Below are 72,089 nucleotides of genomic sequence, written 5' to 3'. Positions count from 1 at the left end.
TGCATTAGATCCAATCCTCAAACATTGCATGGTTATGATGTGATTAACATGTGGGTTGGGAAGTAGTTGATGAGGTAGAACCTATTGCCCTGTTATATTCAAACCCTTGGGAGTTACTTCTACGTATTGCTTTTATTGGTATGCTATGCTCGTAGACGTGGTTGGGTGAGTGAAATCCATGACAGATGTGAGATTGTCAATTAATGGTTCAACTTAAGGTGGCAACTTGAATACACATCTGGGTGGATTGTTTGTTGGGCACCTCGGGAATCCGGTGTTGTCCTAGGATATCCCGGAGCACCCTGTGATAATCCTACGGTCCGCCACCCAGGCTCAAAGGGAACTGAGATATTTTCATGCTAGAAACTTCCATGTGCAGCCACAAGCTATTATGGGCTCTAGCATAGTTGAGTAAGTTGCGTGAAGCTCCCGAAGAGGTGGATCAGCAGGTAGAGGATGTAGGTTGGTATGGTCTGCCCGGAGTAAGGGGTTAATGCTTCTGAAAGACAGTGTCTCGGTCATTCGTTTCTCAAACACCCTGTAGTGCGAGAAATCCAACGGAGGAGATCGGGTCTTGTGGGGAAAAGTGTGCAAACCTCTGCAGAGTGTATAAACTAATCATGGTTAGTCGTGTCCCCGGTTATGGACATCTTGAGTATCTAGTACTTGGAGTATCATAAGTATCTCATCACTCTAAACTAATATTGTTGGGATGATAATTACTTTAATTGGGATTGAGTTGGAGGAACCTTCTCAATGATGTTTCAACTACCATGATAGTTAAATAAAATATATTCCTTTGTTGTAGGGAAAAATTGGCTTTTCGCAAAAACTATAACCATAGAGCTTTCCACCAGCCAAATATGCATGTAGTGATAGCATTACTCTGTTTTTGCTCTACTGTGTTACTTTGCTAGCATATTCCATGTGCTGACCCATTTTTCGGCTGCAACGTATTATGTTGCAGACTTTCCAGACGAGTAGTAAGGTTCGTTAGGTCATTGTTGTGCAGCTCAGCTATGCCGTTGGAGTTGATGGACTCACTTTATCTTCCAAGCCTTCCGCTGTTATCGTATTAGATGGGCTTAAGCCACATTTATTGTAATAAGTTCTCTTTTGAGACAATCGATGTAATAAGTGTGTGATTGCTACTCTGTTATAAATCCTCGAGTACTATGTGTGTCAGCATTACCGATCCGGGGATGACACTGAAGCACAGAGACTTGACCGTTTGAGGTCGGGTCGCTACAAAATGGTATCAGAGCACACGCTGAGTGTAGGACACGAGCAGTAAGCTAAAGCCCTAGATCACTATTCTCTTCTCATTTCTGACTCCTCTCCATTTTTGACTCTTTAGGATGGCAGACGCAAGGAACAAGTTTGCACAACCGTATGAAGAAGCACCTTTTGGACGACACTTGAAGGAAGTCACTAGGTACCTGAACATTGGAATACCAAGCTTCACCGGGACTTACAACGCCACTTTACCAGAAGAGGAGCAATGGATGATTCAAGTTCAAGTTCCAGGAAGGACATTCACGCTAGTCACTAAGCCCATAGAGTTTTCCTTCGATGCACCAACCTGGAGTCTAGGAAAGAGTATGGCAGCTCACATCACCATGGGACGCATTGGAGAAGTTTACCATAAGGAGCTTAAGGATACTATCTACCAGATTTGTGGGCGCCGAGAGGAGAAATGGGAGATGATCAACACCAGGAAGGATAGATCAATTGCAGCTTTCATCCAGGAGTTAAACCAACACATTCGTCGCTAGGAGAACCAGATGTGCACAGGAATGATAGACCTGAAGAAGGCAATGACTAGGATCACGGAACTGGAGGAAGAACTTAAAGCTACACGTGAAGATTATGAGGAGGAAATCGTCGTACTAGTGGAGAAGAATGACGATCTGGAAAGGAAGCTAGGAGTATTTCTGGGAGACCTCGCACCAGGAGGAGAAGACGAAGAACCCAAGGAGATTCGCCCAGAGGACTACATTATCATTGACGACACCGACTCGGACCCTGACAATAGCGATGATGACTATGAAGACGAACCTGGACAGACATCCTGGAGTCTTCAACCGAAGAATATTTTTAGTAGACCACCACATCAGTAGTAGTATTCCACCATGTAAATCGTATAGTCCGAGCACTTTTGTAACGATAGTTAGATCGATTGTATGCCCTTGCTTGATTGACTGAGTTAAATGTTTGTGTTTGTCTCATGTGCATATGGGTAGTGTTTTCTCATTAGACCTCATTCTATTCTAATCTCTCCCCTCTAAACCCATCAGATGCCTCCGAGACGTGACCCCGGATTTACTTTCCCACCGGAGCTCACTCAGTTGATCCAGCAGCAGAATACCCTGATGCAGTTGTTAGTTCAGAACCAAGGCAACAACAACAACAATCTACCGCCACCACCAGTTGATAAATTAGCCCACTTTCTGAGGTTGCAGCCGCCGGTGTTTTCCAGTAGCACCGGGCCTATATCGAAGAGACCATATCGGATGCCCGCAAATGATCTGGAGGAGATTAAGAAACAGATCAAGGAGTTATTGGAGAAAGGTTACATTCGACAGATCTCATCACCACGGGGAGCCCCAGTGCTTTTGGTCGAGAAGAAGGATTAGTCTCTAAGAATGGTTGTTGATTATCGAGCGTTAAATTAGGTGACGATCAAGAACAAATACCCACTGATGTCTACTACACAACCTTCTTCTTATAGACGTTGTTGGGCCTCCAAGTGCAGAGGTTTGTAGGACGGTAGCAAATTTCCCTCAAGTGGATGACCTAAGGTTTATCAATCCGTAGGAGGCGTAGGATAAAGATGGTCTCTCTCAAGCAACCCTGCAACTAAATAACAAAGAGTCTCTTGTGTCCCCAACACACCCAATACAATGGTAAATTGTATAGGTGCACTAGTTCGGCGAAGAGATAGTGATGCAAGTGCAATATGGATGGTAGATAAAGGTATTTGTAATCTGAAAATATAAAAACAGCAAGGTAACTAATGGTAAAAGTGAGCGTAAATGGTATTGCAATGATAGGAAATAAGGCCTAGGGTTCATACTTTCGCTAGTGTAAGTTCCCTCAACAATAATAACATAATTGGATCACATAACTATCCCTCAACATGCTACAAAGAGTCACTCCGAAGTCACTAATAGCGGAGAACGAACGAAGAGATTATGGTAGGGTACAAAACCACCTCAAAGTTATTCTTTCCAATCAATCTGTTGGGCTATTCCTATAAGTGTCACAAACAGCCCTAGAGTTCGTACTAGAATAACACCTTAAGACACAAATCAACCAAAACCCTAATGTCACCTAGATACTCCAATGTCACCTCAAGTATCCGTGGGTATGATTATATGATATGTGTCACACAATCTCAGATTCATCTATTCAACCAACACAAAGGACCTCAAAGAGTGCCCCAAAGTTTCTACCAGAGAATCACGACGAAAACGTGTGCCAACCCCAATGCATAGGTTCCCAAGGTCACGGAACCCGCAAGTTGATCACCAAAACATACATCAAGTGGATCATAGAATACCCCATTGTCACCACAGGTATCCCACGCAAGACATACATCAAGTGTTCTCAAATCTTTAAAGACTCAATCCGATAAGATAACTTCAAAGGGGAAACTCAATTCACTACAAGAGAGTAGAGGGGGGAAGAAACATCATAGGATCCAAATATAATAGCAAAGCTCGCGATACATCAAATCGTATCACCTCAAGAACACGAGTGAGAGAGAGAGAGAGAGAGAGAGATCAAACACATAGCTACTGGTACATACCCTCAGCCCCGAGGGAGAACTACTCCCTCCTCGTCATGGAGAGCACCAGGATGATGAAGACAGCCACCGGAGAGGGGTTTCCCCCTCCGGCAGGGTGCCGGAACGGGTCTAGATTGGCTTTCGGTGGCTACGGAGGCTTCTGGCAGCGGAACTCCCGATCTATTGTGCTCTCCGATTTTTTTAGGGTATATGGAGATATATAGGCGGAAGAAGTACGTCAGGGGGGCCACGAGGGGCTCACGAGGGTGAAGGGCGCGCCCAGGGTGGTGGGCGCGCCCCCTGCCTCGTGGCCCCCTCGCAGATCCCCCGACATGCACTCCATGTCTTCTGGGCTTCTTTCCTTCCAAAAATGAGTTCCGTGAAGTTTCAGGTCAATTGGACTCCGTTTGATTTTCCTTTTCTTCGAAACCCTAAAACAAGGTAAAAACAGAAACTGGCACTGGGCTCTGGGTTAATAGGTTAGTCCCAAAAATGATATAAAAGTGTATAATAAAGCCCATAAACATTCAAAACAGTAGATGATATAGCATGGAGTAATCAAAAATTATAGATACGTTGGAGACGTATCAACATCCCCAAGCTTAATTCCTGCTCGTCCTCGAGTAGGTAAATGATAAAAATAGAATTTTTGATGCGGAGTGCTACTTGGCATAATTTCAATGTTATTCTTCTTAATTGTGGTATGGATATTCAGATCCATAAGATTCAAGACAAAAGTTCATATTGACATAAAAATGTTAATACTTCAAGCATACTAACTAAGCAATTATGTCTTCTCAAAATAACATGGCCAAAGAAAGTTCATCCCTACAAAATCATATAGTTTAGTCATGTTTCATTTTCGTCACACAAGAATGCTCCCATCATGCACAACCCCGATGACAAGCCAAGCAATTGTTTCATACTTTAGTAATCTCAAACTTATAAACTTTCACGCAATACATGAGCGCGAGCCATGGATATAGCACTATGGGTGGAATAGAATATAATGAGGGGGTTATGTGGAGAGGACAAAAAGGATAAAGTCTCACAACAACGAGGCTAATCAATGGGCTATGGAGATGCCCACCGATTGATGTTAATGCAAGGAGTAGGGATTGCCATGCAACGGATGCACTAGAGCTATAAATGTATGAAAGCTCAACAAAAGAAACTAGTGGGTGTGCATCCAACTTGCTTGCTCACGAAGACCTAGGGCACTTGAGGAGGCCCGTTGTTGGAATATACAAGCCAAGTTCTATAATGAAAAATTCCCACTAGTATATGAAAGTGATAACATGAGAGATTCTCTACTATGAAGATCATGGTGCTACTATGAAGAGCAATTGTTGGCGAGACGACCATGTAACGACACATTGATATAGATCAAGATGATGGAGATCATGGTGTCATGCCGGTGAAGATAGAGATCATGACAGTACTTTGGAGATGGAGATCAAAGGCGCAAGATGATCATGGCCATATCATGTCACATATTTTGATTGCATATGATGTTTATCTTTTATACATCTTATTTTGCTTAGTTCGACATTAGCTTTATAAGATGATCTCTCACTAAATTTCAAGGTATAAGTGTTCTCCCTGAGTACGCACCGTTGGAAAAGTTCTTCGTGCTGAGACACCACGTGATGATCGGGTGTGATAGGCTCTACGTTCAAATACAACGGGTGCAAAACAGTTGGACACGCAGAATACTCAGGTTAAACTTGATGAGCCTAGCATATACAGATATGGCCTCGGAACACTGGAGACCGAAAGGTTGAGCGTGAATCATATAGTAGATATGATCAACATAGTGATGTTCACCATTGAAAACTACTCCATCTCACGTGATGATCGTACATGGTTTAGTTGATTTGGATCACGTGATCACTTAGATGATTAGAGGGATGTCTATCTAAGTGGGAGTTCTTAAGTAATATGATTAATTGAACTTAAATTTATTATGAACTTAGTCCTGGTAGTATTTTGCAAATTATGTTGTAGATCAATAGCTCGCGTTGTTGCTTTCATATGTTTATTTTGATATGTTCCTAGAGAAAATTGTGTTGAAAGATGTTAGTAGCAATGATGCGGATTGGATCCATGATCTGAGGTTTATCCTCATTGCTGCATAGAAGAATTATGTCCTTGATGCACCGCTAGGTGACAGACCTATTGCAGGAGCAGATGCAGACGTTATGAACGTTTGGCTAGCTCAATATGATGACTACTTGATAGTTTAGTGCACCATGCTTAACGGCTTAGAATTGGGACTTCAAAGACGTTTTGAACGTCATGGACCATATGAGATGTTCCAGGAGTTGAAGTTAATATTTCAAGCAAATACCCGAGTTGAGAGATATGAAGTCTCCAACAAGTTCTATAGCTAAAAGATGGAGGAGAATCGCTCAACTAGTGAGCATGTGCTCAGATTGTCTGGGTACTACAATCGCTTGAATCAAGTGGGAGTTAATCTTCCAGATAAAATAGTGATTGACAGAATTCTCTAGTTGCCATCACCAAGTTAGTAGAACTTCGTGATGAACTATAATATGCAAGGGATAATGGAAACGATTCCCAAGCTCTTCGTGATGCTAAAATCGACGAAGGTAGAAATCAAGAAAAACATCAAGTGTTGATGGTAGACAAGACCACTAGTTTCAAGAAAAGGGCAAAAGGAAGAAGGGGAACTTCAAGAAGAACGGAAAGCAAGTTGCTGCTCAAGTGAAGAAGTCCAAGTCTGGTCCTAAGCCTGAGACTAAGTGCTTCTACTGCAAAGGGACTGGTCACTCGAAGCGGAACTACCCCAAGTGATTGGCGGATAAGAAGGATGGAAAAGTGAACATACGTATATTTGATATACATGTTATTGATGTGTGCTTTACTAGTGTTTATAGCAACCCCTCAGTATTTGATACTAGTTCAGTTGCTAAGATTAGTAACTCGAAACGGGAGTTGCAGAATAAACAGAGACTATTTAAGGGTGAAGTGACGATGTGTGTTGGAAGTGGTTCCAAGATTGATATGATCATCATCGCACACTCCCTATACTTTCGGGATTAGTGTTGAACCTAAATAAGTGTTATTTGGTGTTTGCGTTGAGCATGAATATGATTTGATCATGTTTATTGTAATACATTTATTCATTTAAGTAAGAGAATAAATTGTTGTTCTGTTTACATGAATAAAACCTTATATGGTTACACACCTAATGAAAATTGTTCGTTGGATCTCAATCATAGTGACACACATAATCATAATATTGAAACCAAAAGATGCAAAGTTAATAATGATAGTGCAACTTATTTGTGGCACTGCTGTTTAGGTCATATTGGTGTAAAGCGCATGAAGAAACTCCATGCTGATGGGTTTTTGGAATCACTTGATTATGAATCACTTGATGCTTGCGAACCATGCCTCATGGGCAAGATGACTAAAACGCCGTTCTCCAGAACAATGGAGCGAGCAACTGACTTATTGGAAATAATACATACTGATGTATGCGATCCGATGAGTGTTGAGGCTCGCGGCGGGTATCGTTATTTTCTGACCTTCACAGATGATTTGAGCAGATATGAGTATATCTACTTGATGAAACATAAGTCTGAAACATTTGAAAAGTTCAAAGAATTTCAGAGTGAAGTGGAAAATCATCATGACAAGAAAATGAAGTTTCTACGATTTGATCGCGGAGACGAATATTTGAGTTACGAGTTTGGCCTTCAGTTAAAACAATGTGAAATAGTTTCACTACTCACGCCACCTGGAACACCACAATGTAACGGTGTGTTCGAACATCGTAACCGTACTTTATTGGATATAGTGCAATCTATGATGTTTCTTACCGATTTACCACTATATTTTTGGGGTTATGCATTAGAGACAGCTGCATTCACATAAAAAAGGGCACCATCTAAATCCGTTGAGACGACACCGTATGAACTGTGGTTTAGCAAGCAAACCACATTTGCCGTTTCTTAAAGTTTGGGGTTGTGATGCTTATATGAAAAAGTTTCATCCTGATAAGCTCAAACCCAAATCGGAGAAATATGTCTTCATAGGATACCTAAAGGAGACTGTTGGGTACACCTTCTATCATAGATCCGAAGGCTAGACATTCGTTGCTAAGAATGGATCCTTTCTAGAGAAGGAGTTTCTCTCGAAATAAGTGAGTGGGAGGAAAGTAGAACTTGATGAGGTAACTATACCTGCTCCCTTATTGCAAAGTAGTTCATCACAGAAACTGGTTCCTGTGACACCTACACCAATTAGTGAGGAAGCTAATGATATTGATCATGGAACTTCAGATCAAGTTACTACTGAACCTCGTAGGTCAACCAGAGTAAGATCCGCACCAGTGTGGTATGGTAATCCTGTTCTGGAGTTCATGTTACTTGACCATGACGAACCTACGAACTATGAGGAAGCGATGATGAGCCCAGATTCCGCAAAATGGCTTGAGGCCATGAAACCTGAGATGGGATCCATGTATGAGAACAAAGTATGGACTTTCGTTGACTTGCCCGATGATCGGCAAACCATTGAGATTAAATGGATCTTCAAGAGGAAGACGGACGCTGATAGTAGTGTTACTATCTACAAAGCTAGACTTGTCGAAAAAGGTTTTTGACAAAGTTCAAGGTGTTGACTACGATGAGATTTTCTCACTCGTATCGATGCTTAAAGTCTGTCTGAATCATGTTAGCAATTGCCGCATTTTATGAAATCTGGCAAATGGATAACAAAACTGCAATCCTTAATGGATTTCTTAAAGAAGAGTTGTATATGATGCAACCAGAAGGTTTTGTCAATCCTAAAGGTGTTAACAAAATGTGCAAGCTCCAGCGATCCATCTATGGACTAGTACAAGCATCTCGGAGTTGGAATATACGCTTTGATGAGTTGATCAAAGCATATAGTTTTATACAGACTTGCGGTGAAGCCTATATTTACAAGAAAGTGAGTGGGAGCACTACAGCATTTCTGATAAGTATATGTGAGTGACATATTGTTGATCGGAAATAATGTAGAATTATTCTGTAAAGCATAAAGAAGTGTTTGAAAGGAGTTTTTCAAAGAAAGACCTCGGTGAAGCTGCCTACATATTGAGCATCAAGATTTATAGAGATAGATCAAGACACTTGATAAGTCTTTTCAATGAGTACATACCTTGACAAGATTTTGAAATAGTTCAAAATGGAACAGTCAAAGAAAGAGTTCTTGCCTGTGTTACAAGGTGTGAAATTGAGTAAGACTCAAAGCCCGACCACGGCAGAAGATAGAAAGAGAATGAAAGTCATTCCCTATGCCTCAACCATAGGTTCTATAAAGTATGCCATGCTATGTACCAGATCTATTGTATACCTACACTGATTTTGGCAAGGGAGTACAATAGTGATCTAGGAGTAGATCACTGGACATCGGTCAAAATTATCGTTAGTGGAATAAGGATACGTTTCTCGATTATGGAGGTGACAAAAGGTTCGTCGTAAAAGGATTATGTCGATACAAGTTTTTGGCACTGATCCGGATGACTCTAAGTCTTCATCTGGATACATATTGAAAGTGGGAGCAATTAGCTAAAGTAGCTCCGTGCAGAGCATTGTAGACATAGAAATTTGCAAAATACATACGGATCTGAATTTTGGCAGACTCGTTGACTAAGCTTCTCTCACAAGCAAAACATGATCACACCTTAGTACTATTTGGGTGTTAATCACATATAGATGTGAACTAGATTAGTGACTCTAGTAAACCCTTTGAGTGTTGGTCACATGACGATGTGAACTATGGGTGTTAATCACATGGTGATGTGAACTATTGATGTTAAATCACATGGCGATGTGATCTAGATTATTGACTCTAGTGCAAGTGGGAGACTGAAGGATATATGCCCTAGAGGCAATAATAAAGTTATTATTTATTTCCTTATTTCATGATAAATGTTTATTATTCATGCTAGAATTGTATTAACCGGAAACATAATACATGTGTGAATACATAGAGAAACAAAGTGTCACTAGTATGCCTCTACTTGACTAGCTCATTAATCAAAGATGGTTATGTTTCCTAACCATAGACATGTGTTGTCATTTGATTAACGAGATCACATCATTAGGAGAATGATGTGATTGACATGACCTATTCCATTAGCTTAGCACCCGATCATTTAGTATGTTGCTATTGCTTTTTTCATGACTTATACATGTTCCTATGACTATGAGATTATGGAACTCCCGTTAGCCGGAGGAACACTTTGTGTGCTACCAAACGTCACAACGTAACTGGGTGATTATAAAGGAGCTCTACAGGTGTCTCCAAAGGTACATGTTGGGTTGGCGTATTTCGAGATTAGGATTTGTCAATACGATTGTCGGAGAGGTATCTCTGGGCCCTCTCGGTAATGCACATCACATAAGCCTTGCAAGAATTGCAACTAATAAGTTAGTTGCAAGATGAGGTATTACGAAACGAGTAAAGAGACTTGCCGGTAACAAGATTGAACTAGGTATTGAGATATCGACGATCGAATCTCGGGAAAGTAACATATTGATGACAAAGGGACCAACGTATGTTGTTATGCGGTCTGATCGATAAAGATCTTCATAGAATATGTAGGAGCCAATATGAGCATCCAGGTTCCGCTATTGGTTATTGACCGAAGATGTGTCTCGGTCATGTCTACATTGTTCTCGAACCCATAGGGTCCGCACGCTTAAGGTTTCGATGACAGTTATATTATGAGTTTATGAGTTTTGATGTACCGAATGAGTTCGGAGTCCCGGATGAGATCAGGGACATGACAAGGAGTCTCGAAATGGTCGAGACGTAAAGATCGATATATTGGACGACTATATTCGTACATTGGAAAGGTTCCGAGTGATTCGGGTATTTTCGGAGGTACCGGGGAGTTACGGGAATACGAGGAAGAAGCAATGGGACTCATGGGCCAAGTCGTGGAAGAGAGGAGGCAGGGCGCGCGGCCCCCCTAGCCCAAACCGAATTGGACTAGGGGGCCGGCCCCTCTTTCCTCCTTTTCCTCCCTCTCCTTCCTTCTCCTTCTCCTTCCCTTCCTTCCCCTCTCCTACTTGGACTAGGAAAGAGGGGGGAATCCTACTTGGAGTAGGATTGCCCCCCTTGGGCACGCCTCCTCCCCTTGGCCGCCTCTCCCCCTTGCTCCTTTATATACGGGGGAAGGGGGGCACCTCTAGACACAACAATTGATCCTTGAGATCTCTTAGCCGTGTGCGGTGCCCCCCTCCACCATAATCCTCGATAATATTGTAGCGGTGCTTAGGCGAAGCCCTGCGACGGTAGAACATCAAGATCGTCACCATGCCGTCGTGCTGACGGAACTCATCCCCGACACTTTGTTGGATCGGAGCCCGGGGATCGTCATCGAGCTGAACGTGTGCAAGAACTCGGAGGTGCCGTAGTTTCGGTGCTTGATCAGTCGAGCCGTGAAGACATACGACTACATCAACCGCGTTGTTATAACGCTTCCGCTATCGGTCTACGAGGGTACGTGGACAACACTCTCCCCTCTTGTTGCTATGCATCACCATGATCTTGCGTGTGCGTAGGATTTTTTTTGAAATTACTACGTTCCCCAACAGCACCTACACAAAACAAATAAATCCTCGCAACCAACGCGATAAGGGGTTGTCAATCCCTACACGGTCACTTATGAGAGTGAGATCTGATAGATATGATAGGATAATATTTTTGGTATTTTTTATGATAAAGATGCAAAGTAAAATAAAAAGCAATGAAAATAACTAAGTGTTGGAAGATTAATATGATGAAGATAGACCGGGGCCATAGGTTTCACTAGTGGCTTCTCTCAAGAGCATAAGTATTTTATGGTGGGTGAACAAATTACTGTTGAGCAATTGACAAAATTGAGCATAGTTATAAGAATATCTAGGTATGATCATGTATATAGGCATCATGTCCGAGACAAGTACACCGACTCCTGCCTGCATCTACTACTATTACTCCACACATCGACCGCTATCCAGCATGCTTCTAGAGTATTAAGTTCATAAGAACGGAGTAACGCTTTAAGCAAGATGACATGATGTAGAGGGATAAATTCATGCAATATGATAAAAAAACATCTTGTTATCCTCGATGGCAACAATACAATACGTGCCTTGCTGCCCCTACTGTCACTAGGAAAGGACACCGCAAGATTGAACCCAAAGCTAAGCACTTCTCCCATTGCAAGAAAGATCAATCTACTAGGCCAAACCAAACTGATAATTCAAAGAGACTTGCAAAGATAACCAATCATACATAAAAGAATTTAGAGAAGATTCAAATATTGTTCATAAATAAACTTGATCATAAACCCACAATTCATCGATCTCAACAAACACACCGCAAAAGAAGATTACATCGAATAGATCTCCACAAGAGAGGGGGAGAACTTTGTATTGAGATCCAAAAAGAGAGAAGAAGCCATCTAGCTAATAACTATGGACCCGAAGGTCTGAGGTAAACTACTCACACTTCATTGGAGAGGCTATGGTGTTGATGTAGAAGCCCTCCGTGATCGATGCCCCCTCCGGCGGAGCTTCGGAACAGGCCCCAAGATGGGATCTCATGGATACAGAAAGTTACGGCGGAGGAATTAGGGTTTTGGCTCCGTATCTGATCGTTTGGGGGTACATAGGTATATGTAGGAGGAAGGAGTGCGTCGGTGGAGCAATAGGGGGCCCACGAGGGTGAAGGGCGCCCGGGGGGGGGGGGGGGTAGGCGCGCCCCCTACCTCGTGGCTTTCATGTTGGTTGCTTGACGTAGGGTCCAAGTCTCGTGGATCTTGCTCGTTCCAAAAATCATGTTCCCGAAGGTTTCATTCCGTTTGGACTCCGTTTGATATTCTTTTTCTGCGAAACTCTGACATAGGCAAAAAAAATAGCAATTCTGGGCTGGGCCTCCGGTTAATACGTTAGTCCCAAAAATAATATAAAAGTGAATAATAAAGCCCAATAATGTCCAAAACATAAGATAATATAACATGGATCAATCAAAAATTATAGATATGTTGGAGACGTATCAATCATCCCCAAGCTTAATTCCTGCTCGTCCTCAAGGAGGTAAATGATAAAAACAGAATTTTTGATGCGGAATGCTACTAGGCATAATTTCAGTGTAATTCTTCTTAATTGAGGTATGAATATTCAAATCCTAAAGATTCAATACAAAAGTTTAATATTGACATAAAAAATAATAATACTTCAAGCATACTAACTAAGCAATTATGTCTTCTCAAAATAACATGGCCAAAGAAAGTTATCCCTACAAAATCATATATTCTGGCTATGCTCTATCTTAACCACACAAAGTATTTAAATCATGCAAAACCCCGATGACAAGCCAAGCAATTGTTTCATACTTTTGACATTCTCAAACTTTTGCAATCTTCGCGCAATACATGAGCGTGAGCCATGGACATAGCACTATATGTGGAATAGAATGGTGGTTGCAGAGAAGAGACAAAGGGAGAACATAGTCTCACATCGACTAGGCGTATCAACGGGCTATGGAGATGTCCATCAATAGATATCAATGTGAGTGAGTAGGGATTGCCATGCAACGGATGCACTAGAGCTATAAGTATATGAAAGCTCAACAAAAGAAACTAAGTGGGTGTTCATCCAACTCGCTTGCTCATGAAGACCTAGGGCATTTTGAGGAAGCCCATCATTGGAATGTGCAAGCCAAGTTCTATAATGAAAAATTCCCACTAGTATATGAAAGTGATATCATAGGAGACTCTCTATCATGAAGATCATGCTGCTACTTTGAAGCACAAGTGTGGTAAAAGGATAGTAGCATTGTCCCTTCTCTCTTTTTCTCTCATTTTTTTATTTGGGCCTTTTTCTCTTTTTTTATGGCCTCTTTTTTTCTTTGTTTAGTCCAGAGTCTCATCCCGACTTGTGGGGGAATCATAGTCTCCATCATCCTTTCCTCACTTGGGACAATGCTCTAATAATGATGATCATCACACTTTTATTTACTTACAACTCAACAATTACAACTCAATACTTAGAACAAAATTGTTGGAAATATGCCCTAGAGGCAATAATAAAAGGATTATTATTATATTTCCTTGTTCATGATAATTGTCTTTTATTCATGCTATAATTGTGTTATCCGGAAATCGTAATACATGTGTGAATACTTAGACACCAACATGTCCCTAGTAAGCCTCTAGTTGACTAGCTCGTTGATCAACAGATAGTCATGGTTTCCTGACTATGGACATTGGATGTCATTGATAACGAGATCACATCATTAGGAGAATGATGTGATGGAAAAGACCCAATCCTAAACATAGCACAAGATCGTATAGTTCGTTTGCTAGAGTTTTCCAATGTCAAGTATCTTTTCCTTAGACCATGAGATCGTGTAACTCCCGGATACCGTAGGAGTGCTTTGGGTGTACCAAATGTCACAACGTAACTGGGTGACTATAAAGGTATACTATGGGTATCTCCGAAAGTGTCTGTTGGGTTGACACGGATCAAGACTGGGATTTGTCACTCCGTATGACGGAGAGGTATCTCTTGGGCCCACTCGGTAATGCATCATCACAATGAGCTCAAAGTGACCAAGTGTCTGGTCACGGGATCATGCATTATGGTACAAGTAAAGTGACTTGCCGGTAACGAGATTGAATGAGCTATTGGGATACCGACGATCGAATCTCGGGCAAGTAACATACCAATTGACAAAGGGAATTGTATACGGGGTTGCTTGAATCCTCGACATCGTGGTTCATCCGATGAGATCATCAAGGAGCATATGGGAGCTAACATGGGTATCCAGACCCCGCTGTTGGTTATTGACCGGAGAGCCATCTCGGTCATGTCTACATGTCTCCCGAACCCGTAGGGTCTACACACTTAAGGTTCGGTGATGCTAGGGTTGTAGGGATATGTATATGCAGTAACCCGAAAGTTGTTCGGAGTCCCGGATGAGATCCCGGACGTCATGAGGAGTTCCGGAATGGTCCGGAGGTAAAGAATTATATATAGGAAGTGCTATTTCGGCCATCGGGACAAGCTTCGGGGTCACCGGTATTATACCGGGACCACCGAAAGGGTCCCGGGGGTCCACCGGGTGGGGCCACCTATCCCGGAGGGCCCCATGGGCTGAAGTGGTAAGGGATCCAGCCCAAAGTGGGCTGGGGCGCCACTTTCCCCTAGGTCCCATGCGCCTAGGGTGGGGAAACCCTAAAGGGGGGCGCCCCCTTGCTTGGGGGGCAAGCCCCCCACCCCTTGGCCGCCGCCCCCTAGGAGATTGCATCTCCTAGGGCCAGCGCCCCCCCTAGGCCCCCTATATATAGTGGGGGGAGGGAGGGCCTCAGACCTACGCCTTTGGTGCCTCCCTCTCCCTCTCCAACACCTCCTCCTCCTCCATAGAGCTTGGCGAAGCCCTGCCGGAGTACTGCAGCTCCACCATCACCACGCCGTCGCGCTGCTGCTGGAGCCATCTTCCTCAACCTCTCCTTTCCCCTTGCTGGATCAAGAAGGAGGAGACGTCACGCTGACCGTACGTGTGTTGAACGCGGAGGTGCCGTCCGTTCGGCGCTAGGATCTCCGATGATTTGGATCACGTCGAGTACGACTTCCTCATCCCCGTTCTTTGAACGCTTCCGCGCGTGATCTACAAAGGTATGTAGATGCAATCCGATCACTCGTTGCTAGATGAACTCCTAGATGGATCTTGGTGAAATCGTAGGAAATTTTTTGTTTTCTGCAACGTTCCCCAACAAAAATATGACTCTATGTGAATGCTTCCGGCGGTGTACCGGGATATGCAATGAATCAAGAGTGACATGTTGGAAAGAATTATGAACGGTGGCTTTGCCACAAATACGATGTCAACTACATGATCATGCAAAGCAATATGACAATGATGGAGCGTGTCATAATAATCAGAATGGTGGTAAGTTGCATGGCAATATATCTCAGATTGGCTATGGAAATGCCATGATAGGTAGGTGGAGTTTTGAGGAAGGTATATGGTGGGTGTATGATACCGGCGAAAAGTGTGCGGTATTAGAGAGGCTAGCAATGGTGGAAGGAAGAAAAGTGTGTATAATCCATGGACTCAACATTAGTCATAAAGAACTCATATACTTATTGCAAAAATCTACAAGTTATCAAAGCAAAGTATTACATGCATGCTCCTAGGGGGATAGATTGGTAGGAAAATACCATCGCTCTTCCCCGACCGCCACTCATAAGGAAGATAATCAATAAATAAATTATGCTCCGACTTCATCACATAACGGTTCACCATACGTGCATGCTACAGGAATCACAAACTTTGACACAAGTATCTCTCAAATTCAGAACTACTCAACTAGCATGATCTAATATCACCATCTTTATATCTCAAAACAATCATCAAGCATCAAACTTCTCTTAGTATTCAACACACTCATAAGATTTTTTTTACTAATCTTGTATACCTAGCATATTAGGATTATTTAAGCAAATTACCATGCTATTTAAGACTCTCAAAATAATCTAAGTGAAGCATGAGAGATCAATATTTTCTATAAAACAAATCCACCACCGTTCTCTAAAAGATATAAGTGAAGTACTAGAGCAAAACTATATAACTCAAAAGATATAAGTGAAGCACATAGAGTATTCTAATAATTTCCGAATCATGTGTGTCTCTCTCAAAAGGTGTGTACAGAAAAGATGATTGTGGTAAACTAAAAATCAAAGACTCAAATCATACAAGACGCTCCAAGCAAAACACATATCATGTGGTAAATAAAAATATAGCTCCAAGTAAAGTTACCGATAGAAGTAGATGAAAGAGGGGATACCTTCCGGGGCATCCCCAAGCTTTGGCTTTTAGGTGTCCTTAGATTATCTTGGGGGTGCCATGGGCATCCCCGAGATTAGGCTCTTGCCACTCCTTGTTCCATAGTCCATCAAATCTTTACCCAAAACTTGAAGACTTCACAATACAAAACTTAAAGTAGAAAATCTTGTGAGCTCTGTTAGCGATAGAAAACAAAACACCACTTCAAGGTACTATAATGAACTCATTCTTTATTTATATTGGTGTTAAACCTACTTTATTCCAACTTCTCTATGGTTTATAAACTATTAGTAGCCATAGATTCATCAAAATAAGCAAACAACACATGAAAAACAGAACAGTCTGTAGTAATCTGTAGCTAACGCAAAATCTAGAACCCCAAAAATTCTAAAATAAATTTCTGTACGTGAGGAATTTATATATTAATCATCTGGAAAAATAATTAACTAAATGTCACTTTCCAAATAAAATGGTAGCAGTTCTCGTGAGCGCTAAAGTTTCTGTTTTTTTACAGCACGATTAACAAGACTTTCCCCAAGTCTTCCCAACGGTTCTACTTGGCACAAACACTAATTAAACACAAAAAACACAACCAAAACAGAGTCTAGATAAATTATTTATTACTAAACAGGATCAAAAAGCAAGGAATAAAAAATAAAATTGGGTTGCCTCCCAACAAGCGCTATCGTTTAACTCCCCTAGCCAGGCATAAAAAGCAAGGATATATCTAGGTATTGCCATCTTTGGTAGGCAATCCATAAGTGGCTCTCATAATAGATTCATGAGGTAATTTAATTTTCTTTCTAGGAAAGTGTTCCATGCCTTTACTTAACGGAAATTGGAATCTAATATTTCCTTCCTTCATATCAATAATTGCACCAATCGTTCTAAGGAAAAGTCTACCAAGAATAATAGGACACGAAGGATTGCAATCTATGTCAAGAACAATAAAATCTACGGGCACATAATTCCTATTTACAACAATAAAAACATCATTAATTCTTCCCATAGGTTTCTTAATAGTGGAATCCGCAAGGTGCAAGTTTAGAGAGCAATCATCAAAATCACGGAAACCTAACAAATCACACAAAGTCTTTGGAATCATGGAAACACTAGCACCCAAATCACACAAAGCATAGCATTCATGATCTTTAATTTTAATTTTAATAGTTGGTTCCCACTCATCATAAAGTTTTCTAGGGATAGAAACTTCCAACTCAATTTTTTCTTCATAAGATTGCATCAAAGCATCAACGATTTGTTTGGTAAAAGCTTTATTTTGACTATAAGCATGAGGAGAATTTAGCACGGATTGCAACAAGGAAATACAATCTATCAAACATAAATTATCATAATTAAATTCCTTTAAATCCAAAATAGTGGGTTCATTACTATTTAAAGTTTTGACTTCTTCAATCCCACTTTTAACAATTTTAGCATCAAGATCTAAAGACTCCGAATTTTTGGAACGCCTTCTAGGTAAAGGTGGATCATATTAAGTCCCATCATTATCAAGATTCATATTGCAAAACAAAGATTTAATAGGGGACACATCAATAAATTTTAGATCTTCATCTTTATTTTCATGGAAACTAGAAGAACACGCTTTTATAAAAGCAATCTTTCTTAGCACGCATCCTAGCGGTTCTTTATTTGCACTCATCAATGGAAATTCTCATGGGCTTGAGAGACTCATTGATATCATGCTTAGGTGGAATAGATCTAAGTTTCAAAGAATCAATATCAAGAGAAATTCTATCAACGTTCCTAGCCAACTCATCAATCTTAAGCAATTTCTCTTCAACCAAAGCATTGAAATTCTTTTGCGAAGTAATAAATTCTTTAATATTAGATTCAAAATCAGAGGGCATCTTATTAAAATTTCCATAAGAATTGTTGTAGGAATTACCATAATTATTAGAGGAATTACTAGGATAAGGCCTAGGATTAAAGTTTCCTCTATATGCGTTGTTACCAAAATTGTTCCTACCAACAAAATTCACATCCATAGATTCATTATTATTCTCAATCAAAGTATACAAAGGAATATAATTAGGATCATAAGAAACACTTTTATTAGCAAATAATTTCATAAGTTCATCCATCTTTCCACTCAAAACATTAATTTCTTCTATCGCATGCACTTTCTTATTAGTAGATCTTTCAGTGTGCCATTGAGAATAATTAACCATAATATTATCTAGGAGTTTAGTAGCTTCTCCTATAGTGATTTCCATAAAAGTGCCTCCCGCGGCCGAATCTAAAAGATTTATAGAAGCAAAATTCAATCCGGCATAATTTTTTTGTATAATCATCCACAAATTCAAACCATGTGTTGGGCAATTACGTATCATTAATTTCATCCTCTCCCAATCTTGTGCAACATGTTCATGATCAAGTTGCTTAAAATTCATAATATCGTTTCTAAGAGAGATAATCTTAGCGGGAGGAAAATACTTAGAGATAAAAGCATCTTTGCACTTATTCCAAGAATCAATACTATTTTTAGGCAAAGACGAAAACCAAGCTTTAGCACGATCTCTAAGTGAAAAAGGAAATAGCTTCAATTTACCAATATCATTGTCCACATCTTTATTCTTTTGCATATCACACAAATCAATGAAGCTATTTAGATGGGTAGCGACATCTTCACTAGGAAGGCCGGAAAAAGGATCTTTCATGACAAGATTCAGCAAGGCAGCATTAATTTCACAAGATTCAGCATCGGTAAGAGGAGTAATCGGAGTGCTAATAAAATCATTGTTGTTGGTATTGGTAAAGTCACACAATTTAGTGTTATCTTGAGCCATCGTGATAAGCAAGCAATCCAACACACAAGCAAACGAGGAACGGGCAAAAAAGGCAAATAGAGAAAGAGAGGGAGGATAGAGAGAGAGAGATAGGGCGAATAAAACGGCAAGGGTGAAGTGGGGGAGAGGAAAACGAGAGGCAAATGGCAAATAATGTAATGCGGGAGATAAGGGTTGTGATGGGTACTTGGTATGTTGACTTTTGCGTAGAGCTCCCCGGCAACGGCGCCAGAAATGGCTCGTTGTCGGGAGTCCAAATCTTGACTTGACCTTGCGTAAGCCTCCCCGGCAACGGCGCCAGAAATCCTTCTTGCTACTGCTTGAGCACTGCGTTGGTTTTCCCTTGAAGAGGAAAGGGTGATGCAGCAAAGTAGCGTAAGTATTTCCCCCAGTTTTTCAGAACCAAGGTATCAATCCAGTAGGAGGCTACGCGCGAGTCCCCCGCACCTACACAAAACAAATAAATACTTGCAACCAACGCGATAAGGGGTTGTCAATCCCTACACGGTCACTTACGAGAGTGAGATCCGATAGATATGATAGGATAATATTTTTGGTATTTTTATGATAAAGATGCAAAGTAAAATAAAAGGCAATGAAAATAACTAAGTGTTGCAAGATTAATATGATGAAGATAGACCCGGGGGCCATAGGTTTCACTAGTGGCTTCTCTCAAGAGCATAAGTATTTTACGGTGGGTGAACAAATTACTGTTGAGCAATTGACAGAATTGAGCATAGTTATGAGAATATCTAGGTATGATCATGTATATAGGCATCACGTCCGAGACAAGTAGACCGACTCCTGTCTGCATCTACTACTATTACTCCACACACCGACCGCTATCCAGCATGCATCTAGAGTATTAAGTTCATAAGAATAGAGTAACGCTTTAAGCAAGATGACATGATATAGAGGGATAAATTCATGCAATATGATAAAAACCCAATCTTGTTATCCTCGATGGCAACAATACAATACGTGCCTTGCTGCCCCTACTGTCACTAGGAAAGGACACCGCAAGATTGAACCCAAAGCTAAGCACTTCTCCCATTGCAAGAAAGATCAATCTAGTAGGCCAAACCAAACTGATAATTCGAAGAGACTTGCAAAGATAACCAATCATACATAAAAGAATTCAGAGAAGATTCAAATATTGTTCATAGATAAACTTGATCATAAACCGACAATTCATCAATCTCAACAAACACACCGCAAAAGAAGATTACATCGAGTAGATCTCCACAAGAGAGGGGGAGAACTTTGTATTGAGATCCAAAAAGAGAGAAGAAGCCATCTAGCTAATAACTATGGACCCGAAGGTCTGAGGCAAACTACTCACACTTCATCGGAGAGGCTATGGTGTTGATGTAGAAGTCCTCCGTGATCGATGCCCCCTCCGGCGGAGCTCCGGAATAGGCCCCAAGATGGGATCTCGTGGATACAGAAAGTTACGGCGGGGGAATTAGGTTTTTGGCTTCGTATCTGATGGTTTGGGGGTACGTAGGTATATATAGGAGGAAGGAGTACGTCGGTGGAGCAACAGGGGCCCCACGAGGGTGGAGGGCGCGCCTGGGGGGGAGGCGCGCCCCCCTACCTCATGGCTTCCCTGTTGGTTGCTTGACGTAGGGTCCAAGTCTCTTGGATCTTGTTTGTTCCAAAAATCACGTCCCCGAAGGTTTCATTCCGTTTGGACTCCGTTTGATATTCTTTTTTTGTGGAACGACTCTGAAATAGGCAAAAAATAGCAATTCTGGGTTGGGCCTCCGGTTAATAGGTTAGTCCCAAAAATAATATAAAAGTGAATAATAAAGCCTAATAATGTCCAAAACAGAAGATAATATAGCATGGAGCAATCAAAAATTATAGATACGTTGGAGACGTATCATTATTCACATCTATTTGAAAACCGAGCTCTGGCACCTCTATGCTTCCCTCTGCGAAGGGCCTATCTATTTACTTTTATGCCGAGTTATCATCCTCTTATTAAAAAGAACCAGTTGGAAAGCACCGCTGTCATTTGCATTCTTTACTGTTAGTTTACATTGAGTATGACTTGACTGGATCTCTTTTACCATGAATTACAATGTCTAGTCAGTCCTTGATCTTTAAAGGTGCTCTGCATTTATGTTTTGCGGTCTCAGAAAGGGCTAGCGAGATACCATCCTGTTATATCATATCATGATTGTTTTGAGAAAGTGTTGTCATTCGAGATTTATTATTATTGCTCGCTAGTCGATTATGTCATTGATATGAGTAAACATGAGACCTAAATGTTATTGCGAATATGATTAGTCCATAATCTTTGCTGAAAACTTGAATGCTGGCTTTACATATTTACAGCAACAAGAGCAAACAGAGTTTGTAAAAGTTTTTCTTTATCACTTTCAGTTTATCAACAGAATTGCTTGAGGACAAGCAAAGGTTTAAGCTTAGGGGAGTTGATACGTCTCCGTCGTACCTACTTTTCCAAACACTTTTGCCCTTGTTTTGGACTCTAACTTGCATGATTTGAATGGAACTAACCTGGACTGACACTATTTTCAGTAGAATTGCCCTGGTGTTATTTTTGTGCAGAAATAAAAGTTCTCGGAATGACCTGAAAATCAACAAAGAATTATTTTGGAATGTATAAAAAATACTGGAAGGAAGATCCACGTCAGGGGGGCCTCCACCTGTCCACGAGGGTGGGGGGGGGGCACGCCCTGTTGGGGAACGTAGCAGAATTTTAAAATTTTCTACGCATCACCAAGATCAATCTATGGAGTCATCTAGCAATGAGGGAGAGGGGAGTGCATCTACATACCCTTGTAGATCACGAGCGGAAGCATTCAAGAGAACGGGGTTGATGGAGTCGTACTCGTCGTGATCCAAATCACCGATGACCGAGTGCCGAACGGACGACACCTCCGCGGTCAACACACGTACGGTTGGGAGAGACATCTCCTCCTTACTGATCTAGCAAGGAGGAGAGGAGAGGTTGATGGAGATCCAGCAGCACGACGGTGTAGTGGTGGAAGTAGCGGGATCTCGGCAGGGCTTCGCCAAGCACCAACGAGAGGGAGAGGTGTCACGGGGGGAAGAGGGAGGCGCCAGGGACTTGGGGTGTGGCTGCCCTCCCTCCCCTCCACTATATATAGGGGCCAGGGGGCGCTAGCCCCTCTAGATCCCATCTAGATGGGGGGGCGGCGGCCAAGGGGGTGGCTTGGCCCCCAGGCCAGGTGGAGGCGCCCCCACCCCTAGGGTTTCCAACCCTAGGCGCAGGAGGAGGCCCATGGGGGGCGCACCAGCCCACCAGGGGCTGGTTCCCTTCACACTTCAGCCCATGGGGCCCTCCGGGATAGGTGGCCCCACCCGGTGGACCCCCGGGATCCTTCCGGTGGTCCCAGTACAACACCGGTGACCCCCAAAACTTTCGCGGTGGCCGAAACTGGACTTCCTATATACAAATCTTTACCTCTGGACCATTTCAGAACTCCTCGTGGCGTGCAGGATCTCATCCGGGACTCCGAACAACTTTCTAGTGGGGATCGTAGCAGAAATTTAAAATTTTCTACGCATCACCAAGATCAATCTATGGAGTAATCTAGCAACGAGGGGAAGGGGAGTGCATCTACATACCCTTGTAGATCGCTAAGCGGAAGCTTTGCAAGAACGCGGATGAAGGAGTCGTACTCGCAGCGATTCAGATCGCGGTTGATTCCGATCTAAGCGCCGAACAACGGCGCCTCCGCGTTCAACACACGTGCAGCCCGGTGATGTCTCCCACGCCTTGATCCAGCAAGGGGAGAAGGAGAGGTTGGGGAAGACTCCATCCAGCAGCAGCACGACGACATGGTGGTGAAGGAGGAGCGTGGCAATCCTGCAGGGCTTCGCCAAGCACCGCGGTAGAAGAGGAGGATTTGGGAGAGGGGGAGGGCTGCGCCAGAACTTGGGTGCGGCTGCCCTCCCACCCCCACATATATATAGGGGCAAGGGAGAAGGGGGCTGGCCCCCTCAAATCCAATCTGAGGAGGGGGCGGCGGCCAGGGGGTTTGCATTGCCCCCCAAGGCAAGGGGGCGCCCCCCTCTAGGGTTCCCCCAAACTCTAGGCGCATGGGCCCTAGGGGGGAGGTGCCCAGCCCACTAAGGGGCTGGTCCCTCTCCACACACAGCCCATAGGGCCCTCCGGAGCAGGTGGACCCTCCCGATGGACCCCCGAAACCCCTTCAGTGGTCCCGGTACAATACCGGTAACCCCCTGAATTATTCCGGTCACCATATGATGACTTCCCATATATAAATCTTTACCTCCGGACCATTCTGGAACTCCTCGTGACGAGCAGGACCTCATCAGGGACTCCGAACAAAATTCGGTGACCATGTACATCTATTCCCTATAACCCTAGCGTCATCGAACCTTAAGTGTGTAGACCCTACGGGCTCGAGAGTCATGCAGACATGGCCGAGACAACTCTCCGGTCAATAACCAACAGCGGGATCTGGATACCCATGTTGGCTCCCACATACACCACGATGATCTCATCGGATGAACCACGATGTCAAGGATTCAATCAATCCCGTATACAATTCCCTTTGTCTATCGATACGATACTTGCCCGAGATTCGATCGTCGGTATCCCGATACCTTGTTCAATCTCGTTACCGGCAAGTCTCTTTACTCGTTCCGTAACACATCATCCCGTGATCAACTCCTTGGTCACATTGTGCACATTAGGATGATGTCCTATCGAGTGGGCCCAGAGATACCTCTCCGTTACACGGAGTGACAAATCCCAGCCTCGATTCGTGCCAACCCAACAGACACTTTCGGAGATACCCGTAGTGCACCTTTATAGCCACCCAGTTACATTGTGACGTTTGGCACACCCAAAGCACTCCTACGGTATCCGGGAGTTGCACAATCTCATGGTCTAAGGAAATGATACTTGACATTAGAAAAGCTTTAGCATACGAACTACACGATCTTGTGCTAGGCTTAGGATTGGGTCTTGTCCATCACATCATTCTCCTAATGATGTGATCCCGTTATGAACGACATCCAATGTCCATGGTCAGGAAACCGTAACCATCTATTGATCAACGAGCTAGTCAACTAGAGGCTTACTAGGCACATGGTGTTGTCTATGTATCCACACATGTATCTGAGTTTCCTATCAATACAATTCTAGCATGGATAATAAACAATTATCATGAACAATGAAATATAATAATAACTAATTTATTATTGCCTCTAGGGCATATTTCCAACAGTCTCCCACTTGCACTAGAGTCAATAATCTAGTTCACATCGCCATGTGATTAACACTTACAGGTCACATCGCCATGTGACCAACATGCAAAGAGTTTACTAGAGTCAATAATCTAGTTCACATCACTATGTGATTAACACTCAATGAGTTCTGGGTTTGATCATGTTATGCTTGTGAGAGAGGTTGTAGTCAACGGGATTGCAATATTCAGATCCCTATGTATTTCGCAAAACTTTATGTCATATCATAGATGCTGCTACCACGTTCCACTTGGAGCTATTCCAAATTGTTGCTCCATTATACGTATCCGGTATCTCTACTCAGAGCTATCTGGATAGGTGTTAAGCTTGCATCGACGTAACTCTTTACGTCAAACTCTTTATCACCTCCATAACTGAGAAACATTTCCCTATTCCTCTAAGGATAATTTTGACCGCTATCTGGTGATCCACTCCTAGATCACCTTTGTACCCTCTTGCCAGACATGTGGCAAGGCACACATCAGGAGCAGTACTCAGCATGGCATACCGTATAGAGCCTATGACAGAAGCATAGGGGATGACCTTCGTCCTTCCTCTTTCTTCTGTCGTGGTCAAGCTTTGAGTCTTACTCAACTTCACACCTTACAACTCAGGTAAGAATCCCTTCTTTGACTGATCTATTTTGAACTCCTTCAAAATCATGTCAAGGTGTGCGTTCTTTGAAAGTATCATCAGGCGTCTTGATCTATCTCTATAGATCTTGATTCCCAATATGTAAGCAGCTTTATCTAGGTCTTCCTTTGAAAATCACTCTTCAAACAACCGTTTATGCTTTCCAGACATTCTATTTCGGATCAATAATATGTCATCCACATATACTTATCAGAAATGTTGTAGTGCTCCCACTCACTTTCTTGTAAATACAAGTTTCTAGCAAACATTGTATAAACCTAAAAGCTTTGATCACTCCATCAAAGCATATATTCTGACTCCGAGATGCTTGCTCTAGTCTATAGAAGGATCGCTAGAGCCAGCATACCTTTTAGCATCCTTAGGATCGACAAAACTTTGATTGTATCACATACAACTCTTTCTTACGAAAACTGGTAAGAAAACTTGTTTTTGACATCCATCTGTCAGATTTCATAATCAAAAAATACAGCTAATGCTAACATGATTGCGACGGACTTAAGCATCGCTACGGGTGAGAAATTCTCATCGTAGTCAACTCCTTGAACTTGTGAAAAGACTCTTTCCCACAAGTCGAGCTTCATAGACGGTAACATTACCGCCCACGTCCGTCTTCTTCTTAAAGATCCATTTATCTCAATGGCTTGCCGATCATCGGGCAAGTCCACCAAAGTCCATACTTTGTTCTGATACATGGATCCTATCTCCGATTTCATGGCTTCTAACCATTTGTCGGAATATGGGCCCACCATCGCTTCTCCATAGCTCGTAGGTTCATTGTTGTCTAACAACATGATATCTAAGACAGGATTACCGTACCACTCAGGAGTAGTACATATCCTTGTCGACCTACGAGGTTCGATAGCAACTTGATCCGAAGCTTCATGATCACTATCATTAACTTCCTATTCAACAGACGTAGGCACCACAGAAAACATCTTTCTGTGTTGCATCACTCTTTGGTTGAAGTAAAGGTTCGACAACCTCATCAAGTTCTATGTTCCTCCCACTCAATTCTTTCGAGAGAAACTCCTTCTCGAGAAAGGACCCGTTCTTAGCGACAAACAATTTGCCCTCGGATCTGAGATAGAAGGTATACCCAACTGTCACCTTTGGGTATCCTATGAAGATGTGTTTGTCCGCTTTTGGGTTCGAGCTTCTCTGGCTAAAGCCTTAAGCATCGCAGCCCCAAACATTAAGAAATGACAACTTTGGTTTCTTGCCAAACCATATTCATACGACGTTGTCTCAACAGACTTATATGGTGTCCTATCTAAAGTGAATGCAGTTGTCTCTAATGCATAACCTCAAAAATAATAGAGGTAGATCGGTAAGAGACATCATAGATCGCACCATATCTCATAAGGTTCGATTATGACGTCCGGACACACCATTACGCTGTGGTGTTCCAGGTGGCTTCAACTGCGAAACAATTCCACAATGTCTTAAGTGATTGCCAAACTCGTAACTCAGAAAATCCCCTTTTGATCAGATCGTAGGGACATGATCTTCTTGTTATGATGATTCTTAACTTCACTCTGAAATCGCTTGAACTTTTCAAACGTTCCAGACTTGTGCTTCATTAAGTAAATATACCTATATCTACTCAAATCGTCAGTGAAGATGAGAAAACAGCGATATCCACCGCATGCTTCAATTCTCATTGGATCACACGCATCAGCATGTATGATTTCCAACAAGTCACTTGCCCGTTTCATTGTACCTGAAAACGGGGTCTTAGTCATCCTGCCCATGAGGCATGGCTCGCATGTGTCAAGCGATTCAAAATCAAGTGACTCCAAACATCCATCGACATGGACTTTCTTCATGCATCTTACGCCAATATGACCTAAGCGGCAGTGCCACAAGAAAGTGGTACTATCATTATTAACTCTACATCTTTTGGCGTGAACATGCGTATTACCACGACCGAGATTCAATGAACCATTCACATAGGGTGCATGACCATGAAAGGTATTATTCATGTAAACAGAATAACCATTATCCTCTAACTTAAATGAATAACCGTATTGCAATGAACATGATCTAATCATATTCATGCTCAACGTAGACACCTGATAACATTTATCTAGGTTCAATACTAATCCCGAAGGCAGATGGAGCGTGCGATGGTGATCTCATCAACTTTGGAAACACTTCCAACACACATCGTCACCTCGCCCTTAGCCAGTCTCCGTTTAGTCCGTCGCTTTTGCTTCAAGTCACCAATAATAGCAACTGAACCGGTATCCAATACCCAGGTGTTACTAGGAGTACTAGTGAGGTACACTTTAATAACACGTGTATACTTTGTTGAAGTTGCCAGCCTTCTTATCTACCATGCATTTGGGGTAATTCCGCTACCAGTGATCGTTCCCCTTACAATAAAAGCACTTAGTCTCGGGTTTGGGTTCAACCTTGGGTTCCTTCACTGGAGCGGCAACTGGTTTGCCATCCATGAAGTTTCCCTTCTAGCCCTTGCCCTTCTTGAAACCAGTGGTCTTGTTAAACCATCAACACTTGATGCTCCTTCTTGATTTCTAGTTGTTCAGGTCTTAAGCACCGCGAACAGCTCCGGGATCATCTCCATCCCTTGCATGTCATAGTTCATCACGAAGATCTAGTAGCTTAGTGATAGTGACTAGAGAACTCAATCAATCACTATCTTATCTGGAAGTTTAACTCCCACTTGATTTAAGTGATTGTAGCACCCAGACATTCTGAGCACATGCTCACTAGCAGAGCTATTCTCCTCCATCTTGTTGGCAAAAGAACTTGTCAGAGGTCTCATACCTCTCAACACGGGCATGAGCCTGAAATCCCAATTTCAGCTCTTGAAACATCTCATATGTCTTATGGTGTTCGAAACGTCATTGGAATCCCGATTCTAAGCCGTAAAGTATGGTGCACTAAACTATCAAGTAGTCATCAGGACCTGTCTGTCAGGTGTTCACAACATCCACAGACGACGTTGTAGGGGTTTGCACATCGAGCGGTGCATCAAAGATGTAAGCCTTCTGTGTAGCAGTGAGGACACTCCTCGGACTACGTCCCTAATCCGCATCATTGCTTACAATATCTTTCAACTTAATCTTTCTCTAGGAACGTATTGAAACAGGGAGCTACAACGCGAGCTATTGATCTACAACCCTTTTTGCAAAGACAACTTAGACTATTTTTCATGATAAATAAGTTCATCTAATCAAGTTATATAATGAACTCCCACTCAGATAGACATCCCTCTAGTCATCTAAGTGATTCATGATCCGAATCGACTAGGCCGTGTCCGATCATCACGTGAGACGGACTAGTCATCAATGGTGAACATCTCATGTTGATCGTATCTTCTATACGACTCATGTTCGACCTTTCGGTCTCTTGTGTTCCGAGGCCATGTCTGTACATGCTAGGCTCGTCAAGTCAACCTAAGCGTATTGCGTGTGTAAATCTGGCTTACACCCGTTGTATGCGAACGTTAGAATCTATCACACCCGATCATCACGTGGTGCTTCGAAACAATGAACCTTCGCAATGGTGCACAGTTCACTTTCTTGAAATTATTGCGAGGGATCGTCTTATTCAAGCTACCGTCATTCTAAGCAAATAAGATGTAAAACATGATAAACATCACATGCAATCAAATAGTGACATGATATGGCCAATATCATTTTGCTCCTTTTGATCTCCATCTTCGGGGCGCCATGATCATCATGACACCATGATCTCCATCATCGTGTCTTCATGAAGTCGTCTCGTCAACTATTACTTCTACTACTATGGATAACGGTTTAGCAATAAAGTAAAGTAATTACATGATGTTTCAGTTGACATGCAGGTCATAAATAAATTAAGACAACTCCTATGGCTCCTGCCGGTTGTCATACTCATCGACATGCAAGTCGTGATTCCTATTACAAGAACATGATCAATCTCATACATCACATATATCGTTCATCACATCATTTTGGCCATATCACATCACATGGCATATGCTGCAAAAACAAGTTAGACGTCCTCTAATTGTTGTTGCAAGTTTTACGTGGCTGCTATAGGTTTCTAGCAAGATCATTTCTTACCTACGCCAAAACCACAACGTGATATGCCAATTTCTATTTACCCTTCATAAGGACCCTTTTCATCGAATCCGATCCGACTAAAGTGGGAGAGACAGACACCCGCTAGCCACCTTATGCAACTAGTGCATGTCAGTCGGTGGAACCTGTCTCACGTAAGAGTACGTGTAAGGTCGGTCCGGGCCGCTTCATCCCACGATGCCGCTGAATCAAGATAAGACTAGTAACGACAAGTGAATTGACAAAATCGACGCCCACAACAACTTGTGTTCTACTCGTGCAAAGAAACTACGCATAGACCTAGCTCATGATGCCACTGTTGGGGATCATAGCAGACATTTAAAATTTTCTACGCATCACCAAGATCAATCTATGGAGTAATCTAGCAACGAGGGGAAGGGGAGTGCATCTACATACCCTTGTAGATCTCTAAGCGGAAGCGTTGCAAGAACGCAGATGAAGGAGTCGTACTCGCAGCGATTCAGATCGCGGTTGATTCCGATCTAAGCGCCGAACAACGGCGCCTCCGCGTTCAACACACGTGCAGCCCGGTGATGTCTCCCACGCCTTGATCCATCAAGGGGAGAAGGAGAGGTTGGGGAAGACTCCATCTAGCAGCAGCACGATGGCGTGGTGGTGAAGGAGGAGCGTGACAATCCTGCAGGGCTTCGCCAAGCACCACGGGAGAAGAGGAGGACTTGGGAGAGGGGGAGGGCTGCGCCAGAACTTGGGTGCGGCTGCCCTCCCACCCCCTCATATATAGAGGGTCAAGGGAGAGGGGGGCCGACCCCCTCAGATCCAATCTGAGGAGGGGGCGGCGGCCAGGGGGTTTGCCTTGCCCCCCAAGGCAAGGGGCGCCCCCCTCTAGGGTTCCCCCAAACCCTAGGTGCATGGGCCCTAGGGGGGAGGCGCCCAGCCCACTAAGGGGCTGGTCCCTCTCCACACACAGCCCATAGGGCCCTCCAGGGCAGGTGGACCCTCCCGGTGGACCCGGGAACCCCTTCGGTGGTCCCGGTACAATACCGGTAACCCCCTGAATTATTCCGGTGACCATATGATGACTTCCCATATATAAATCTTTACCTCCGGACCATTCCGAAACTCCTCGTGACGAGCGGGACCTCATCAGGGACTCCGAACAAAATTCGGTGACCATGTACATCTATTCCCTATAACCCTAGCGTCATCGAACCTTAAGTGTGTAGACCCTACGGGCTCGAGAGTCATGCAGACATGGCCGAGACAACTCTCCAGTCAATAACCAACAGCGGGATCTGGATACCCATGTTGGCTCCCACATGCTCCACGATTATCTCATCGGATGAACCACGATGTCAAGGATTCAATCAATCCCGTATATAATTCCCTTTGTCTATCGGTACGATACTTGCCCGAGATTCGATTGTCGGTATCCCGATACCTTGTTCAATCTCGTTACTGGCAAGTCTCATTACTCGTTCCCTAACACATCATCTCATGATCAACTCCTTGGTCACATTGTGCACATTATGATGATGTCCTACCGAGTGGGCCCAGAGATACCTCTCCGTTACACGGAGTGACAAATCCAAGTCTCGATTCGTGCCAACCCAACAGACACTTTCGGAGATACCCGTAGTGCACCTTTATAGCCACCCAGTTACTTGTGACATTTGGCACACCCAAAGCACTCCTACGGTATCTGGGAGTTGCACAATCTCATGGTCTAAGGAAATGATACTTGACATTAGAAAAGCTTTAGCATACGAACTACACGATCTTGTGCTAGGCTTAGGATTGGGTCTTGTCCATCACATCATTCTCCTAATGATGTGATCCCGTTATCTACGACATCCAATGTCCATGGTTAGGAAACCGTAACCATCTATTGATCAATGAGCTAGTCAACTAGAGGCTTACTAGGGACATGGTGTTGTCTATGTATCCACACATGTATCTGAATTTCCTATCAATACAATTCTAGCATGGATAATAAACGATTATCATGAACAATGAAATATAATAATAACTAATTTATTATTGCCTCTAGGGCATATTTCCAACACTTTCGGGTTACCGCATACTAATATCTCTACAACCCTAGCGTCACCGAACCTTAAGTGTGTAGACCCTACGGGTTCGGGAACCATGCAGACATGACCGAGACGACTCTCCGGCCAATAGCCAACAGCGGGATCTAGATACCCATGTTGGCTCCCACATATTCCACAATGATCTCATCGGATGAACCACTATGTCGAGGATTCAATCAATCCTGCATTCAATTCTCTTTTACAATCGGTATGTTACTTGCCCGAGATTCGATCGTCGGTATTCCAATACCTCGTTCAATCTCGTTACCGGCAAGTCACTTTACTCGTTCCGTAACACATCATCCAGTGACCAACCCTTAGTCACATTGAGCTCATTACGATGTTTTACCGAGTGGGCCCAGAGATACCTCTCCGTCATGCGGAGTGACAAATCCCAGTATCGATTCGTGCCAATCCAACAGACACTTTCGGAGATACCCGTAGTGCACCTTTATAGTCACCCAGTTACGTTGTGATGTTTGGCACACCCAAAGTATTCCTACAGTATCCGGGAGTTGCACAATCTCATGGTCTAAGGAAAAGATACTTGACATTAGAAAAGCTCTAGCAGACGAACTACACGGTCTTGTGCTATGCTTAAGATTGGGTTTGGTCCATCACATCATTCTTCTAATGATGTGATCCCGTTATCAATAACATCTAATGTCCATAGTCAGGAAACCATAACTATGTGTTGATCAACGAGCTAGTTAACTAGAGGCTCACTAGGGACATGTTGTGGTCTATATATTCACACATGTATTATGATTTCCGGATAACATAATTATAGCATGAACAATAGACAATTATCATGAACAAGGATATATAATAATAACCATTTTATTATTGCCTCTAGGGCATATTCCCAACATGCCCTACCCCCTGGGTGCGCCCCCTGCCTCGTGGCCCCCTGACGCTCCACCGGCCTCAACCCTGACTCCATATATTCACTTTCGGGGAGAAAAAGCAGGGAGAAGTATTCATCGCGTTTTACGATACGAAGCCGCCGCCAAGCCCTAAACTCTCTCGGGAGGGCTGATCTGGAGTCCGTTCGGGGCTCCGGAGAGGGGAATCCGTCGCCATCGTCATCATCAACCATCCTCCATCACCAATTTCATGATGCTCACCACCGTGCGTGAGTAATTCCAACGTAGGCTTGCTGGACAGTGATGGTTGGATCAGATTTATCATGTAATCGAGTTAGTTTTGTTAGGGTTTGATCCCTAGTATTCACTATGTTCTGAGATTGATGTTGCTATGACTTTGCTATGATTAATGCTTGTCACTAGGGCCCGAGTGCCATGATTTCAGATCTGAACCTATTATGTTTTCATCAATATATGAGAGTTCTTGATCCTATCTTGGAAGTCTATAGTCACCTACTATGTGTCATGATCCGGCAACCCCGAAGTGACAATAATCGGGACAACTCCCGGTGATGACCGTAGTTTGAGGAGTTCATGTATTCACTATGTGTTAATGCTTTGGTCCGGTACTCTATTAAAAGGAGGTCTTAATATCTCTTAGTTTCCAATAGGATCCCGCTGCCACAGGAGGGTAGGACAAAAGATGTCATGCAAGTTCTTTTCCATAAGCATGTATGACTATATTCGAAATACATGCCTACATTACATTGATGAACTGGAGCTAGTTCTGTGTCACCCTAGGTTATGACTGTTACATGATGAACCGCATCCGGCATAATTCTCTATCACCGATCCATTGCCTATGAGCTTTCCATATATTGTTCTCCGCTTATTTACTTTTCCGTTGCTATTGTTATCATCACTACAAAACACCAAAAATATTACTTTTGCTACCGTTACCTTTTACCACCGTTACCACTACTATCATATTACTTTGCTACTAAACACTTTGCTGCAGATATTAAGTTTCCAGGTGTGGTTGAATTGACAACTCAGCTGCTAATACTTGAGAATATTCTTTAGCTCCCCTTGTGTCCAATTAATAAATTTGGGTTGAATACTCTACTCTCGAAAACTGTTGCGATCCCCTATACTTGTGGGTTATCACTCACATGTATATATAGGTGGAGGGGGTGGGGAGGCTGCCTAGGGCGCGCCCCAAGGGGGCTGACAGCTGCCCTAGGCGCCTACCCTGGCCGCGTCGCCCTTCCTTCTTAGGCACATGGGGAGAAGGCAGGAGGGGAGGCGCCCCCCTTTTCCTTTCCTTGAGCGTGGAAGAGAAGGCAAGAGGGGGCTAGCACTCTTCCTTCCTTACCTAGGGCCGGCGGATAAGAGGTGGGGCTCGCCAGCCCCATGTGGGTTGGTGTCCTCTCCCTCGTTGGCCCGTTTGGCCCAATAAGCTTGGCCTTCCGGAACCCCTTTCGATGATCCGATAAATATCCAGTGCATTCCAAAACTCTTCTGGAGACCAAATACTATCATCCTATATATCAATCTTTACCTCTGGACCATTCCGGAGCTCCTCGTCATGTATGTGATCTCATCAGAGACTCCAAACAACATTCGGTCAACAACATACATAACTCATATAATACTATACGTCAATGAACGTTAAGCATGCGGGCCCTACAGGTTCGAGAATGACGTAGACATGACCGAGGTGCTTCTCCAGTCAATAACCAATAGCGGAATCTGGATACCCATATTAGTTCCTACATATTCTTCGAAGATCTTTATCGGTCGAACCTTTACGACAACATACGTAGTTCCCTTTGTCCGTCAGTATGCTACTTGCCCGAGATTCGATCATCGGTATCTCCATAACTAGTTCAATCTAGTTACTGGCAAGTCTCTTTACTCGTTTTGTAATACATCATCTTGTAACTAACTCCTTAGTTACTTTGCTTGCAAGATTCTTGTGATGTTGCATTACCGAGAGGGCCCAGAGATACCTCTCTTTCATACAAAGTGACAAATCCCAATCTCGATTCACGCCAAATCAACAAACACCTTCAGAGATAGCTGTAGGGCACCTTTATGATCACCCAGTTACGAAGTGATGTTTGATAGCACACAAGGTATTCCTCCGGTATCTTGGAGTTGCATGCTCTCATGGTCGAAGGACTATGTATTTTACATCAAGAAAGCAGTAGCAATAAACAGAATGATCATATGCTAAGCTAACAGATGGGTCTTGTCCATCACATCATTCTCCTAATGATGTGATCCCGTTATCAAATGACAACTCATGTCTATGGCCAGGAAACCTTAACCATCTTTTGATCAACGAGCTAGTCTAGTAGAGGCTTACTAGGGACTTGGTATTTGCTTATGTATTCAACATGTATTTAAATTTCTGATCAATACAATTATAGCATGAATAATAAACATTTATCATGATTAAGGAAATATAATAATAACCACTTTATTATTGCCACTAGGGCATATTTCCAACAGTCTCCCACTTGCACTAGACTCAATAATCTAGACTACATAGTAATGAATCTAACACCCATGGAATCTTGGTGCTGATCATGTTTTGCCCGCGAAAGAGGTTTAGTCAATGGGTCTGCCACATTCATATCCGTATGTAATCTAGATTCTCTTGTGAAATCTGGATTCCTTTGCCAAAGCAATTGCACCAGTATTGTGATAACCCACAAGTATAGGGGATCAATTGTAGCCTCTTTCGATAAGTAAGAGTGTGGAACCCAACGAGGAGCTAAAGGTAGAACAAATATTCCCTCAAGTTCTATCGACCATCGATACAACTCTACGCACGCTTAACGTTCGCTTTACCTAGAACAAGTATAAAACTATAAGTACTTTGTAGGTGTAACAGGATAGGTTTGCAAGAATATAAAGAGCATGTAAATAAAAACTAGGGGCTGTTTTAGGTAAATAAGCAATAAAGTTAGTATAGCGAGTGTGGAAAAGTGGTGGTAGGAGTTGCAAAATTGTCCCAAAGAAATTGACTACTCTACTAGACCGATAGCAAGTTTTATGTGGGAGAGGCCACTGCTAGCATGTCATCCCTGACTTGAAATTCTATGCACTTATGATTGGAACTATTAGCAAGCATCCGCAACTACTAACGTTCATTAAGGTAAAATCCAACCATAGCATTAATATATTGGTCCCCCTTCAATCCTGTATGCATCAATTTCTATGCTAGGTTGAAGCTTCTGTCACTCTTGCCCTCCAATACATAGTCCTATCAACATACAACTAACCCTATGGTGTGATCCACGCGCGCACTCATATGATGGGCACCAAAGGACAACATCATAATCACAAGCAAATTAAACAAATCATAGCAATTCACCAATTACCGATAGGACAACGAAAATCTACTCAGACATCATAGGATGGCAACACACCATTAGGTAATAATATGAAGCATAAAGCACCATGTTTAAGTATAGGGTACAGTGGGTTGCGGGAGAGTGGACCGTTGTAGATAGATGGGGGAAGGTGATGAAGATGACGGAGGTGTTGGTGTAGATTGTCGTCACACGATGATGGCCTCGGCGGTGTTCCGGCGCCACCGGGAGAGAGGGGGAGAGAGCCCCCCTTCTTATTCTTCTTCTTACTTGACCTTATCCCTCGATGGGAGAAGGGTTTACCCCCTGGTCCAGGGCCTCCATGGTGGCGGAGGGGCGAGAGCCCCTCCGAGATTGGATTCGTCTCTCTGTCTCTCTGTTTCTGCGTTTAGATGCTGGCCTTTCACCGTTTCTTATATTCCCAGAGATCTGTAACTCCGATTGGGCTGAAATTTGAACACGATTTGTATCCGGATATTGGCTTTCTTGCGGCGAAAGAAGGGCACCAACCACCTTATCGGGTGGCCACGAGGGTCAGGGGCGCGCCCCCTGCCTCGTGGCCCCCTCGGGCATCGTCTCGCGTTGATTCTTCTTCCAAAAATCACATATATTCCAAAAAAATCTCCGTAAGTTTTTATCCCTTTTGGACTCCATTTGATATGGATTTTCTGCGAAACAAAAAACATGCAACAAACAGGAACTGGCACTGGGCACTGGATCAATATGTTAGTCCCGGAAATATTATAAAAAGTTGCCAAAAGTATATGAAAGTTGTATAATATTGGCATGGAACAATCAAAAATTATAGATACATAGAGACGTATCAGCATCCCCAAGCTTAATTCCTGCTCGTCCTCGAGTAGGTAAATGATAAAAAAATAATTTTTGATGTGGAATGCTACCTAGCATAATCTTGATCATGTAATCTAATCATGGCATGAATATTAAGACACGAGTGCTTCAAAGCAATAGTCTATCATTTGACATTAAGACAATAATACTTCAAGCATACTAATAAAGCAATCATTTATTTTCAAAATAACATGGCCGAAGAAAGTTATCCCTACAAAATCATATGGTCTGTCTATGCTCCATCTTCACCACACAAAGCATTCAAATCATGCACAACCCCGATGACAGGCCAAGCAATTGTTTCATGCTTTTGATGTTCTCAAACCTTTTCAACTTTCACACAATACATGGGCGTGAGCCATGGATATAACACTATAGGTGGAATTGAATATGATGGTGGAGGTTGTGTGGAGAAGACAAAAAGGGAAATGTCTCACATAAACGCGGCTAATCAACGGACTATGGAGATTCCCATCAATTGATGTCAATGCGAGGAGTAGGGATTGCCATGCAACAGATGCACTAGAGCTATAAGTGTACGAAAGCTCAAACTGAAACTAAGTGGGTGTGCATCCAACTTGCTTGCTCATGAAGACCTAGGGCACTTGAGGAATTCCATCCTTGGAATATACAAGCCAAGTTCTATAATGAAAATTCTCACTAGTATATGAAAGTGATAACTCAAGAGACTCTCTATATGAAGAACATGGTGCTACTCGGAAGCACAAGTGTGGTAAAAGGATAATAACATTGTCCCTTCTCTCTTTTCTTTCATTTTTTATTATTATTTATTATTTATTTTAGTTTTTTCTCTTTTTTGTAGGCTTCTTTGGCCTCTCTCTTTTTTTGGGGGGGGGGGGGGCTTCTCTGGCCACTTTTATTTTGATAACCTCACATGTGACAATGTTCTAATAATGATGATCATCACACTTTTATTTACTTACAACTCAATATTACAACTCAATACTAGAACAAAGATATGACTCTATATGAATGCCTCCAGCGGTATACAGGGATGTGCAATGATCTAGCGTAACAATGACATCAAAAAACGGACAAGCCATGAAAACATCATGCTAGCTATCTTACGATCATGCAAAGCAATATGAAAATGATTCTCAAGTCATGTATATGAAGATGATGGAAGTTGCATGGCAATATATCTCGGAATGGCTATGGAAATGCCATGATAGTGAAGGAAATATGCCCTGGAGGCAATAATAAAGTTGTTATTTATATTTCCTTATATCATGATAAATGTTTATTATTGTGACGCCCCCAATTTGACCGTACACTAATCATACATGCGAATGTGTACAATCAAGATCAAGCACTCACAGGAAGATATCACAACACAACTCTAGACACAAATTAAAATAATACAAGCTTTATATTACAAGCCAGGGGCCTCGAGGGCTCGAATACACAAGAGTTAGCAGAAGCAAAAATATCTGAGTATAGACATAAGTTAAACAAGATTGCCTTAAGAAGGCTAGCACAAAAGAAGTAATGATCGAAAAGTCAAGGCCTCCTGCCCAGGACCTCCTAACTAATCCTCGAACGACAGCAGTTGTGAGCTTTGTGACAACATGGCCGGCGGCGACGAGCTTCAGACGCGACGGGAACGGCGGCTACGAACACGGATTCGAGAAATAGGGAGAGGGCTTTCGAGCGGGAGCTCACCGGGGAGCGCATGAAAGGCTCAGCGAGGGCCGGGAGTGTAGGACGACGACGGGGTCGACGGAGGTGCGCTCGTGGCTGAAGGTTGAAGAAAAGTTCAATCCGCTTGATGTAGTGTCCTCGGGCTCGAATGGTGGTGCATAGACAACGTAGGGGACGACGGCGAACCTCCTGGATGCCAACAGACGATGAACGGTAGCCGATAGCCACGTGTACAGCGACGGCGCGGCGACGGCTACGCTCGGGCATCGAAGAAATCAAGGAGAGCGAGGCAAGGGGGTAAATGTGGGGGGGCTAGGGTTGACGACGGGGCGCCGGGACTTGTAGGGCGAGGCCTTAACCACCATGGCGTCGTGGATGGCCGCCACGCCTCCCCTGCCTCCTGTAGCAATAGGTTGAAGGAGCTGGGGATGGGCTAGGCCTATTTTGCTAAATGGGCCATGGGCCAGTAGATTTGGTTTCTTTTCTTTTTATTAGTAGGTTCCCCCTTTTCTTTCCTGTTTTCTTAGTTATGACCGTTTTGTATTAAGTTTAAGTACTAAATGGTTTTAGTTAAAGTTGAAACTTCCCACAAAATTATGTTCTGATATTTTGGTGTTGTCTAAAAAGTTTGGGGTTATTTGGAAAATAGTTAAAAATAGGTTTACATTTAAATGGGCATAATAAGTGTTGCTTGTCCACATTAATTATTCCTAGGGGCCATTTAAAAATCCATTTAATGTTGGTTCCTACCTCCTAAATACTTAGCGAATAATTCTAAACCCTCGAACATTTTTATTTGACAGTTTGAAGAAATAAGAATTTGACTTGTTATTTGAAATCGGTAAATTGTTTTTGAACCATCGCGAGATTAATAACAGCAATCACAGTGACGTGGCATAATTAGCAGAGATTCACTGTAGCTTAATTATCTGGGCGTCACAATTCTCCTCCACTACAAGAAATCTCGTCCCAGGATTTAAGAGGCGGAGTAAAGGGGCAAGGTTCTGGACACGAAATTCTAGTGATTGTTCTCGGTCTTGGTTGCTCTTCTCGAAGAGGTTGATCCATTACGTTGATGTCTTCATTTCTCTACTTCAGGTCATCCTTTCGTGGAGAATTCCATCGTGCTTACAAAAGAATAAAGTGTGGGTATTCCGGAAGAATGAACCTCTACAAGGTTGATTATTATCTAGTAGATAACATCGAGGAAGGTGGTGGAAGGTAACTCTCGAATTGAAACTTAAGAAAATATCGAGAGCATGGTAAGAAGGTACCATGGGAAATTTCGAATGGGCAGGAAATCGTTCGATGCCTGAAACAAAGTGCAATAGGGGTCCAGAGCAACGAGATTAAGTATTGCTTCTATTACTAGAGTAGATCACTAGGAAGGTGGCTCGTGAACTACATACGAGGCCACACGCGAGGAATAACTTGGGAAACCGGGGGGTGTAGGAGAGTCAGGTTTCGATCCTGGGACCCGTGGGTTATGGGCTCACCATGTGGGTTAACAGTAGGAAGGTGATGATGTCTTACACGATCATGTAAGCAAGGTATGTCAGAGGATAGCCTATCAGTTATGTCGACAACAACATCGTGTAACGCCCCGTATGTAACTTGCCATAATTGTATTCCAACTCTTGCCATTTTTGGCTCTAAGTTATGATATTCCCTCGTGGTTGGGTTTTGTCCTCGTTTTGCTTTTTTGTCCATGTCATGCATCTCATATCAGGTCATCATGTGCATTGCATTTGCATACGTGTTCGTCTCATGCATCCGAGCTTTTCCCCGTTGTCCGTTTTGCGATCCGACAATCCTATGTCCTCCGGCGCTCCCTTTTGTCTCTTTTCGTGTGCGGGTGTTAAACTTTCTCGGATTGGACCGAGATTTGCCAAGCGGCCTTGGTACACCACCTATAGACCGCCTATCAAATTTCGTGTCATTTGGAGTATGTATGATACTCCAACGGTTAACCGAGGAACCGTGAAGGCCTAGTGTGTGTTGCAGCCCAACACCCCTCCAAAGTGGCCCAAAAACCCATCCAAACCCCCTCCATCCTCTCGGCCATTTGATCACAATCGCGTGGCCGAAAATCGCACCTCATTTGGACTCTCCTAGCTCCCTCTACCTATATAAAGGCCTTCCCCTCCGAAATTCAGGCGAAACCCTAGTCTAGCTCCTCCCACCGCCACCGGACGCATCCGCCGGCGCCGGACATGTCCGCCGCCACCTCCCTCGCCCAATCCGCGCCTGCCACGTGGCGCCACCACGCCGTCCCTGCCGCGGCCCAGGTCGGGGCCCCGGCCCGCATCACCGCCCTCCCGCGCCTGCGGTCGCCCGCGCGTCTCCTCCGCCTGCCCACACCGTCCCCGGCCTCCACCGCCGCCCCTACCTCGCCGGCGCGCCACCGCGTCGCCGGTCGACTCCGCCGCCGCCGTTCACCGCTCCTCCGGCCGCCGAGCTCCGCGCCACCGCCTGGGAGGCCGCGCCCGTCCGACCCCGAGCCCCGTGCGCCGCCTCTTACTCTCCATGTCGCCGGATCCGCGAGTCCGGCGAGCCCCCCTAGCTCCGGCCACCGCGGGAGAACACCGACGAGCCTCAAAGTCCGCGCCCAGATCTAGATCCACACTAGGGTTGAACCTTGTTTTCCCCTCTAAGTCCTTTTATTTTACATTCTGAAGCCATGTTCATTGCATCATAACTCTGTCACCATAGCTCCGTTTCGTGCGTGTGGCATATCAAATTGTTCATCTGGATGTCCTCTTCATTTTGTCACATTGCACCATGCTTGTTTGAGTCCATCTTGATGCCCTAATGACTGTTGCAAGAGTGCTATAAAATGTTAGTTCCTATTTCTTATCAGTTTATGAGCATTGCCATGATTATTGTGTGCTGCATATGGACTTGAGCTCTACATGTGTTTTGGGCTACGCCATGCCATCTTTACAGGGGTGTATTCCATGTATTTTTGTGATCAATGTGGTGACTAGCACATGCATGAAAAGTAGCTCTCGTAATATTGTTGATTTCAGGGACTTAGAATTCTACTAAGTCATTTCCCTGCTGTTATTTTTATGCCATGTATTCATGTTGCTGCAGTGAGATTCATGCTTCTTTTGAGTATGTTCAGTAAGAATGATTTGTGCATATGGTTATTCTATATCCATCCATGCTCCTGTTTGCATTTATGGAGTACCCTAGCATGACTCAATCTTGCTCTACTTTTGCTACAAAAAGTTTCTGGTAGATTGTTTACGTGTTAATCAATTTTGCCAAGGTTGTTGTAGTTGATCCATGCATGCTATGAGATTGTTCTTGCCATGGTTAGCTTCTTGAACATGTCTTATTGCTGGTAGTATGCTTATCTTGTCATGCAATGCCTTGTGTTAAGTGCATCGAGCTCGCAAACATGCCTTCATAACTCTGTTTTTGCCATGTCCAGTTTTCTGCTAAGTCTGAATCTGTTAACGAAACTTGCTATGTTTACATGGGTGCCATCATATCTTTTGATCCTTTTTGGATTATGGTCAGTAAGGGACTTTTGTTATATGCTTTGAGTAGATTCATGACATGCCTTTGTTTGCTATGTTCTGTTCCTGTAGCATGTTGTTATCTTGCTCTAAACATTGCTTCCTGATGTTAATTCCTGGCATGTTAGTATTTTCACAAAGTCTGTGATGCTGATATCTTTTGCACTTTTGCCATGCTTGTTTGAACCTGCTATTGTGTGATTTAGCCATAGCTCAGTGTTCATATTTTGTCAAGAATCTTGAGTAGATCAATGTTGCTATGTTGGAGTGCAGTAGCTTAGTTTCTTGTTGTATTTTAGATGACATCGTGCTGTTAATCGCAGAATCGTGCCATTCTTGTTTTGCTTGCCATTTGCAAACCATGTATCCGATTCCGGTGATCTTTATATCGATTTCGACCGAAATCAACTCATCTTTCCAGCGGCACTCTTGGTTTGCCAATTTGAGGCCTGGTTCAATCTTTTCCTTCCGGAGCACGCATATGCATTGCATAGCACATCCCGCATACCATGCCATGTTTTGCATCATGTTGCTTGCGCATTGCATCGTGGTTGATTGTGGTTTCCTTTGCTTGTGTTCTTGCCTTGGGTAGAGCTGGGAGACGATTTCATGATCGAGGAACCCATTGAGTACGCTTACGAGGATCAAGCTTATGTCAACTCAGAGAACTTTGCAGGCAAGATGACCATACCCTCGAAATCACTTCTATCTTTGCTTGCTAGTTGCTCTCTCTATTGCTATGCCGCAATACCTACCACTTGCATTATCATGCCTCCCATATTGCCATGTCAAGCCTCTAACCCACCTTTCCTAGCAAACCGTTGTTTGGCTATGTTACTGCTTTGCTCAGTCCCTCTTATAGCGTTGCTAGTTGCAGGTGAAGATGGAGTTTGTTCCTTGTTGGAACATGATTATTGTTGGGATATCATTATTATATCTTGTTTACTTTAATGCATCTATATACTTGGTAAAGGGTGGAAGGCTCGGCCTTATGCCTGGTGTTTTGTTCCAATCTTGCCACCCTAGTTTCCGTCATACTGGTGTTATGTTCCTTGATTTTGTGTTCCTTACGCGGTTGGGTTATAATGGGAACCCCTTGACAGTTCGCCTTGAATAAAACTCCTCCAGCAAGGCCCAACCTTGGTTTTACCATTTTCCACCTAAGCCTTTTTCCCTTGGGTTCCGCGGACTCAAGGGTCATCTTTATTTTAAACCCCCGGGCCAGTGCTCCTCTGAGTGTTGGTCCAACCTATCAGCAGCCGGTGGCCACCAGGGGCAACTCTGGGTTGGCCTACCGGAATCTTGGACAATCCGGTGTGCCCTGAGAACGAGATATGTGCAGCTCCTATCGGGATTTGTCGGCACATTCGGGTGGCTTTGCTAGTCTTGTTTTACCATCATCGAAATGTCTTGTAACCGGGATTCCGAGTCTGACCGGGTCGTCCTGGGAGAAGGAATATCCTTCGTTGACCGTGAGAGCTTGTGATGGGCTAAGTTGGGAAACTCCTACAGGGTTTTGAACTTTCGAAAGCCGTGCCCGCGGTTATGGGCAGATGGGAATTTGTTAATATCCGGTTGTAGAAAACCTGGCACTTAACTTAATTAAAATGAATCAGCAGCGTGTGTAGTCGTGATGGTCTCTTTTCGGCGGAGTCCGGGAAGAGAACAAGGTCTCGAGTTATGCTTAAACGTAAGTAGTTTTAGGATCACATCTTGATCTTTGTAGCTTCTTGACCGTGCTTTGCTTCTCTTCTCGCTCTCATTTTTGTAAGGTCGCCACCATATATGCTAGTGCTTGCTGCAGCTCCACCTCACTACCTTTTCCTACCCATTAAGCTTAATTAGTCTTGATCGCGAGGGTGTGAGATTGCTGAGTCCCCGTGACTCACAGATTACTTCCAAAACCAGATGCAGGTGCCAATGATGCCAGTGCAGGGGACGCGACCAAACTCAAGTGGGAGTTTGACGAGGATTCAGGACGTTACTATGTGTCTTTTCCGGACGACCAGTAGAGGAGCCCAGTTGGGGCGATCGGGGATCTATGCATTTGGGGTTGTCTTTATTTTGGTTCCGTAGTCGGACCTTGATTGTATTCTGGATGATGTAATGCTATATTTATGTATTGTGTGAAGTGGCGATTATAAGCCAACTCTTTATCCATTTCTTATTCAGTACATGGGATGTGTAAAGATTACCCCTCTTGCGACATGCCTACCATGCGGTTATGCCTCTAAGCCGTGCTCCGACACGTGGGAGATATAACCGCATCATGGGTGTTACACATCGATACCAAGGGCGAGGGACAAAGAGAACCATTTTCCTGCTCGTTGAAACAAGGCGGACCAATAGGCAAAGTTCTCGTCCATCGATGGTTACCGAAATGTCATCAACAATAGTAACACAGTCTCACTGACAAGGTTGTACACCAGGGTGTTTACACAAGCAGCGAATCATTACTGCTTAGATCATATAAACCACGAGAAAGGTTAAACAAGACAATGGAAAGGAAAATGTGATTATCTGATTAAACAGAATAATGGAAAGGAAAATGTGTTTAAACACATATCTCAGGGGTATATCCTTCCCAAGGACAAGTAGAGCATGATATCCATGACAAGATAGAAAGTAGAAAACCATTTAGGTAATGGGAGAGAATTTTCATGGCATTACCCATACAATGGTGTTAGGATAACTGATAAAGAAAATTTAGCATTGTGCTTCAAATATTCCTATTGAAGATCGGAGTACCACAGTCATGCTTCGAGATAACATTGACATGGTCATCAAGCAAAGATCAGACTTTGGATACACAAAGGATCCATCTGGAACAACTTATAGAATAAGTCTTACAATTTCCTCATGGAAGAATGGTTAACCTCGCTAAAAAGGAAACTATAACAATAGTTCCTCCGGCCAGGTGTGCTAGGCACGATATCACCTTACCGGGTCATATAAAGATCAATGTTATTACTCTTGGAAATATGTTCCCACCATCATATTACACCAAGATTTAGATCTGATTGGTGTCAGGATACCTCGAACTTAGGATGCCTGCGAAGAAAAGGTGCAACACAAATTGACGAGATGACAATGTAAGATTTTTGGGAAATGAACTATGGGAGTGAGTTCCAACACAAGAGTTCATTAAACCAAGGAGAGGATGATGTGGCTGATGGGCTCAGGGACAATCCATCGAGATTTCCAAAAAGATGGATTTCCACAGTCGTGTGAACAAGGAGATAACATTTGTCAAGTCAAATAATATAATGATGTATGCTCGAGGAAAACATACACAATTAAACATTGGTTGAAAGGTGCACCCAAAATATGGACTTAGGTAGCGTGATCAATGTTAGAATGGTGATTCGATAACCAATGGTCTAAGAATGAAATGTCGACCATTAACTTCAGAGCAATAGGGTTGCTTGAATTACAGAGTCCAAGCAGCATCGTTCACTTGTTGACGTTCCCGGTTAGTCAATACGGGGACCAAGGAAGGATGGTGCTTGCGAGAAGTATCTCTATACCAAGAATTCTTAAGAGGTGGAGCAATCCTTGTAACATCCTTGACATAAAGGTCAATAATACTTCAAGGTTGAACATAATACAAACTAGATAGCAAGTAGCATCCATAACATGAACAAGTTTATGATGAAAGGAAGGAAAATATGTTGTCGATGGTAACTCAAATTACCAAGGGACGAGGATGGCACTTACCATCATGAATTCGATTGATATCCTGGAAGGAGTCAAAATGTTGTTGATGATCATGACAAATTTTGTCAAGAGGCTCCACGAAGATGTAATCGATCGGCGATGACGTCAAGTCAAAGGAATGATGAGTGAAAGGTTAATGGAACCAAGGGTATGACACAAGCTCCAAACCAAGCTTGCTTTTCAAAGCGAAATGATATGATGAGGAAGATCGACATAAGCTTAGCTCATCGTTAAAAATTGTGCTTCAGGAAGAAGAACCAGGTAGCACAGTTAAAATTTAGCACGATAATGATATAGACGATCAGGCTTGGGATGACTTGAATGATTATTAAAGTCGTAAGCAACGAAAATTACTTAAGAGTTATTGAATCGGAGTGCGGAATTGATTAACTTATAGGTGTCCTTGAGTGTCTAACAACTGAGAACCCGGGGAAAATTGGAATTGGTGAGAAATAATACTTGAAGAACTCATAAGAAGTAATATGGTTCTGTGATATTATCAAGATACCACGGGGGAATACTCGAAGGTAGATCATAATAGAGGTTGGACGGGTGCATTGATCTGCAGAGGACAAGTGGTTTAACTTGTCTGAGAAAAGGAATCAAGGAGTATCAATATGGCCGAACCCATGATTGCAGAAGACCAGATCCCAGATATAATATGAATATACCAAGGGAATAATTAATTTAAGAGAAGCTTTAATGATAAGATCTACATCGTTTCCATGGGCGTGAACACAAGTTCAAGGTCGACTCCCACTTCTCCAATGCATAACCTTTCATTCACTTCTCGTGTTTGATGAAGTTGTAGTGTTGAAATTTTATCTGGAAAAATACCAGAAGAGTATGGCTCGTGAAAACTTTCGGGTTCATACGGTTTGGGGAAGGCATAGGTTCAACCCATCGGGGCATCTTAGGAGCATATACTACAAATTTCAAGAATACATAACACAAGCTCGATAGTAGAGCATGCTTGAGCCAACAGAGGATACAATTTACCAAAGGCATTATGTATCTGAGGAAAGGCTCGCAAGCTTATTGAATAAGAAGGACGTTGTCGGTTAAAACACGACAAAGGGTCTGGTGGTCCACAAGGGATCTGATGTGAGCATCGGTACTCAACCAGAGGAAGAAAGAATGCAAGGAGATCAGATTATAGAAACAACTGACTAACTCAAAGCTCAAATGCAAAGGAATTATTAATTCCAAGACAAGGGATCAGAAGCAATGCTCTGATTAGGGATGGATAAGATAAATAGCCTTAGGGTTACAATTAACAGCAATTTGATTGGTCAAGATCCAACTCATGTTTAAAATGGTGTCTGAGCCGGAAGAAAGAATTCTAAGATACTTCTGAGGATTGCAAGCAATCGCAACATATTGAATCAATGGACTCAAAATGATAATGACAATGGATGTCAACAAGATTACTAGACTTATGGGATTAATCATAATGCATGCAAGCAAGAATTTTAAAAGCAATAGGTTGTTGAGGATCTTCGAAAGATCGAATGGCAATTCGAAGACTTCTGTGAAATACATTGATCAACTGGGGATGAGTGGATACTCGATAAGTGCGAGAAATTATACGTAGGGGTATTCAGGTGGTAAAGAAATGCAAGGCGGTAGGCACAAAGGATTCTCAGACTATCGGAGAATTTTTCAGGGTATCAAGTAATATCAAGGGCAACTGGGAATGAAGATATGAACGACAAGTGTAAGTAGTTATCCACAAGGATTTATCGATGAAAGGGAATTGCAAAAGCGATGGCACAAGTCTCGAGAGAACATCATAGAGTATCTTCAGAATCTTCTGGTGCAGCAGGCGATCATCTGTTAAGGGGATCTCCAGGTGAAAGTGATCACGAGATCCTAATGTTAGATTTAGCAAAATTCATTTAACCCGAATAGAAGAGAGATCAGAGTCCCAGAGTATAGACGAGGAATAAAAGATCCTAATACCACCCAATGGCGACGTGGGCCCATAAGGCTCACAGCCATGTTAGTAAAAGTTTTGTAATGTCTAGACTCAACTTCGGCCAAGGAGTTTGGAAGGGGGATTCCTACAGGTAGTTGGCTCTGATACCAACTTATGACGCCCCCGATTTGACCATACACTAATCATACACGCGAATATGTACGATCGAGATCAAGGACTCACGGGAAGATATCACAACACAACTCTAGACACAAATTAAAATAATACAAACTTTATATTACAAGCCGGGGGCCTCGAGGGCTCAAATACATAAGCTCGAATACACAAGAGTCAGTGGAAGCAAAAATATCTGAGTACAGACATAAGTTAAACAAGATTGCCTTAAGAGGGCTAGCACAAAAGTAGCAATGATCGAAAAGGCAAGGCCTCCTGCCCGGGACATCCTAACTACTCCTTGAAAGTTGAACTCCACGTAGAATCATCCTCGGGATCCTCGGGATCCTCTGGCTCCTGGACTCCATCATATGATCACAGTAACCAGGAAAAGGGGAAAAAGAAGTAGGAAAGCAACCATGAGTACTCATCCAAAGTACTCGCAAGCAAGGATCTACACTACATATGCATTGGTATCAATGAAATGGGTAGTATATATACGTGGACTGAATTGCAGAATGCCAGAATAGAGGGGGATAGCTAGTCCTATCGAAGACTACGCTTCTGGCAGCCTCCATCTTGAAGCACTAGAAGAGAGTAGATGGTAAGTTAACTAAGTATCATCACAAAGCATAATCCTACCCGGCGATCCTCTCCTCGTCGCCCTATGAGAGAGCGATCACCGAGTTGTATCTGGCACTTGAAAGGGTGTGTTCTATTAAGTATCGAATTCTAGTTGTTATAAGGTCAAGGTACAACTCCGGGTCGTCCTTTTACCGAGGGACACGACTAGTCGAATAGATAAACTTCCCTGCATGGGTGCACCACATTCCCCAACATGTTCGATCCCCTTTGGTCGGACACACTTTCCTGGGTCATGCCCGGCCTCAGAAGATCAAAACGTCGCAGCCCCACCTAGGCTCAACAGAGAGGTCAGTGATACGTCTCCAACGTATCTATATTTTTTTATTGTTCCATGTTATTATATTATCCGTTTTGGATGTTTATGGGCTTTATTAAACACTTCTATATTATTTTTGGACTAACCTATTAACCCAGAGCACAATGCCAGTTTTTGTTTTTTTCCTTGGTTCAGTGTTTCACAGAAAAGGAATATCAAACGGAGTCCAAACGGAATGAAACCTTCAGGAGCGTGATTTTTGGAATGAACATGATCCAGGAGACTTGGAGTTGAAGTCAAGGAAGCTTCGAGGTGGCCACAAGGCAGGGAGGCGCGCATGCCCCCCTGGGCGCACCCCCACCCTCGTGGGCCCCTCGTGGCTCCCCTGACCGACTTCTTTCGCCTATATATGTCCATATACCCTAAAAACATTGGGGAACACAATAGATCGGGAGTTTCGCCGCCAGAAGCCTCCATAGCCACCGAAAACCAATCTAGACCCATTCTGGCACCCTGTCGGAGGGGGGAATCCCTCTCCGGTGGCCATCTTCATCATCCCGGCGCTCTCCATGACGAGGAGGGAGTAGTCCATCCTCGGGGTTGAGGGTATGTACCAGTAGCTATGTGTTTTATCTCTCTCTCGTGTTCTTGAGGTGATACGATCTTGATGTATCGCGAACTTTGCTATTATAGTTGGATCTTATGATGTTTCTCCCCCTCTACTCTCTTGTAATGGATTGAGTTTTCCCTTTGAAGTTATCTTATCGGATTGAGTCTTTAAGGATTTGAGAACACTTGATGTATGTCTTGCACGTGCTTATCTGTGGTGACAATGGGATATCACGTGATCCACTTAATGTATGTTTTGGTGATCAACTTGTGAGTTCCATGCCCTCGTGAAGTTATGCATAGGGGTTGGCACACGTTTTCGTCTTGACTCTCCGGTAGAAACTTTGGGACACTCTTTGAAGTTCTTTGTGTTGGTTGAATAGATGAATCTGAGATTGTGTGATGCATATCGTATAATCATACCCACGGATACTTGAGGTGACATTGGAGTATCTAGGTGACATTAGGGTTTTGGTTGATTTGCGTCTTAAGGTGTTATTCTAGTACAAACTCTATGATAGATCAAACGGAAAGAATAGCTTCATGTTATTTTACTACGGACTCTTGAATAGATCGATCAGAAAGGATAACTTTGAGGTGGTTTCGTACCCTACCATAATCTCTTCATTTGTTCTCCGCTATTAGTGACTTGGGAGTGACTATTTGTTGCATGTTGAGGGATAGTTATATAATCCAATTATGTTATTATTGTTGAGAGAATTTGCACTAGTGAAAATATGAACCCTAGGCCTTGTTTCCTAGCATTGCAATACCGTTTGTGCTCACTTTTATCATTAGTTACCTTGCTGTTTTTATATTTTCAGATTACAAAAACCTTTATCTACTATCCATATTGCACTTGTATCACCATCTCTTCGCCGAACTAGTGCACCTATACAATTTACCATTGTATTGGGTGTGTTGGGGACACAAGAGACTCTTTGTTATTTGGTTGCAGGGTTTTTTGAGAGAGACCATCTTCATCCTACACCTCCCACGGATTGATAAACCTTAGGTCATCCACTTGAGGGAAATTTGCTACTGTCCTACAAACCTCTACACTTGGAGGCCCAACAATGTCTACAAGAAGAAGGTTGTGTAGTAGACATCAAGCTCTTTTCTGGCGCCGTTGCCAGGGAGGTTAGCGCTTGAAGGTATATCTTTAGATCTTGCAATCGAATCTTTTTGTTTCTTGTTTTATCACTAGTTTAGTCTATAAAAGAAAACTACAAAAAATGGAATTAAGGGTATCTCATATGCTTCATATTTTTAATGTCTTTCATGAAAATAAGGATTCCGATAATTGTGCCAAAGTTTTATAAGAAGAATGCATTAGAATGTTTGGCACTAAATCTTTGTATGATGAGCATGATTGCAATGTTGTTAGTATGAATTCCTTTGATATCTATGATGCTAATGATATACGAAGCCACAAGCTTGGGGATGCTATGTTTGATGAAGATGATTTTTTTGTCCCCCAAGTTTTGATAAGAAAATTTATTATGATGATAGCATGCCTCCTATTTATGATGATTATATTGATGAAAGTGGATTTGTAGAGGTCATGACTTTATTTAGTGATGAATCCACTATTTCGGAAGAGGTTCCAATTGATTATGAGAACAAAGTTGCTATCTATGATGATTATTGTGATGACATGTATGCTTTAAAGAATAATGATATCCATGAAACTTGTCATCATGATTTTAACTTTCAATTGGATTATGCCTCACATGATAGTTATTTTGTTGAGTTTTCTCCCACTACTATTCATGAGAAGAAATTTGCTTATGTGGGGAGTAATACAAATTGTATGCTTGTAGATCATGAAATCAATGCTTTATGTGACAGTTATATTGTGGAATTCATTCATGATGCTACTGAAAATTATTATGAGGGATGAATATATGCTTGTAGGAATTGCAATAATACCAAGTTTCCTCTCTATGTGCTTAAAGTTTTGAAGTATTGCTTGTTTTACCTTCCTATGCAAATTGATTCTTGTTCCCACCAGTTGTTTGCTCAGAAAATCCCTATGCATAGGAAGTGGGTTAGACTTAAATGTGCTAGTCATATTCTTCATGATGCTCTCTTTATGTTTCAATTCTTATCTTTTATGTGAGCATCATTGAAATCAGCATGCCTAGCTAGGGGCGTTAAACGATAGTGCTTGTTAGGAGGCAACCCAATTTCATTTTTGTTCCTGCCTTTTTGTTCCTGTTTAGTAATAAATAATTCATCTAGCCTCTGTTTAGATGTGGTTGTATGATTTTAATTAGTGTTTGTGCCAAGTAGAACCTTTGGGAAGACTTGGGGAAAGTCTTTGCGATCTTGCTGTAAAAAACAGAAACTTTAGCACTCACGAGATTTGCTACCATTTTTTACTGGAGAGTGCTATTTAGTTAATTCTTTTTTCAGATGATTAATAGACAAAATCATCACTTCCAGAAATTTATTTTAGAATTTTTGGGGTTCCATAAGTATACGTTTGATCCATATTACTACAGACTGTTCTGTTTTTGACAGATTCTGTTTTCTATGTGTTGTTTGCTTATTTTGATGAATCTATGAGTAGTATCGGAGGGTATGAACCATACATAAGTTGGAATACAGTAGATATTACACCAATATGAATTTATAATGAGTTAATTATAGTACTTTGAAGTGGTGGTTTGTTTTGTTTTACTAACGGAGCTCACGACATTTTCTTTTAAGTTTTGTGTTGTGAAGTTTTCAAGTTTTGGGTAAGGATTCGATGGACTATGGAATAAGGAGTGGAAAGAGCCTAAGCTTGGGGATGCCCAAGGCACCCCAAGGTAATATTCAAGGACAACCAAGAGCCTAAGCTTGGGGATGCCCCGGAAGGCATCCCCTCTTTCGTCTTCGTTCATCGGTAACTTTACTTGGAGCTATATTTTTATTCACCACATGATATGTGTTTTGCTTGGAGCGTCATTTTGTTTTATTTTGTTTTGCTTGCTGTTTTAATAAAATACCAAGATCTGAAATTATTAAATGTTAGAGAGTCTTCACATAGTTACATAATTATTCAACTGCTCATTGATCTTCACTTATATCTTTTGAGCTATATAGTTTTTGCTCTAGTTCTTCACTTACATCTTTTAGAGCACGGTGGTGGTTTTGTTTTATAGAAACTATTGTTCTCCCATGCTTCACTTATATCATTTTGAGAGTCTTTAGAACAGCATGGTAATTTTATTTTAGGCATAATAAAAACTTTCATATAAGTGCATTGAATACTATGAGAAGTTTGATACTTGATAATTGTTTTGAGATATGGAGATGGTGATATTAGAGTTATGCTAGTTGAGTAGTTGTGAACTTGAGAAATAATTGTGTTGAAGTTTGTGATTCCCGTATCATGCACGTATGGTGAACCGTTATGTGATCAAGTCGGAGCATCATTTATTTATTGATTGCCTTCCATATGAGTGGTGGTCGGGGATGAGCGATGGTCTTTTCCTACCAATCTACCCCCCTAGGAGCATGCGCGTAGTACTTTGTTTTGATGACTAATAGATTTTTGCAATAAGTATGTGAGTTCTTTGTGACTAATGTTGAGTCCATGGATTATACGCACTCTCACCCTTCCACCATTGCTAGCCTCTCTAGTACCGCGCAACTTTCGTCGTTATCATAAACCCACCGATTACCTTCCTCAAAACAGCCACCATACCTACCTATTATGGCATTTCCATAGCCATTCCGAGATATATTGCCATGCAAATTTCCACCATTCTGTTTATTATGACACGCTTCATCATTGTCATATTGCTTGCATGATCATGTAGTTGGCATCGTATTTGTGGCAAAGCCACTGATCATAATTCTTTCATACATGTCACTCTTGATTCATTGCACATCCCGGTACACCGCTGGAGGCATTCATATAGAGTCATATTTTGTTCTAAGTATCAAATTGTAATTCTTGAGTTGTAAGTAAAAAGAAGTGTGATGATCATCATTATTAGAGCATTTTCCCAGTGAGGAAAGGATGATGGAGACTATGATTCCCCCACAAGTCGGGATGAGACTCCGGACGAAAAAAAGAAAAAAAAAGAGGCCAAAAAAGAAAAAAAGAAAGAAGGCCCAAAAAACAAAAAAGGAGAGAAAAAGAGAGAAGGGAAAATGCTAGTATCCTTTTACCACACTTGTGCTTCAAAGTAGCATCATGATCTTCATGATAGAGAGTCTCCTATGTTGTCACTTTCATATACTAGTGGGAATCTTTCATTATATAACTTGGTTTGTATATTCCAATGATGGGCTTCCTCAAAATGCCCTAGGTCTTCATGAGCAAGCAAGTTGGATGCACACCCACTTAGTTTCTTTTGTTGAGCTTTCATATACTTATAGCTCTAGTGCATCCATTGCATGGCAATCCCTACTCACTCACATTGATATCTATTGATGGGCATCTCCATAGCCCGTTGATACGCCTAGTTGATGTGAGACTATCTTGTCCTTTTTTGTCTTCTCCACAACCACCATTCTATTCCACCTATAGTGCTATGTCCATGGCTCAGGCTCATGTATTGCGTGAAGATTGAAAAAGTTTGAGAACATCAAAAGTATGAAACAATTGCTTGGCTTGTCATCGGGGTTGTGCATGATTTAAATATTTTGTGTGATGAAGATAGAGCATAGCCAGACTATATGATTTTGTAGGGATAGCTTTCTTTGGCCATGTTATTTTGAGAAGACATGATTGCTTTGTTAGTATGCATGAAGTATTATTATTTTTATGTCAATATTAAACTTTTGTCTTGAATCTTATGGATCTGAACATTCATGCCACAATAAAGAAAATTACATTGAGAAATATGTTAGGAAGCACTCCACATCAAAAATTCTGCTTTTATCATTTACCTACTCGAGGATGAGCAGGAATTAAGCTTCGGGATGCTTGATACGTCTCCAACGTATCTATAATTTTTGATTGTTCCATGTTATTATATTATCTTTTTTGGATGTTTATGGGCTTTATTAAACACTTTTACATTATTTTTGGGACTAACCTATTAACCCAGAGCCTAGTGCCAGTTTCTGTTTTTCCCTTGTTTCAGTGTTTCGTTGAAAAGGAATATCAAACGAAGTCCAAACAGAATGAAACCTTCGGGAGCGTAATTTTTGGAACGAACGTGATCGAGGAGACTTGGAGTTGAAGTCAAGGAAGCTTAGAGGTGGCCACGAGGCAGGGAGGCGCGCCTACCCCCTGGGCGCGCCCCCACCCTCGTGGGCCCCTCGTGGCTCCCCTGACCGACTTCTTTCGCCTATATATGTCCATATACCCTAAAAACATCGGGGAACACAATAGATCGGGAGTTCCGCCGCCAGAAGCCTCCGTAGCCACCAAAAACGAATCTAGACCCGTTCTGGCACCCTGCCGGAGGGGAGGAATCCCTATCCAGTGGCCATTTTCATCATCCCGGCGCTCTCCATGATGAGGAGGGAGTAGTCCACCCTCGGGGTTGAGGGTATGTACCAGTAGCTATGTGTTTGATCTCTCTCTCTCTCTCTCTCTCTCTCTCTCGTGTTCTTGAGGTGATACGATCTTGATGTATCGCGGGCTTTGCTATTATAGTTGGGTCTTATGATGTTTCTCCCCCTCTACTCTCTTATAGTGGATTGAGTTTTCCCTTTGAAGTTATCTTATTGGATTGAGTCTTTAAGGATTTGGGAACACTTGATGTATGTCTTGCATGTGCTTATCTGTGGTGACAATGGGATATCACGTGATCCACTTGATGTATGTTTTGGTGATCAACTTGCGAGTTCTGTGACCTCGTGAACTTATGCGTAGGGGTTGGCACACGTTTTCATCTTGACTCTCCGGTCGAAACTTTGGGGCACTCTTTGATGTTCTTTGTGTTGGTTGAATAGATGAGTCTGAGATTGTGTGATGCATATGTATAATCATACCCACGGATACTTGAGGTGACATTGGAGTATCTAGGTGACATTAGGGTTTTGGTTGATTTGTGTCTTAAGGTGTTATTCTAGTACGAACTCTAGGGCTATTTGTGACACTTACAGGAATAGCCCAACGGATTGACAGGGAGAAAAAAATCAGAGAGAAGAATTCATCGCGTTTTACGATACGGAGCCGCCGCCAAGCCCTAAAACCTCCCGGGAGGGCTGATCTGGAGTCCATTCGGGGCTCCGGAGAGGGGAATCCGTCGCCATCATCATCATCAACCATCCTCCATCACCAATTTCATGTTGCTCACCACCGTGTGTGAGTAATTCCATCGTAGGCTTGCTGGACGGTGATGGGTTGGATGGGATCTATCATGTAATCGAGTTAGTTTTGTTAGGGTTTGATCCCTAGTATCCACTATGTTCTGAGATTGATGTTGCTATGACTTTGCTATGCTTAATGCTTGTCACTAGGGCCCGAGTGCCATGATTTCAGATCTGAACCTATTATGTTTTCATCAATATATGAGTGTTCTTGATCCTATCTTGCAAGTCTATAGTCACCTATTATGTGTTATGATCCGCTAACCCCGAAGTGACAATAATCGGGATACTTACCGGTGATGACCGTAGTTTGAGGAGTTCATGTATTCACTATGTGTTAATGCTTTGTTCCGGTACTCTATTAAAAGGAGGCCTTAATATCCCTTAGTTTTCGTAAGGACCCCGCTGCCACGGGAGGGTAGAACAAAAGATGTCATGCAAGTTCTTTTCCATAAGCATGTATGACTATGTTCGGAATACATGCCTACATTATATCAATGAACTGGAGCTAGTTCTGTGTCACCCTAGGTTATGACTGTTACATGATGAACCACATCGGGCATAATTCTCCATCACCGATCCATTGCCTACGAGCTTTCCATATATTGTTCTTCGCTTATTTACTTTCCCGTTGCTATTGCTATCATCACAGGCCCAACAACGTCTACAAGAATAAGGTTGTGTAGTAGACATCAGTCAGCACGCCGGTCTAAATCCTATGGTGCAGGGGTCTGGGCCCATCGCCCATTGCACATGTGCACGTTGCGAACGCGGCCGGTAAGCAGACCTAGCCTCCCTAATACAAGAGAAGGCGTTCTAGTCCAATCCGGCACGCGCCGCTCAATCGCTGACGTCAAGAAGGCTTCAGTTGATACCACGACATCGAGTGCCCATAATTGTTCCCGCGTAGTTGGTTAGTGCGTATAGGCCAGTGGCTAGACTCAGATCAAATACCAAGATCTCGTTAAGCGTGTTATTTTGAAGTAACCGCGAACGCAGACCAGGGCCAGTCCACCTCTCTCCTAGGTGGTCTCAACCGGCCCTATCGCTCCGCCATAAAGAAATAGTCGGGGGCCGTCGGGAACCCAGGCCCACCTCTACCTGGATGGAACCACCTGCCCCTTCAGCCCCCACATCGGAATCACTTGTGGGTACTCTACGAGCTGAGCCGACTTTAGCCACCACATGTTCACATATTATGGCCCGATAGTATAGCATAGCAGGTGGACAAGAATGTAGGGCCACTGATGGAATACTAGCATCCTATACTAAGCATTTAGGATTACAGGTAAAGGTAACAACAGTAGTACCAAAGACATGCTATGCATCAGGATAGGATTAACGGAAAGCAGTAACATGCTACACTACTCTAATGCAAGCAGTAGAGAGAAGAATAGGTGATATCTGGATCAAGGGGGGCTTGCCTGGTTGCTCTGGCAAGAAGGAGGGGTCGTCAACACCATAGTCGTATTGGGTAGCAGCGGCGTCGGTCTCGGTGTCTAGCAAGACAAGAGGGGGGAAAACGATAAATATAATGCAAACATATGCATGACATGACAATGAGCGGTGCTACGTGTGCCCTAACGCGGTAGTAGGTGATACCGGTTGTCGTGGATTTGTCATGGCAGATGTCCTTAGTGTGAGGACTTAGTCGTGAGGCCAACACATCTATGTGGTAGCTTGAGAGGGGTTGGTCGAAATCGAGAGACACGAGGTTTTACCCAGGTTCGGCCCCTCATGGTGGAGATAAAATCCTACATCATGCTTCATTGATATTGATCATGGTGCTCACGATTACAAGGGTGATCTATCTCGAGAGCTATAGACTTGTCTGTCTAACCCTAACTTGTGAAACTGTCCCTCTTGGGGTGCCCTGCCCTCCTTATATATGTTGAAGGGGCGGGTTACATGACTAGTCCTAGTAGGATTAGGAATACTCTATTACAAGTGAAGTCCTAGTCTTGCTTCCTTTGTAAGAGAATATTCCTTATGCTTTAAACCGACCCACCATAAAATGAGTCGGCCTTCCATGAGCCGCCTTCTAGGCCACCGGGTCTTGTCGCTCCTCTGACCCACCTGTCGGGGTACCAATGAGTCACCAGGCCCAGCCGGGTCATCAGTGAGTGAAGAGATCCGGGCGGGTCACTTCGTGAGTCACCAAGTTATGGCGGGTCACTAGTGAGTCGCCAAGTCCGGCTGGGTCATACTTCCGGCCGGGTCATACCGCGGGGTATATCCCCGACACCGGCGAAGGGGGAAACATCCGGGAAAGTATTCCCGGTGCTTGGGATATTCAGACGGACGGACCGGAGGGGGGACGGTTGTAGGTTCGCTGTGCTAGGGACGTGTGGCGGACGAATGGGCTGCGTATCCAGACTCGTCTCGTCGTTCTGAGCAACTTTCATGTACAAAGTTTTTCGATCCGAGCTACAGATGAATTTCTACAATTTTCCGAAGTTTTTAAACATTTTCTAGAATCCCTGAAAATTGGCTAAGTCCTCAGTTTTAAACATCACTTAGTTGTTTTGCAGAGGCTATAGCTAGCATTATGTACATCCTTTGAATTAGTGCCTTATATCAAATCTGGGCACTCTGTTGTGATCTACATGACAGTCTCAGGTCCATCTACATTAGTGTCCATTTTCTTGCTCAAATATTTGTTTGAAAAGTGCTATTGGATGTCAATTCCAGAATCTGTTTTTTAGTTCTTCCGGCAAACAGAACATAGATATTTGTCATTTTCATAGGAATTAATCCACACATTATCTGAAGTAGGTCCAATGGAACAAAATGAAGCTTGTTACATCTACTTCCCGTTCATATAATTTTTACCCATGTTAGGACTTGTCTTATCGTTGTTTAGGGGTTGTTTAGCAGGCTAGTCATTGTAGAAATACAAAAGCTAGCTAGTAGCTACAGTAGCTAGAAGTACAGAGTAGTAGGATGCAGCAGCAACGCCGTTATAGCAAGCAGCAGCAGGCGAGCGGGAGAAGCAACGTAGTAGCAGAGAGCAGCAGCAGCAGCGTAGGAGCGGATGAGGCGGGCGCGCGCAGGGAGCACCGCCGCGGATGTCAGGGCATGGCCCGGGCGCAGCAGGGGCTCGCGAGCGAACGCGTGCGGCGGGAGCGGAGCTCCAGTCACGGCGCCCATGTATGGGGGTCGTCGGGGTTGCGCTACAGGCACCCAATTGACGTGCGCCTGGTCGCGTTCGAATGTCCGCGGGGAGCCGCTTCTAATGGTGGCGTTTACAACAGCTGGAGTGGCCAGAGTTGAGCACTCCGACGACGGCAAGGGGCGGCGGTTTCTGACGAGCTTGGTTTCAAAGGCGTGGAGCACAACAGGAGCTGCAAGTGGGCGCGTTGTCCTCGTGGGAGCTCCAGGAGCTTGAGACCAAGCTTGGGTGCGAGCGACAACAACTGTGAGCTTTGTGACGACATGGCCGGCGGCGACGAGCTTTGGACGCGACAGGAACGGCGGCTATGAACACGGATTCAAGAACTAGGGAGAGGGCTTTCGAGCGGGAGCTCACCGGGGAGCGCACGAAAGGCTCGGTGAGGGCCGGGAGTGTAGGATGACGACGGGGTCGACGGAGGTGCGCTCATGGTCGAAGGTTGAAGAAGAGTTCGATCTGCTCGATGTAGTGTCCTCGGGCTCGAACGGTGGTGCGTAGGGGACGTAGGGGATGACGGCGAACCTCCCGGACTCCAACGGACGACGAACGGTAGCCGGTGGCCACGTGTACGGTGACGGCGTGGCGACGGCTATGCTCGGCGTCGAAGAAATCGATGAGAGCGAGGCAAGGGGGGAAATGTGCAGGGGCTAGGGTTGACGACGGGGCGCCGGGGACTTGTAGGGCGAGGCCTTAACCACCGGGGGAGCCGCGGGATGGCTGCCACCGCGGCCATGGCGCCGTGGATGGCCGCCACGCCTCCCCTGCCTCCTGTAGCAATAGGTTGAAGGAGCTGGGGATGGGTTGGGCCTGTTTTGTAAATGGGCCATGGGCCAGTAGATTAGGTTTCTTTTCTTTTTATTAGTAGGTTCCCCCTTTTCTTTCCTGTTTTCTTAGTTATGACAGTTTTGTATTAAATTTAGGTACTAAATGGTTTTAGTTAAAGTTGAAACTTCCCATAAAATTATCTACTGATATTTTGGTGTTGTCTAGAAAGTTTGAGGTTATTTGGAAAATGTTTGAAAATAGGTTGACATTCAAATGGGCATAATAAGTGTTGCTTGTCCACATTAATTATTCATAGGGGCACTTTAAAAATCCATTTAATGTTGGTTCCTCCCTGTTAAATACTTAGCGAATAATTCTAAACCCTCGAACATTTTTATTTGACAGTTTGAAGAAATAAGAATTTGACTTGTTATTTGAACTCGGTAAATTGTTTTTGAACCATCGCGAGATTAATAACAGTAATCGCAGTGACGTGGCATAATTAGCAGAGGTTCACTGTAGCTTAATTATCCGGGCGTCACAATTATTCATGCTAGAATTGTATTAACCGGAAACTTAGTACATGTGTGAATACATAGACAAACAGAGTGTCACTAGTATGCCTCTACTTGACTAGCTCTTTGAATCAATGATGGTTATGTTTCCTGACATAGACATGAGTTGTCATTTGATTAACGGGATCACATCATTAGAGAATGTTGTGATTGACATGACTCATCCGTTAGCTTAGCACGATGATCGTTTAGTTTGTTGCTATTGCTTTCTCCATAACTTATACATGTTCCTACGACTATGAGATCATGCAACTCCCGAATACCGGAGGAACACTTTGTGTGCTACCAAATATCACAACATAACTAGGTGATTTTAAAGGTGCTCTACAGGTGTCTCTGATGGTGTTTGTTGAGTTGGCATAGATCGAGATTATGATTTGTCACTCCGATTGTCGGAGAGGTATCTCTGGGCCCTCTCGGTAATGAACATCACTATAAGCCTTGCAAGAATTGTAACTAATGAGTTAGTTGCGGGATGATGCATTACGGAACAAGTAAAGAGACTTGCCGGTAACGAGATTGAACTAGGTGTTGAGATACTGACGATCCGATCTCGGGCAAGTAACATACCGATGACAAAGGGAAAAACGTATATCGTTATGCGGTTTAACCAATAAAGATCTTTATAGAATATGTGGGAGCCAATATGAACATCCAGGTTCCGCTATTGGTTATTGACCGGAGACATGTCTCGGTCATGTCTACATAGTTCTCGAACCCGTAGGGTCCGCACGCTTAACGTTCGGTGACGGTCGATATTATGAGTTTATGTGTTTTGATGAACCAAAGGTTGTTCGGAGTCCCAGATGTGATCACGGACATGACGAGTAATCTCGAAATGGTCGAGACATAAAGATCGATATATTGGAGGCCTATGTTTGGACATTGGAAAGGTTCCGAGTGAGTTCGGGCATATACTGGAGTACCCGGGGGTTACCGGAACCCCCTGGGGAGTATATGGGCCCTAATGGGCTTTAGTGGAGAGAGAGAGAGAGAGAGGCAGCCAGGGCAGGCCGCGCGCCCCCTCCCCCTCTGGTCCAAATTGGACTAGGAAGGGGGCGGCGCCCCCCTTTCCTTCCTCCCTTTCTCCCCCTTCCTTCTCTCCTAGTCCAACTAGGGAAGGGGGGAATCCTACTCCCAAAGGGAGTAGGACTCCTCCAGGGCGCGCCATAGAGGACCGGCCCTCCCCCCTCCTCCACTCCTTTATATACGGGGGAGGGGGAACCCCATAGACACACAAGTTGATCATTGATCTCTTAGCCGTGTGCAGATCGTCATCACCATCATCATCACCATCATCATGTCGTCGTGCTGACGAAGCTCTCCCTCGACACTCTGCTTGATCGTGAGTTCGTGGGACGTCACCGAGCCGAACGAGTGCAGATCGCGGAGGTGTCATACTTTCGGTACTAGGATCGGTCGATCGTGAAGACGTACGACTACATCAACTGCGTTGTCATAACACTTCCGCTTACGGTCTATGAGGGTACATAGACAATACCCTCCCCTCTAGTTGCTATGCATCACCATGATCTTGCGTGTGCATAGGAAAATTTTGAAATTACTGCGTTCCCCAACAATGGCATCCGAGCTAGGTCTATGCGTAGATGTTATATGCACGAGTAGAACACAAATGAGTTGTGGGCGTGGGTATATACATATTGCTTATCGTCACTAGTTAATTCTTGATTCAGCGGTATTGTTGGATGAAGCGGCTCAGACCAACATTACGCGTACGCTTACGCAAGACTAGTTCTACCGACGTGCTTCGCACACAGGTGGCTGGTGGATGTCAGTTTCTCCAACTTTAGTTGAATCGAATTCAATGAACAGGGTTCTTTCTGAAGATCGAAAAGCAATCACTATACCGCATTATGGTTTTTGATGCGTAGGTAAGAACGATTCTTGCTCAGCCCGTAGCAGCCATGTAAAACTTGCAACAACAAATTAGAGGACGTCTAACTTTTTTTTGCAGGGCATGTTGTGATGTGATATGGTCAAGACATGATGAGATATAAATTGTTTTATGAGATAATCATGTTTTGTTAAAGTTATCGGCAACTGGCCGGAGCCTTATGGTTATCTCTTTATTGCATAAGATGCAAGCACCATATAATTGCTTTACTTTATCGCTATGCGATAGCAATAGTTGCAAAAGAAATAGTTGGCGAGACGACCACGTGACGGCACATTGATAAAGATCAAGATGATGGAGATCATGGTGTCATGTTGGTGACGATGGAAATCATGACAGTACTTTGGAGATGGAGATCAAAGGCACAAGATGATAATGGCCATATCATGTCACATATTTTGTTTGCATATGATGTTTATCTTTTATGCATCTTATTTTGCTTAGTACAGCGGTAGCATTATAAGATGATCTCTCACTAAATTTCAAGGTATAAGTGTTCTCCCTGAGTATGCACCGTTGCTATAGTTCGTCGTGCCGAGACACCACGTGATGATCAGGTGTGATAAGCTCTATGTTCACATACAACGGGTGCAAGCCATTTTTGCACACGTAGAATACTCAGGTTAAACTTGACGAGCTTAGCATATGCAGATATGGCCTTGGAACACTGAGACCGAAAGGTCGAGCGTGAATCATATAGTAGATATGATCAACATAGTGATGTTCACCATTGAAAACTACTCCATCTCACATGATGATCAGACATGGTTTAGTTGATATGGATCACGTGATCACTTAGATGATTAGAGAGATGTCTATCTAAGTGGGAGTTCTTAAGTAATATGATTAATTGATCCTAATTTATCATGAACTTAGTCCTGATAGTTTTTGCATATCTATGTTGTAGATCAATAGCTTGCGATGTAGCTCCCCGTTTATTTTTAATATGTTCTTAGAGAAATATAAGTTGAAAGATGATAGTAGCGATGATGCGGACTGGGTCCGTGATCTGAGGATTATCCTCATTACTGCATAGAAGAATTATGTCCTTAATGCACCGCTAGGTGATGGACCTATTGCAGGAGCAGATGCAGACGTTATGAACGTTTGGCAAAGCTCAGTATGATAACTACTTGATAGTTTAGTGCACCATGCTTTACGGCTTAGAACCAGGACTTCAAAAATGTTTTGAAATGTCACGGAACATATAAGATGTTCTAAGAGTTGAAATTGGTAGTTCATACTCATGCCCATTGAAGGAGTCCTGGATTAGAGGGTGTTCGGGTAGCCGGACTATACCTTCAGCCGGACTCCTGGACTATGAAGATACAAGATTTAAGACTTCGTCCCGTGTCCGGATGGGACTTTCCTTGGTGTGGAAGGCAAGCTTGGCGATGCGGATATTCAAGATCTCCTACCATTGTAACCTACTTTATGTAACCCTAACCCTATCCGATGTCTATATAAACCGGAGGGTTGTAGTCCGTAGGCAATCAACTCCATACACAACAATCATACCATAGGCTAGCTTCTAGGGTTTAGCCTCCTTGATCTCGTGGTAGATCTACTCTTGTACTACCCATATCATCAATATTAATCAAGCAGGAGTAGGGTATTACCTCCATCGAGAGGGCCCGAACCTGGGTAAAAACATCGTGTCCCTGTCTCCTGTTACCATCCGGCCTAGACGCACAGTTCGGGACCCCCTACCCGAGATCCGCCGGTTTTGACACCGACATTGGTGCTTTCATTGAGAGTTCCTCTGTGTCGTCGCCTTTAGGCCCGATGGCTCCTTTGATCATCAACAACGATACGGTCCAGGGTGAGACTTTTCTCCCCGGACAGATCTTCGTCTTCGGCGGCTTCGCTCTGCGGGCCAATTCACTCGGCCACCTGGAGCAGATCAAAAGCTACGCCCCTGGCCATTAGGTCAGGTTTGGAAGCCTAAACTACACGACTGACATCCACGGGGACTTGATCTTCGATGGATTCGAGCCACAGCCAAGCGCGCCGCACTGTCTCGATGGGCATGATATAGCTCTGCCGCCGAACAGCGCCTTGGAGGCCGCATACGCATCGGTTTCGACCATTGATTCGGAGCATACTGCGCCGATCGAGGATCAGCGGTTAGACGCTACCTCAGGGGCTGCGATCTCAGAGGCGATCGAGCCGAACTCCAGCCCCGCACTCCGCATGGCCCATGACTCCGAGGATCCGGACTCCTCCCCGGACTCCGACCCCCCCCCCCGCGCCCCTGCCAATTGAATCCGATTAGGCGCCGTTAATGGAGTTCACCGCCGCAGACATCTTTCAGCATTCGCCTTTTGGCGACATCCTGAACTCTCTTAAGTCTCTCTCTTTATCAGGAGAGCCCTGGCCGGACTACGGTCAGCGAGGGTGGGATACGGACGATAAGGAAATTCAAAGCCCACCCACCACCCACTTTGTAGCCACTGTCGACGATCTAACCGACATGCTGGACTTCAGCTCCGAAGACATCGACGGCATGGACGACGATGTAGGAGACGAACAGGAACCAGCACCTGTAGGGCGCTGGAAGGCCACCTCGTCATATGACATATATATGGTGGATACTCCAAAAGATGGAGATGGCGATGGAACAGTGGGGGATGACGCCCCCAAGAAACAGCCAAAGCGCCGGCGTCAGCGGCGCCGCTCTAAATCCCGCCAAAGCAAAAACGGTGATTCCGGCACGGGAGATAATACTACCCCGGATAGCGCCGAAGAACACCCACCTCAGCAAGATTCGGCACAGGAAGATGGAGAAGCCAGCCCTCATGAGAGAGCGGCAGACCGAGAGGTCGAGGATGATAACTATACGCCTCCCTCCGAAGACGAGGCAAGCCTCGATGACGACGAATTCGTCATACCATCAGACCCCGCCGAACAAGAGCGTTTTAAACGCAGGCTTTTAGCCACGGCAAGCAGCCTCAAGAAAAAGCAGCAACAGCTTAAAGCTGCCCAAGATTTGCTAGCTGACAGATGGACTGAAGTCCTTACGGCCGAAGAGTATGAACTCGAACGCCCCTCCAAGAGTTACCCGAAGCGCAGGCCGCTACCCCGATCAGAGGAGGAAGCACCTACATCACCAGCGCATGACATGGCAGACCGGCCACCTCGCGGCCGCGACAGAGAGGCCTCTCGGCCCTCCACCCAAGCCATGCCCCGACGCCGCTCAACTAAGGCACGGGAAAATGCGCCCGACCTGCGAGACATACTGGAGGATAAGGCAAGACAAACAAGATCGATCTACGGATCGCGCAGGCGCCCTACGGCATGTGACAATGATCTTCACTCCGGATACAACAAATCCGGCCGGGCCGAACACAACAGACATAGCTCTTCCGAGCTGCGTCGTGATATAGCCCAGTACAGAGGCGCCGCACACCCGCTATGCTTCACGAATGAAGTAATGGATCATAAATCCCAGAGGGTTTCAAACCCGTAAACATCGAATCATACGATGGCACAACAGACCCGGCGGTATGGATCGAGGATTATCTCCTTCACATCCACATGGCACGCGGCGATGATCTACACGCCATCAAATACCTCCCGCTCAAACTTAAAGGACCGGCCCGGCATTGGCTTAACAGCTTGCCAGCAGACTCAATCGGTTCTTGGGAGGACCTGGAAGCCGCATTCCTCGACAACTTCCAGGGCACTTACGTGCGACCGCCGGATGCCGACGACTTAAGCCACATAATTCAGCAGCCAGAAGAATCGGCCAGACAATTCTGGACACGGTTCCTAACAAAGAAAAACCAGATAGTCGACTGTCCGGACGCAGAGGCCCTAGCAGCCTTCAAGCATAACATCCGCGACGAGTGGCTTGCCCGGCACCTGGGACAGGAAAAGCCGAAATCCATGGCAGCCCTCACGACACTCATGACCCGCTTTTGCGCGGGAGAAGACAGCTGGCTAGCTCGCAGTAACAACTTATCAAAGAACCCTGGTAATTCGGATACCAAGGACAAAAGTGGCAGGACACGTCGGAATAAGCAAAAACGCCGCGTTAACAGCGACAGCAATGAAGACACGGCAGTCAATGCCGGATTCAAAGGCTATAAATCCGGTCAGCGGAAAAAGCCATTCAAAAAGAATACTCAGGGCCCGTCCAGTTTGGACCGAATACTCGATCGCTTGTGCCAGATACATGGCACCCCCGAAAGGCCAGCCAATCACACTAACAGGGATTGTTGGGTGTTCAAGCAGGCAGGCAAGTTAAGGGCCGAAAACAGAGACAAGGGGCTGCACAGCGACGACGAGGAGCCCAAGCCGCCGAACAACAATGGACAGAAGGGCTTTCCCCCACAAGTGCGGACGGTGAACATGATATACGCAACCCACATTCCCAAGCGGGAGCGGAAGCGTGCGCTACGGGACGTATACGCGATAGAGCCAGTCGCCCCAAAGTTCAACCCATGGTCCTCCTGCCCGATCACTTTTGATCGAAGGGACCATCCCACTAGCATCCGTCATGGCGGCTTCGCCGCATTGGTTCTCGACCCAATCATCGACGGATTTCATCTCACAAGAGTCCTCATGGACGGCGGCAGTAGCCTGAACCTGCTTTATCAGGATACAGTGCGGAAAATGGGCATAGATCCCTCAAGGATTAAGCCCACAAGAACGACCTTTAAAGGCGTTATACCAGGTGTAGAAGCCAACTGTACAGGCTCAGTAACACTTGACGTGGTCTTCGGATCCCCGGACAATTTCCGAAGCGAAGAGTTAATCTTCGATATAGTCCCGTTTCGCAGTGGCTATCACGCCCTGCTCGGACGAACCGCATTCGCAAAGTTCAATGCGGTGCCGCACTACGCATATCTCAAGCTCAAGATGCCAGGCCCTCGAGGAGTAATTACGGTCAACGGAAACACCGAACGCTCCCTCCGTACGGAGGAGCATACGGCGGCTCTCGCAGCGGAGGTACAAAGTAGCCTTCTCAGGCAATTCTCCAGTCCGGCCATTAAAAAGCCAGACACTGCCAAGCGCGCCCGGAGTAACCCACAGCAGGACCGCCTGGCACACTCTGAGCAAGCGTAGCAATGCGGCCCCAACCCCAGCTTTCGCGACATAGCGAAACCAGTACCTCGCGTACATAACTACGCCCTTGAAATACCATGGGCACAGGGGAAGGGGCACAATAACGGCACGCCCAAAATACGGCTTAAAACGTACTAGGGGCTGCCGGATTCTTTTTTTAATTTTTTCTTACTTTCAGGACTCCATACTTCGGACGACCTGTTCGGCAATTCGACTGCCGCACAAACGATGCAAGATCCAGGGAGGCAGACAAGCCATGCCGCATTATGGAACTCCCAGGTGGTCTCTGTTACGAGCGGTATACCTGTTTTAAATACAATTCCGCGGCCTGCCCCTGGTCAGGACATACTGAATAGTCCAATATCTTTTGCTTACCGCACTATTTGTATCGTTCGGCTTTGATAAATAGCCTCTCTATAAACAATGCATAGCTTTTGTCTATTTTCTGCATTACTCTCTTTTATATATGTTCATTAATGACATGTTGCACCCGTACACTGTGGTACGGCAAGTACGCCAGGGGCTTCAGTACCCTTTAATATGGTGTGAGAAGTCCGTACACTTTCACAAGTGCGGCACCCCGAACTTATAGCACTATATGCATCGGCTCCGAATCATGATTTGGGTCAATAGTTGGGTTTGCCCGGCTCCTATGTTTTGGTGCCTTACGTTCCGCTATATCGGCTAAGGTAGCACTAGGAGAACCACTGCGATTGTGCCCCGGTTGAGCTGGGTTAAGCACCTCAGTGGAGAAAGCTAAAACTGACTGTCATGATGAGGCGAGAGACCGGTCGCTGTTCGAGAGGTTTTTCGAGTCCCTAAAGACTTATGCCGCTTCGAGCGAGGAGCCGGATTTGTCCGGCCAAGGCGTGGATAGCGCCCCGAACTCGGTCTTCCGAACTAGGGGCTTCGCCGAAATTTAAAATTATAAAGTTCTATGGCTAAGTGAGAGTGTTCAAGCATTATAGTCCGATTGCCTGGTTCGTTGTGCTGAGCGCCTCCCTCGAAGGACCCAACTATGGGAAAAAGAGCGCTCAGGTTTATCCCGAACACCCCAGCACTAGTGGCATGGGGGCAGAAGCCGACGACTGGCCATCTCTCAATTTTTTGATAAACGGCCGCACAGAAAATAATATTTTAAATTCAACAAGCATTGCTTAAGCGCCTATGAACAAGTTTTCAGCGCACAGGATAAAAACGAGCGAGTTTATTCAAAAATTACATCCTTGGTACATTCATCCGCCACAAGGCGGGCACCCGCAAGAACATCCTTGTAATAGTTCTCGGGCTTGCGATGCTCCTTCCCCGGCGGCGGCCCGTCCTTCACAAGCTTCTCACCGTCCAGCTTACCCCAGTGCACCTTTGCACGGGCAAGGGCCCGACGGGCACCTTCGATGCAGACGGAGCGCTTGATGACCTCGAGCCTTGGACAGGCCTCCACCAGCCGCCGCACCAGCCCGAAGTAGCTCCCAGGCAGGGCCTCTCCGGGCCACAGCCGAACTATGAAGCCCTTCATGGCCTGTTCGGCCGCCTTGTGGAGCTCGACCAGCTGTTTCAGCTGGTCGCTCAAGGGCACAGGGTGTCCGGCCTCAGCATACTGAGACCAGAACACCTTCTCCGTCGAGCTGCCCTCTTCAGCTCGGTAGAATGCGGCGGCGTCGGATACGCTGCGGGGAAGATCTGCGAATGCCCCTGGAGAACTCCGGATTCGGGTAAGTAACAAGTAGTTTACTTTTATATTTCTGCTTTGCATAAAGAATGCCTTACCCGCTGCTATCTTCTTCATCTCCTCCAACTCTTGGAGGGCCTTTTGGGCTTCGGCCTTGGCAGACTTGGCAGTCTCAAGGGCCGCCGCGAGCTCGGACGCTTGGGTCTTTGACTCAAGCTCCAAACTCTCATGTTTTTTCATGAGAGCCTGAAGCTCTTGCTGCACCTCGCCGACCTGAGCCCCAAGTTTCTCTCGCTCGGTGCGCTCCGCGGCCGTTTTCTTTTCGGCCTCGGACAACGCCTGCTTGAGGGTCGCCACCTCAGTCGTGGCCCCTATAATAAGCAGTGCAATCCTGTTATTTTTTGCAATCACGCCTCTCTATAGGCACTTTTTCTGTAAGGTATTTCCTACCTTCTTTTTCCTCGAGCTGCCGCTTGGCAAGGCCGAGCTCTTGCTCGGTCCGCTCGAGGTCCTGTTTCAGGACACCCACCTCCGCAGTCAGTGCGGCGGTGGATAGCAGCGAAGCCTGCATACGCATATTGACTCTTTTTGTTAGACTCCTGCGAAATTTACTAGATCCTCTATTCGGCTTTTCTTTCCGAACGCCAAACAGAGCATCAGGGGCTACTGTCTATGCGGTATATTTTTACATATTTTTACTTACCTCGAAGCCTGTTAGGAGGCTAGCGCAAGCTTCACTCAGTCCGCTCTTGGCGGACTGAACCTTCTGGATCACCGTACTCATAATAGTACGGTGCTCCTCGTCGATGGAGGCGCCGTCAAGCACCTCAAGCAGATTGTCCGGCACCTCTGGTTGGACGGAGGCCGCCGGCTCAGAAGGCTTGCTCCTCTTGGAAGGAGTTCGCCTACCGCGGTCCGAAACTGTTGAAGATTCCGGCGTGGTGTCCGGCACAAAGCCGGACTTGGAGCCCTGGGGGGTCTTGTCCCCTTTACTCCTGGGGTCCGGGAGGTCGCCTTGCGGCTCCTCCAGGACCACCTCCTCCTGCCCCGGAGCTCGTTGCGACGCCACTTCGGCGTCGTCCGTAGTGCGGGGGGAGACAGCGGGCGGAACTGAGTTCACGTCCGATTAATCCAGGGAGCCGCTCGACGACTCGTTGAGTTTGGCCCGGGGCGGGCTGCATAATTATGTTTGACATTAGGGAAAGCTGTGCAACAAAGGAACATCATGAGTTATTCTGATATCCGAACTTACGATTTCGCCGGACGCTTGGCCCTGTTTGGCCACTCCTCTTTGCCCTCTTCGGCGTTGGGGGCGTAGTCCGGCGGAGGGGTCTTCCTTTTCCTAGACCCCTCGGCCTCCCCCGTTGGGGCGGCCTTCCTCTTCTCTCCTCCCCCCGCTGGGGGGAGAGGTTTCTTCTTCCTCCTCCTCGTCTTCATGGGGGGAGTGCGTCTCGGACTCGTCGGACGACGAGTCCGACACCACCATATGCCGGGAACTCTTTCGAGTCCCCGTGGCCTTCTTCTTCTTGGCCTTCTTCTCCGGCACCACATAAGGTGCCGGAACCAGCAGCTTCGCTAGTAGAGCGGGGGCTGGGTCTTCGGGCAAGGGAGCCGGACAGTTAATCGATCCGGACTTCGCCCGCCAAGCCTGTCAAAGGTAAGGGAGTTTAGATCCCGCATAGAGTCAAACTATGAAAAAACTTAACATCCTGTAAAAGGTGAAAATAGCCTACCTCGCTAGCGTGACGCTGCGAGCTGTATCCGCGGTCCTCGGAAGCGGATGTGGGAGCCTCGGCGCCTTTGGTTAGCACCCTCCAGACGTCTTCATACGTCGTGTCGAAGAGCCTGTTAAGGGTTCGGTGCTGCGCCGGGTCGAACTCCCACAGATTAAAGTCCCGTTGTTGACACGGGAGGATCCGGCGGACGAGCATAACCTGGACTACATTGACGAGCTTGATCGGCTTGCTCACCAGGGACTGGATGCATGTCTGCAGTCCGGTCACCTCTTTTTCGTCGCCCCACGACAGGCCCGTCTCTTTCCAGGACATAAGCCGCGTGGGGGGTCCGGATCGGAACTCGGGGGCTGCGATCCATTTCGGATCGCGCGGCTCGGTGATGTAAAACCACCACGATTGCCACCCCTTCAGGGTCTCCACGAAGGAGCCCTCGAGCCATAGGACGTTGGCCATCTTGCCCGCCACGGCGCCTGCGCATTCCGCCTGGCTGCTGCGCACCACCTTGGGCTTGACGTTGAAGGTCTTGAGCCAGAGGCCGAAATGGGGGCGGATGCGGAGGAAAGCCTCGCACACGACGATAAACGCCGAGATGTTGAGGACGAAGTTCGGGGCCAGATCGTGGAAATCCAGGCCATAGTAAAACATGAGCCCCCGGACAAATGGGTGGAGTGGAAAACCCAGTCCGCGGAGGAAGTGGGGAAGGAATACTACCCTCTCATGGGGCCTTGGGGTGGGGAGAAGCTGCCCCTCCTCGGGAAGCCGGTGCGCGATGTCTTTGGACAAGTATCCGGCCTTCCTTAGCTTTTTGACATGGCCCTCCGTGACGGAGGAGACCATCCACTTGCCTCCCGCTCCGGACATTGCTGGAGAAGGTTGAGGTGGGAAGTGCGGGCTTGGGCGCTGGAGCTCGAGTGCGCAGGAGATGGATAGGCAAAGGAGGAAGAAGGCGTAGGTAAAAAGGTGGATCCTTATCCCCTTATATGGGCGGATGCGGTTGTGCGTCCCCACCAGCCTAGTAAAACTCGCTTGCCTCCCAAGCGCCGTGATAAATGGCGCGGTTGGGTTACCCACGTCCGTATTGATGAGAATCCCGTAAAGGGGGTACACGATCTCTGCTTTGACAAGACGTGCCAAGGAAACCGCCTCGCAAAACATGCTGAGGTGGAAAAGTAAAAACGATTCGAGTAAAGGACTTGGCCGTAGTGTGATGACGCACTGCGGAATACGTCAGCAGATTTGATTTGTGTCAATATTATTCTCTCTATGGCAATATGTGGAAACTTATTTTGCAGAGCCGGACACTACTCTTGGTGTTTACAATCTTCTATGAAGGACTTGGAGGAGGAACCCGCCTTGCAATGCCGAAGACAATTTGCGCGCCGGACTCGTCGTCATTGAAGCCTGGTTCAGGGGCTACTGAGGGAGTCCTGGATTAGGGGGTGTTCAGGTAGCCGGACTATACCTTCAGCCGGACTCCTGGACTATGAAGATACAAGATTGAAGACTTCGTCCCGTGTCCGGATGGGACTTTCCTTGGCGTGGAAGGCAAGCTTGGCGATGCAGATATTCAAGATCTCCTACCATTGTAACCGACTTTATGTAACCCTAACCCTATCCGGTGTCTATATAAACCGGAGGGTTGTAGTCCGTAGGCAATCAACTCCATACACAACAATCATACCATAGGCTAGCTTCTAGGGTTTAGCCTCCTTGATCTCGTGGTAGATCTACTCCTGTACTACCCATATCATCAATTAATCAAGCAGGAGTAGGGTATTACCTCCATCGA

Source organism: Triticum aestivum, chromosome 2A (genome assembly GCF_018294505.1).
Source record: "Triticum aestivum cultivar Chinese Spring chromosome 2A, IWGSC CS RefSeq v2.1, whole genome shotgun sequence".
Taxonomy (NCBI): Eukaryota; Viridiplantae; Streptophyta; class Magnoliopsida; order Poales; family Poaceae; genus Triticum; species Triticum aestivum.
This window is presented reverse-complemented; position numbering follows the sequence as displayed.